The 72089-nt window shown below is 45.2% G+C and overlaps 1 protein-coding gene across 1 annotated transcript; it reads right to left on the bottom strand.

The window, feature by feature from the left end:
• Window positions 1-16056: 16056 nt before the first annotated feature.
• LOC129810943 (dopamine beta-hydroxylase-like) lies at window positions 16057-54127 on the bottom strand. Its single transcript, XM_055861966.1, has 12 exons — window positions 53337-54127; window positions 50097-50243; window positions 44855-45112; window positions 43246-43422; window positions 39784-39886; window positions 39047-39213; window positions 38523-38666; window positions 35119-35157; window positions 34505-34564; window positions 25909-26036; window positions 21701-21860; window positions 16057-17710 (listed from the first exon to the last, which is right to left on the bottom strand). Exons 1-12 carry the CDS (start codon window positions 53700-53702, stop codon window positions 17573-17575), a joined length of 1887 nt encoding a protein of 628 aa, XP_055717941.1. The 5' UTR covers window positions 53703-54127; the 3' UTR covers window positions 16057-17572.
• Window positions 54128-72089: the final 17962 nt, after the last annotated feature.

The raw sequence follows: 72089 nt of genomic DNA, 5'->3' as shown, positions 1-72089 counted from the left end.
GAGGATCTGGTGACCCATGCCAAATCTTTTCAGTCTCCTGAGGGGGAAAAGGTTTTGTTGTGACCTCTTCATGACTGTCTTGGTGTGTTTGGACCATGATAGTTGTTGGTAATGTGGACACCAAGGAACTTGAAACTCTCAACCCGCTCCACTACAGTCCTGCTCCACTACAGCCCCGTTGATGTTAATGGGGGCCTGTTCAGCCCGCCTTTTCCTGTAGTCCACGATCAGCTCCTTTGTTTTGCTCACATTGAGGGAGAGGTTGTTGTCCTGGCGCCACACTGCCAGTTCTCTGACCTCCTCCCTATAGGCTGTCTCATCGTTGTCGGTGATCAGGCCTAGCACTGTTGTCATCAGAAAACTTAATGATGGTTTTGGAGTCGTGCCTGGCCATGCAGTCGTGGGTGAACAGGGAGTACAGGAGGGGACCAAGCACGCACCGCTGAGGGGCCCCTCTGTTGAGGATCAGCGTGGCAGATGTGTTGATGCCTACCTTTAGCACCTGGAGGCGGCCCGTCAGGAAGTCCAGGATCCAGTTGCAGATGTAGGTGTTTAGTCACAGGGTCCTTAGCTTAGTGATGAGCTTTGAGGGCACCATGGTGTTGAACGCTGAGCTGTAGTCAATGAACATCATTCTTAAAACTTCTTTGGGATCGGTGTCCCTTCCACGGGACGGTTGAGCTAATGTAGGCTAATGCGATTAGCATGAGGTTGTAAGTAACAAGAACATTTCCCAGGACATAGACATATCTGATATGTGCAGAAAGCTTAAATTCTTGTTAATCTAACTGCACTGTCCTATTTACAGTAGCTATTACTTTGAAATAATACCATGCTATTGTTTGAGGACAGTGCACAATTTTGAGCATGAAAAGTTATTACTAAACATATTAGGCACATTTGGGCAGTCTTGATACAAAAATTTTAACAGAAATGCGATGGTTCCTTGAATCAGTCTAAAACTTTGCACATACACTGCTGCCATCTAGTGGCCAAAATATAAATTGCACCTGGGCTGGAATAATACATTATGGCCTTTCTTTTGCATTTCAAAGATGTTGGTACAAAGAAAAATACAAAAGAATGGTTGGTTTTTTCTTTGTATTATCTTTAACCAGATCTATTGTGTTATATTGTCCTACATTCCTTTCACATTTCCACAAACCTCAAAGTGTTTCCTTTCAAATGGTACCAAGAATATGCATATCCTTGCTTCAGGGCCTGAGGCAGTTAGATTTGGGTATGTCATTTTAGGTGAACATTTAAAAAAAGGGGTGTATCCTTATCTACGTTATTCTGTAACCAGCTGTGTGCAGAACAGCTGAGCAGACAACTTCACTACGTTATTCTGTAACCAGCTGTGTGCAGAACAGCTGAGCTCGTAGAGAGTGTTATTGCAGACATCTTCACTACGTTATTCTGTAACCAGCTGTGTTTACATTTACATTTAAATTTAAGTCATTTAGCAGACGCTCTTATCCAGAGCGACTTACAAATTGGTGCATTCAGAACAGCTGAGCAGACAACGTCACTACGTTATTCTGTAACCAGCTGTGTGCAGAACAGCTGAGCTCGTAGAGAGTGTTATTGCAGACAACGTCACTACGTTATTCTGTAACCAGCTGTGTGCAGAACAGCTGAGCTCGTAGAGAGTTTTATTGCAGACAAACGTCACTACGTTATTCTGTAACCCGCTGTGTGCAGAACAGCTGAGCTCGTAGAGAGTGTTATTGCAGACAACGTCACTACGTTATTCTGTAACCAGCTGTGTGCAGAACAGCTGAGCTCGTAGAGAGTGTTATTGCAGACATCGTCACTACGTTATTCTGTAACCAGCTGTGTGCAGAATAGCTGAGCTCGTAGAGAGTGTTATTGCAGACATCGTCACTACGTTATTCTGTAACCAGCTGTGTGCAGAACAGCTGAGCTCGTAGAGAGTGTTATTGCAGACAACGTCACTACGTTATTCTGTAACCAGCTGTGTGCAGAACAGCTGAGCTCGTAGAGAGTGTTATTGCAGACAACTTCACTACGTTATTCTGTAACCAGCTGTGTGCAGAACAGCTGAGCTCGTAGAGAGTGTTATTGCAGACAACTTCACTACGTTATTCTGTAACCAGCTGTGTGCAGAATAGCTGAGCTCGTAGAGAGTGTTATTGCAGACAACTTCACTACGTTATTCTGTAACCAGCTGTGTGCAGAACAGCTGAGCTCGTAGAGAGTGTTATTGCAGACAACGTCACTACGTTATTCTGTAACCAGCTGTGTGCAGAACAGCTGAGCTCGTAGAGAGTGTTATTGCAGACAACTTCACTACGTTATTCTGTAACCAGCTGTGTGCAGAACAGCTGAGCAGACAACTTCACTACGTTATTCTGTAACCAGCTGTGTGCAGAACAGCTGAGCTCGTAGAGAGTGTTATTGCAGACAACTTCACTACGTTATTCTGTAACCAGCTGTGTGCAGAACAGCTGAGCTCGTAGAGAGTGTTATTGCAGACAACTTCACTACGTTATTCTGTAACCAGCTGTGTGCAGAACAGCTGAGCAGACAACTTCACTACGTTATTCTGTAACCAGCTGTGTGCAGAACAGCTGAGCTCGTAGAGAGTGTTATTGCAGACAAACGTCACTACGTTATTCTGTAACCAGCTGTGTGCAGAACAGCTGAGCTCGTAGAGAGTGTTATTGCAGACAACTTCACTACGTTATTCTGTAACCAGCTGTGTGCAGAACAGCTGAGCAGACAACTTCACTACGTTATTCTGTAACCAGCTGTGTGCAGAACAGCTGAGCTCGTAGAGAGTGTTATTGCAGACAACTTCACTACGTTATTCTGTAACCAGCTGTGTGCAGAACAGCTGAGCAGACAACTTCACTACGTTATTCTGTAACCAGCTGTGTGCAGAACAGCTGAGCTCGTAGAGAGTGTTATTGCAGACAAACGTCACTACGTTATTCTGTAACCAGCTGTGTGCAGAACAGCTGAGCTCGTAGAGAGTGTTATTGCAGGCAACTTCACTACGTTATTCTGTAACCAGCTGTGGTTAACAACACATCAACTAGCTGTGCTTCAGATATGACATGTCCCAGGAACAGTTACGTCTTTCAGTGAAATGTTCCGGTAAACGCTAGGACTCTAGTCTATCTCCCCTTTTCTTTTTTCACAACAGTGGGATAATCACACACTTCATGTTTTTATTAGCTTTTATTAGCTTTGCCGCCCTTAGCCTGGGTACCATCACTGGCAATTATACGGAGTACAAGGAGTGGAATGTTAGCTAAACAGACTGGTCCCCCCCAGGCTAACAGTACAGTAACAGTCCTATAAATTACTTAAGTGGCTTTATCAACTGGGTGGTTCGAGCCCTGAATGCTGATTGGCTGAAAGCCGTGATATATCAGACCGTGTAACACAGATGTATGTTTACTGTTCTAATTCTATTGGTATTCAGTTTATAATAGCAATAAGGCACGTCAGGGGTTTGCTGTCAATACACAGTACCACAGCTGTATCCAGGCACTCTGCGTACCTAAGAACAGCCCATAGCCGTGGTCTTCCACATTTAACCAAACCCCTCTGATTCAGAGAGGTGCGATAGGCTGCCTGGCCACTTGTTGTTGGGAGTTAACTGCCTTGCTCAAGGGCAGAACAGCAGATTGTTGCCATTGTTGGATTCAAACTAGCGACCTTTCGATAACTGGCTCAACGCTCTTAACCGCGAGGCTACCTGCTGCCTCTGTGTCCTTGAGAGAGCAGCAGTAGCATGACGAGCAGAGCCAAAGAGAGGCCAATTACAGTGGCTGTTTCAAGCATCAGCAGTATCCTATACAGTTAGTCTGTTAGCCTCCAACAGCACTGTACAACTATACTGCTCTCTTGACTATCTGCTGCTCTTGACGGGCCAGAAGGGAGATGTATGTGAGCTTAGAAGTAATGACAACAGTAATGTCTTTGAGAGTGCTTAGCCTCTGTGCACTTGCATGGTTTCATGTTTCTGTTTATACTGAACGTGAGTAGGAAAGCGTACATTACATCATCTGTCTCATCCATTCTATGTCCCCTCCCCCTCCTCTCCTATCCTTTCCTCCCCTCTCCTGCCCTCTCCCTCCTCACCTCTCCTCTTCTCTACTCCCCACTCCTCTCCACTCCTATCCTCCCCTCTCCTGTCTTCTTCTCTTCTCCCCACTCCTCTCCACTCCTCTCCCCCCTCTCTCCTTTCCTATCCCCCTTCTCTCATCTCCTCCCCCTTCCCCCAGGTTACAGACATTGGCACGCTGACCTGCGGCCTGATGACACACCGTTGGAGTCGGGGCTAGTATTCATCTGTAAGATGAAGAGCTGTATTCCCTTCCTGGGTCAGGCCTCTCTGTAGAAGCAGAAGGCTGAGGGGCTACGCCGACACATCGTCTGTTTCACCATCAACATGTGAGTGAACTTGACCACGGTCACTGTTATGACTACTGTATGAACACAACCACATCTACAGTTAGCAACCATGACCTGGACCGCAACCACCAGTTATCATTACCGTTTGAACATAATAATTTACCAACACAACTGTATTACCACAAACACAACCTTTCACCTGTGGAAATAGTAGATACCATCGACTACCACCAGAACTAAAACCACCAGAACTAGAACTACCAGAACAAGAACCACCAGAACTAGAACTTCCAGAACTAGAACCACCAGAACTAGAATTACCAGAACTAGAATTACCAGAAATAGAATTACCAGAACTACAACCACCAGAACTAGAACTACCAGAACTAGAACCACCAGAACTAGAACTACCAGAACTAGGACTACCAGAACTAGAACCACCAGAACTAGAACCACCAGAACTAGAACCACCAGAACTAGAACTACCAGAACTAGAACTACCAGAACTAGAATCACCAGAACTAGAACTACCAGAACTAGAACTACCAGAACTAGAACTACCAGAACTAGAACCACCCGAACTAGAATGACCAGAACTAGAACTACCAGAACTAGAACTACCAGAACTAGAACCACCAGAACTAGAACTACCAGAACTAGAACTACCAGAACTAGAACTACCAGAACTAGAACCACCAGAACTAGAACCACCAGAACTAGAACTACCAGAACTAGAACTACCAGAACTAGAACTACCAGAACTAGAACCACCAGAACTAGAACCACCAGAACTAGAACTACCCGAACTAGAACCACCCGAACTAGAATGACCAGAACTATAACTTTCAGGCCAACACCAAAGTCACTGGTAGAATCAGATTTTGATTTAGTCTGACTCAGTGATGCAGCTCTTGTGATGTTTCCACTGGTTCACTAAGGCTGGGATCTGATTTGATTAGAAGAGATTCAGTAGGAAGTTGACTGAAGTGGATGTAAAGGACTCAGTCTCTAACAGTCTCTAACAGTCCCCTCTCTCTAACAGACTTGAACAGTCCCTAATAGTCTCTAACAGACCACTTTCTCTAACAGTCTCTAACAGCTAACAGCCCCCTCTCTCTAACGGTCTCAGGCAGTCTCTAACAGTCTCCAAAAGTCACCTCTCTCTAACAGTTTTTAACAGTCTCTAACAGTCCCCTCTCTCTAACCATCTCTAACAGTCGCCAACAGTCTCTAACAGTCTCTAGCAGTCTCTAACAGTCCCATCTCTCTAACCATCTCTAACAGTCTCTAACAGTCTCTAACAGTCTCTAACCATCTCTAACGGTCTCCACTAGTCTCTAAACAGTCTCTAACAGTCTCTAACAGTCTCTAGCCATCTCTAATGGTCTCCACTAGTCTCTAAACAGTCTCTAACAGTCCCATATCTCTAACAGTCTCTAGCAGTCCCCTCTCTCTAACAGTCTATAACAGTCTCTAACAGTCTCTAGCAGTCTCTAACAGTCCCCTATCTCTAACCTTCTCTAACAGTCTCCAACAGTCTCCACTAGTCTCTAAACAGTCTCTAACAGTCCCCTATCTCTAACAGTATTTAAAAGACACTAACAGACTCTAGCAGTCCCTCTCTCTAACCGTCTCTAACAGTCCCCTACCTCTAACAGCCTCTAACAGTCTCTAGCAGTCCCCTCTCTCTAACAGTCTATAACAGTCTCTAACAGTCTCTAGCAGTCTCTAACAGTCCCCTATCTCTAACAGTCTCTAACAGTCCCCTCTGTCTAACCATCTCTAACAGTCTCTAACAGTCTCTAACAGCCTCTAACAGTCCCCTCTCTCTAACAGTCTATAACAGTCTCTAACAGTCTCTAGCAGTCTCTAACAGCCCCCTATCTCTAACCTTCTTAACAGTCTCTAACAGTCTCTAGAAGTCTCTAAACAGTCTCTAACAGTCATCCCCTCTCTCTAACAGTATTTAAAAGACACTAACAGTCTCTAACAGTCCCCTATCTCTAACAGTCTCTAACAGTCCCCTATCTCTAACAGTCTCTAACAGTCCCCTCTGTCTAACCATCTCTAACAGTCTCTAACAGTCTCTAACAGTCTCTAACAGTCCCCTATCTCTAACCATCTCTAACAGTCTATAACAGTCTCTAACAGTCTCTAGCAGTCTCTAACAGTCCCCTCTCTCTAACAGTCTCTATTTACCACCACAAACAGGTGCTGGCACTAAGACCGCACTCAGTCAGCTGTATAAGGAAATAAGCAAACAGGAAACCGCTCACCCAGAGACGGCGCTCCTAGTGGCCGGAGACTTTAATGCAGGGAAACTTAAATCAGTTCTATACATTCATGTACATACTATCTCAATTGGCCCGACCAACCAGTGCTCCCGCACATTGGCTAACCGGGCTATCTGCATTGTGTCCCACCACCCGCCAACCACTGTTTTTACGCTACTGCTACTCTCTGTTCATCATATATGCATAGTCACTTTAACCATACCTACATGTACATACTACCTCAATAAGCCTGACTAACCGGTGTTTGTATATAGCCTTGCTACTCTTATTTTCAAATGTATTTTTACTGTTGTTTTATTTCTTAACTTACCTACACACACACACACACACACACAATCACACACACACACACACACACACACACACACACACACACACACACACACACACACACACACACACACACACACACACACACACACACACACACACACACACACACACACACACACACACACACACACACACACACACACCTTTTTTTCTCTCCGCACTATTGGTCACAGCCTGTAAGTAAGCATTTCACTGTGAGGTCTACCTGTTGTATTCGGCGCACGTGACAAATAAACTTTGATTTGAACAGTCTCTAACAGACTCCAACAGTCTCCAAAAGTCTCCTCTCTCTAACAGACTCTAACAGTCTCTAACAATCCCCTCTCTCCAACAGTCTCTAACAGTCTCCTCTCTCTAACAGACTCTAACAGTCTCTAACAATCCCCTCTCTCCAACAGTCTCTAACAGTCTCCTCTCTCTAACAGACTCTAACAGTCTCTAACAATCCCCTCTCTCCAACAGTCTCTAACAGTCTCTTCTCTCTAACAGACTCTAACAGTCTCTTTTTTCTAACAGACTCGAACAGACTCTAACAGTCTCTAACAGTCTCTTCTCTCTAACAGACTCTAACACAGTCTCCAATCGTCTCTAACAGTGTCTAACTGTCCCCTCTCTCTAACAGTCTCTAACAGTCTCTAGCCATCTCTAACATTCCCCTCTCTCTAATAGTCTATAACAGCCCTCTCTCTCTAGCAGTCAGTAACAGACTTTAACAGTCTCTAACAGTCCCCTCTCTCTAACATTACATCCTTCTGAGCAAGTCTGTGTGATGTAGTGTGAGCTGACACGGCTGTCTATCTGTTGTTCATACTAACAGGAAAGCCCCGATGTTCGCTGTGGAGGCAATCTTCCGGAACTGCGTTCCCATAGGTGCTCCAACTATGAATTCTTCATTGACAAGCAGATCGGATACGGATATATCCACAACCCTGACAGAAGAGTGGTGAGCAATGTATAGTTAGCTACACACACAGACCAGCACCCCTGTCCGTGACTCAACTCAGCTCACCCACACACACTGTCTATGTCACTACCACCACCACAAGTAGAACGAACATTAACAGGCTTTTTATTCCTTCTTGGTTGGGATATGGGATTTCTATTATAATTGGCTGTGTTCTGACGATTGGCAGACAGGATAACACTGCTGGTTTCCAGCCTTCTAGAAACGCCTCAGTGCTGCTCTGCTCTTCTTCCCCCTCTGGCCGGGAAGCTATGACTCCTCTCAGAGCCTGTGTGAAGCTATGACTCCTCTCAGAGCCTGTGTGAAGCTATGACTCCTCTCTAAGCCTGTGTGAAGCTATGACTCCTCTCAGAGCCTGTGTGAAGCTATGACCCCCTTCAGAGCCGGTGTGAAGCTATGACACCTCTCAGAGCCTGTGTGAAGCTATGACTCCTCTCAGAGCCTGTGTGAAGCTATGACTCCTCTCGAAGCCTGTGTGAAGCTATGACTCCCTTCAGAGCCTGTGTGAAGCTATGACACCTCTCAGAGCCTGTGTGAAGCTATGACTCCTCTCGAAGCCTGTGTGAAGCTATGACTCCCTTCAGAGCCTGTGTGAAGCTATGACTCCTCTCAGAGCCTGTGTGAAGCTATAACTCTTCTCAAAGCCTGTGTGAAGCTATGACTCCTCTCAGAGCCTGTGTGAAGCTATGACTCCTCTCAAAGCCTGTGTGAAGCTATGACTCCTCTCAGAGCCTGTATGAAGCTATGACTCCCCTCGAAGCCTGTGTGAAGCTATGACTCCTCTCAGAGCCTGTGTGAAGCTATGAGTCCTCTCAGAGCCTGTGTGTGTGTGTGTGTGTGTGTGTGTGTGTGTGTGTGTGTGCGTGTGCGTGCGTGCGTGCGTGCGTGTGTGTGTGTTCTGATCTGAAGCTCAGTCTCTTTCTATTATCAGTCATGAAAATGATGTGGATATATTGAAGCAACATCTCAAGACATCAGTCAGGAAGTTAAAGCTTGGTCGCCAATTGGTCTTCCAAATGAACAATGACCCCAAGCATACTTCCAAAGTTGTGGCAAAATGGCTTAAGGACAACAAAGTCAAGGTATTGGAGTGGCCATCACAAAGCGCTGACCTCAATTCTATAGAAAATTTGTGGGCAGAACTGAAAAAGCGTGTGTGAGCAAGGAGGCCTACAAACCTGACTCAGTTACACCAGCTCTGTCAGGAGGAATGGGACAAAATTCACCCAACTTATTGTGGGAAGCTTGTGGAAGGCTACCCGAAATGTTTGACCCAATTTAAAGGCAATGCTACCAAATACAATTTGAGTGTATGTAAACTTCTGACCCACTGGGAATGTGATGAAAGAAATAAAAGCAGAAATAAATAATTCTCTCTACTATTATTCTTACATTTCACATTCTTAAACTTAAGTGGCGATCCTAACTGACCTAAGACAGGGACTTTTTCCTTGGATTAAATGTCAGGAATTGCGAAAAACTGAGTGTAAATGTATTTGGCTTAGGTGTATGTATACTTCCGACTTCAACTGTACGTATGAGATGAGTAATGAAAAATGTATCAATATTATTCAAGTGACTAATGTTCCATTATTAAAGTGGCCAGTGATTTCAAGTCTATGTATATAAGGCAGCAGCCTCTAAGGTGCTAGTGATTGCTAATTAACAGGCTGATGGCCTTGAGATAGAAGCTGTTTTCAGTATCTCGGTCCCAGCTTTGATGCACCTGTACTGACTGAAGCGCCTTCTTCAAAACACTGTCTGTGTGGGTGGGCCATTTTAGATCTTCCGTGATGTGTACGCCGAGGAACTTGAAGCTTTCCACTTTCTCCACTGCGGTCCCGTCTATATGGACAGGGGGGTGCTCCCTCTGCTGTTTCCTGAAGTCCACGATTAGCTCCGTTGCTTTGTTTACGTTGCGTGAAGGTTACTTTCCTGGCACCACACTCCCAGGGCCCTCACCTTCTCCCTGTTGGCTGTCTCATCATTGTTGGTAATCAGGCCTACTACTGTTGTGTCATCTGCAATCTTGATGATTAAGTTGGAAGCGTGCATGGCCACTCAGTCATGGGTGAACAGGGAGTACAGGAGGGGGCTGAGCGCGCACCTTTGTGGGGTCCCTGTGTTGAGGATCAGCGAAGTGGAGGTGTTGTTTCCTACCTTCACCACCGTCAGGAAATCCAGGACCCAGTTGCACAGGGCGGGGTTCAGACCCAGGGTCCCGAGCTTCATGTTCTTTGTGTATCGAAGCTGTTAACCAGGGTTTCTGGGGGGGACATGTTCTTTGTACCACACATGAATCCATGTGTACGTCCTGTGTTATTCTCTTCCGTACCCCCCCTTGCCACTACCCAGCCAAGCATGTTGTGACTCAGTGGATGACCGTTGTCTTGTTCACTAAGCTGCTGCTGAACAATACGGTAGAGACAGGGCGGGCGGGCGGGCGGGCGGGCGTGTGTGTGTGTGTGTGTGTTAAGGCTGTGGTATGTTGGGGTGTAAGACACCGCATCTCCAGGTCCCCTCCTGTCCCAGAGGATCTATTCCCCTGTCCCTTATCATTAGGCACACATCCCATCACATCAGCCCAACACAGCGTAGCATTAGAGCAGAGCAGCGTGTCAGAGTGCAGAGCACACAAACACACACACACACACACACACATTCACACAGCCCTGGCCCAACACTGCAGCCCTCCACAGGCCCCGCCTACACTGCAGCCCTCCACAGGCCCCGCCTACACTGCAGCCCTCCATAGGCCCTGCCTACGTTGAAGCCCTCCACAGGCCCCGCCTATGTTGAAGCCCTCCACAGGCCCTGCCTTCGTTGAATGCCTCCATAGGCCCTGCCTACGTTGAAGCCCTCCACAGGCCCCGCCTACGTTGAAGCCCTCCACAGGCCCCGCCTACACTGCAGCCCTCCACAGGCAATGCCTACGTTGAAGCCCTCCACAGGCAATGCCTACGTTGAAGCCCTCCACAGGCAATGCCTACGTTGAAGCCCTCCACAGGCAATGCCTACGTTGAAGCCCTCCACAGGCAATGCCTACACTAGAAGGGAGGAAGAGAAAGGAAAGGAGGGTGAGAGAGAGGAAAGGAGGGTGAGAGAGAGGAAAGGAGGGAGAGAGAGAGGAAAGGAGGGAGAGAGAGAGGAAAGGAGGGAGAGAGAGAGGAAAGGAGGGAGAGAGAGAGGAAAGGAGGGAGAGAGAGAGGAAAGGAGGGAGAGAGAGAGGAAAGGAGGGAGAGAAGGAATGGGAATCAGAGAGGACAGAAGGAGGGAGTAGAGGACAAGTGAGCGAGGGGATGAAAGACTCAGCATGAAGTACTGACAGGAAGAGAGACAGGAAGAGAAGAGAGAGGTTGGAAAGAGATGGTGTGAAATAACGATTTGGAATGGAGCAGGCTAAGGAGGGTCTTGGCTAGGCTGGGGCCATGGGTTAGAGGCTAGGCCAGTAGACTTCTACTGCGGTTGAGCTAGTGTCCAGGCTTGGGCCTGGGTTAGACAAGCCTCCAGACAAGCTCGTTTGTGGAACAGAGCCGGGGCTACAGCGCTGCGAGGGAAGGAAGCAAAGGAACGGACTCATTGGACCCGAATGGTTTTGACATTGAGACGTGAATGAACTGGTGTAAATGTTTAGTGACCTCATCAGAGTCTATCTTAGACCTCTTTTTTAAATGTGGTTTTCATTAAAGAAAAAGACTACTGGTGGGTAGGAGCTTTCGGCCAGTCACCAAAATGTTGCTGGATCGAATACCGAATCTGACAAGGTAAAAATCTGTCGTTCTGCCCCTGTTCCCTGGGCGCCGATGACGTGGATGTTGATTAAGGCAGCATCCCCCCTCACCGCTTTGATTCAGAGGGGTTGGGTTAAATGCGGAAGACACATTTCAGTTGAATGCATTCATTTTGTACAACTAACTAGGTATCCCCTCCCTTTCCCCATTTCCCTACTAAAATCCATTGGCTGATGTGTCCATGTAACTGTTGAATTGTTGGGAGCATATTCAGAGCGTGCGACTTCCTGTGTTTATTTTTCTACATTAAAGAAAAATACATTTTCTAAAATATTTAGCATGGAATAGTTATTTTGAAGAGAGGAGTCAGGCTTAGTTTAGCATCATTAAGAACAGTCTCAGGTTCTCTGAGCCGACAGTTCTTAAGGATGGATTAAGAACTGTCTTTAAACACTCTGGGCCAATTGCAACCATCGATGAAACACCAGCTTATCGCCAGCTGATCTCTCGTTAAATCATCAATACGCGCTAAAACCACCTGCACTGCTGACCTCAATTGCAACCAATATTGGCCAGTAATTTACCACTATCTAACTCGGATGTTGAGGTTATATTTATTCTTGATGGCAGCCAACATTTTCCAAGACTATTTCGCCCTCTGGTTGGTATTATCCTTGTAACAACCTCTTACAATAAAATATTGCAGTCATAGTGCAGTATAACTGCAATACCGTGTGCTGCAAATACCGTATTCTTATCGGCAGACTCAACAGCCTTGGTTTCTCTAGTGACTGCCTCACCTGGTTCACTAACTACTTCTCAGATAGAGTTCAGTGTGTCAAATCGGAGAGGGCCTGTTGTCCGGACCTCTGGCAGTCTCTATGGGGTGCCACAGGGATCAAATCTCGGGCCGACTCTTTTCTCTGTATATATATCCATGATGTCGCTCTTGCTGCTGGTGATTCTTTGATCCACCTCTACGCAAACAACAGGTGTCTGACTAGACTGTAAACTCTCCTTCCAGACTCACATTAAGCATCTCCAATCCAAAGTTAAATCTAGAATTGGCTTCCTATTTCGCAACAACTCCTCTTCTCATGCTGCCAAACTTACCCTCGTAAAACTGACTATCCTACCGATCCTTGACGTCGGCGATGTCGTTTACAAATTAGCCTCCAACACTCTACTCAACAAATTGGATGCAGTCTATCACAGTGCAATCCGTTTTGTCACCAAAACCCCATATACTACCCACCACTGCGACCTGTATGCTCTCGTTGGCTGGTCATATTCGTCGCCAAACCCACTGGCTCCAGGTCATCTATAAGTCCTTGCAAGTTATAGCTCCGCCTTATCTCAGCTCACTGGTCACCATAGCAATGCCCACCCGTAGCACGCGCTCCAGCAGGTATATTTCACTGGTCATCCCCAAAGCCAACACCTCCTTTGACTGCCTTTCCTTCCAGTTCTCTGCTGCCAATGATTGGAACGAAATGCAAAAGTCACTGAAGTTGGAGACTCATATCTCCCTCACTAACTTTAAGCGTCAGCTGTCAGAGCAGCTTACTGATCGCTGCAGCCATTTGTAAATAGCCCATCCAACCAACTACCTACCTCATCCCAATATTTGTTTTTGTTTTTCTGTTCTTTTGCACACCAGTATTTCTACTTGCAGATCCTCATCTGCACATATGTCACTCCGGTGTAAATTGCAAAATTGTAATTACTTCGCCACTATTGGCCTATTTATTGCCTTACCTCCTTATTTCATTTGCACACACTGTATACAGATTTTTCTACCTGGTTAAATAAAGGTTAAATATTTTTTTTTAAATTAAATTCAATACTGAGTCCAAAATAGCAGTTTTTTTGCTGCAGTAGTTTTGCTGTGTAACTGCAGTTACAGTACAATATAACTGCAGTTCAACTGCAGTGCACTGCAGTTATTCTGCAATTACTGCGCCAAAATACCACAGTCAACTGCAGTCCACTGCACTTTTACTGCAATCTTTTTTTGTAAAGGTACTTAGTCCTATTTTATGAGCAGACTAAGGGCGATGTTATCTATTTGAAAATCGTTCCATACAACTGAAATAAAGTATTTCCTTGTTTACTGTGGCAATTTACCCAACACGTTGTATGAATGGAAAACCAATGTTAATGGTGTTGCCTACTTGTATTATTTTATTAACTATTTTCTATATAACATTTTCCAATATGGTCATTTCTTATCAAGATTGTGGCAAAAATATCCCTGGACAGTCCATATTTGAAATGTTTAACTAAATCAAGTAAATAGTGATTGAGTTATTGAATCAATTTTTAAAAAATCAAATGAAAATGGGGTACAAAGTTATTTAGAATGTCATAAGTTATATTATTTAGCCTTTTAAGTGAAACATTTGAATGAAATATAGGCCTACTACTTCTCTATTCTGATATAAAAACAGTGTTTTTACCTTGGTCTTTACTCATCTCTTCAGTAGGTCCTATGATTGAGTCTGGGCTAGGGGTGCGAAGGAGAAGGCAAGAAGCTAGAGTGACGAACTGCCCTTGCTCTCTCTCCCTGGCTGGCTCCCCTCTCTCCTCTGGGATTCTCTACCTCCGACCCTATTACGGGGGCTAGGTCAATTGCCTACTATTGCTCTCCCATGTCGTCCCATATCGTCCCTAGAAGGGGTGCGTCCCGTCGTGCCAGGCTTCTTCCGCTATACTCGATTTGAGTGGGTAGAATCACTGACGTGATCTTCCTGTACGTTTGAAAATCTTGAAGAACGATGTGGCCTTAATGGCCTTGCTTCTACATTGCTGTTGGGGGTTTTAGAATGCGTTTCTGTATAAACACACATTTGAAGTCTGAAGTTTACACACACCTTAGCCAAATACATTCAAACTCAGTTTTTCACAATCCCTGTCTTAGGTCAGTTAGGATCACCACTTTACTTTAAGAATGTGAAATGTAAGAATGATAGTAGAGAGACTGATTTATTTCAGCTTTTATTTCTTTCATCACATTCCCAGTGGGTCAGAAATGTACATTACATTTAGTATTTGGTAGCATTGTCTTTTAATTGTTGAACTTGGGTCAAACGTTTCGGGTAGCCTTCCACAAGCTTCCCATAATAAATTGGGTGAATTTTGGCCCATTCCTCCTGACAGAGCTGGTGTATCTGAGTCAGGTTTGTAGGCCTCCTTGCTCGCACACGCTTTTTCAGTTCTGCCCTCAAATGTTCTGTAGCATTGAGGTCAGGGCTTTGTGATGGCCACTCCAATACCTTGACTTTCCCTCCTGGAGCAAAGCACCCCCAGAACGTTATGCTGCCACCCCTGTGCTTCACGTTTGGGATGGTGTTATTCAGCTTGAAAGCCTCCCCATTTTTCCTCCAAACATAACGATGGTCATTATGGCCAAACAGTTCTATTTTTGTTTCATCAGACCAGAGGACATTTCTCCAGAGAAGTACGATCTTTGTCCCCATGTGCAGTTGCAAACCGTAGTCTGGCTTTTTTATGGCGGTTTTGGAGCAGTGGCTTCTTCCTCTCTGAGCGGCCTTTCAGGTTATGGTGATATAGGACTCATTTTACTGTGGATATAGATACCTTTGTACCTGTTTCCTCCAGCATCTTCACAAGGTCCTTTGCTGTTGTTATGTGATTGATTTGCACTTTTTGTACCAAAGTATGTTAATCTCTAGGAGAGAACGCGTCTCCTTCCTGAGTGGTATGACGGCTGTGTGGTTCCATGTTGTTTATACTTGCATACTATTGTTCGTACAGATGAACGTGGTACCTTCAGGCATTTGGAAATTGCTCCCAAGGATGAGCCAGACGTGAGGAGGTCTACAATTTATTTTCTGAGGTCTTGACTGATTTCTTTTGATTTTCCCATGATGTCAAGCAAAGAGGCACTGAGTTTGAAGGTAGGCCTTGAAATACATCCACAGGTACACCTCCAATTGACTCAAATTATGCCAATAGCCTATCAGAAGCTTCTAAAGCCATGACATCATTTTCTGGAATTTTCCAAGCTGTTTAAATGCACAGTCCATTTAGTGTATGTAAACTTCTGACACACTGGAATTGTGATACCGTGAATTATAAGTGAAATAATCTGTCTGTAAACAATTGTTTGAAAAATTACTTGTGTCATGCACAAAGTAGAAGTCCTAACCGACTTGCCAAAACTATAGATTGTTAACAAGAAATATGTGGAGTGGTTGAAAAACGAGTTTGAAAGTGTATGTAAACTTTCGACTTCAACTGTATGTGCTGATGTAAAAAGGACTTTACAAATACTTTATTGATTTTATTTTACCTTTATTTAACTAGGCAAATCAGTTAAGAATACATTCTTATTTACAATGACGGCCTACCAAAAGGCAAAAGGCCTCCTGCGGGGACAGGGGCCTGGGATTAAAACAATTAATTATAATAAATACAATATAAATATAGGACAAAACACACATCCCAACAAGAGAGACAACATAGCAAAGCAGCAACAGATGACAACACATTTGATTGATTGATCAGCCTTACGGTTTCACCTGCTCCTGATGGGTTGATATTTCATTGGGGGCGAGAGTAGAGAATCTAGACCAGCTGTCAGGTATCGTAGTCACTTGACACGGTAACAACAGGAGATCAACTAATCTGATGGTTTATCCTTGTAGGTTTTTCCTAGCAATCAAGCTAAGTTTAGCCAGGAGGGAATGTAATCTCCTGTTTGTAGCATTTTAAGACATCCAGCGCTAACCTGCAGGAGGTTAAGTTCTGCCTGTACATCGCAATCAAGCCTCAGAGGTGTTGTTTAACCATGTTTGTGTGTTCTCTCTCTCTCTCGCTCTCTCTCTCTGGTCAATGCTGACTTTTTAAAGATTGAGAAGTTCACTCTGGAGGGAATCGGAGTGGTATTTGAGGCTAAGGCACACCTCAAGTTGCACTTTGACCCCTCAAACAACTGCGTAAAGGACATTTACCCTGCCGACCACCTTATCCTAGAAGGATATACACGGTTATCAAAACGTCACGCCAGGGTAAGCCTACACAAAACACAGCCCTTATTTGAACTATTTCTAAAATCCCCTATGGGAAAAATGTATGGTGGAAAAACGATTGGCACCATTTCCCTGTTTTACCGCTAGGTTTTATGGGTATTATGACTCTTACTGTGGAACTCTATATGTGAGCATGTTAAATGATCCCATTGGTTTAATTTAGCTGTTTTGTTCATATTAGTGTTGTATACTGCGCTATGTTAATTGCAGAACTGAATACCCAGTGTATTGGAGTCAATGATAATGAATTAACGAAAGATAATTACTTGCCTGTATAAAACAAAAGGTAGAACTGCTTGTCTGTGAATTCTTCAATACACTTTATTGATTCATTTCAAAAGCAATGCAGGAATTCTTTCTTTGGGATCGACAATAATGTGATTCGTTTAGCATGTGACTAAGAACTGGGCTTAATCTGCCTCTGGGAAACTGGTCCTATATGTCCAAATCAATTAAGTGACAGGTTTAGAAGACTTTAACATGTATCATTGATATGCAGTTCTTGATGTCACTGATTAACATACAGCTTAAAATGATAAACCACGACGACCAGTAAAATCAAGCTTCATATTTATCCACCAGTATCTTCACCCATCAATGTGACAACGTTTTAAGATTCTCACCAGATATGTATTGTCCAATGAGATGTTGGAGTATGTTGTTTTAATTCACTGTGTAATAATTCTGGAATGTAATGATGACAGAGCTGATATCATGCTAGTCCTTGTGTTGTTGATGAGGTGAAGTAGATCACCAGAGAGATAAAGAGAAGGAGGGGGGTTGATATTCAGACAGAGGAGAGAGGCGTCAGACCTCCTCGCCCCTGTCAGGCTGCACCACGGTGGGCTCACTGCTCTGGGAGGGCAGCTTGCCCCCCTCACACGGGTAGCGGGGCCTCTGGAGCTGTGATGTCACAACAGGAAGCTCCTGCCTTTCCCAGTCGCCCTGGCACAAAAAAAAACACAGAAGCAGTCAGTCAGGCAAGGTGTGCGTGTGCGTGTGCGTGTGCGTGTGCGTGTGCGTGTGCGTGTGCGTGTGTGTGTGAACATCATTGTACTGTGAAGACCTTAAATGTACTGTGAACTTTTGACTTGTTTTGTGTGATGGTTAAGCGCACATTTGAACTGTTGAACTGTGTGTTTGATCATGTGTGGTGGTATGTGTTTCTGTGCAGTGTTTCTCTATGAGAATATGCCCTATTCGGTAGAGTTGGTCTCCAGTCACCAGGTCCCTATACGGTAGAGTTAGTCTCCAGTCACCAGGTCCCTATACGGTAGAGTTGGTCTCCAGTCACCAGGCCCCTATACGGTAGAGTTGGTCTCCAGTCACCAGGTCCCTATACGGTAGAGTTGGTCTCCAGTCACCAGGTCCCTATACGGTAGAGTTAGTCTCCAGTCACCAGGTCTCTATACGGTAGAGTTAGTCTCCAGTCACCAGGTCCCTATACGGTAGAGTTAGTCTCCAGTCACCAGGTCTCTATACGGTAGAGTTAGTCTCCAGTCACCAGGTCTCTATACGGTAGAGTTAGTCTCCAGTCACCAGGTCCCTATACGGTAGAGTTAGTCTCCAGTCAGGATGCTCTCAATGGTGCAGCTGTAGAACCTTTTGAGGATATGAGGACCCATGCCAAATCTTTTCAGTCTCCTCAGGGGAATAGGTTTTGTCGTGCCCTCTTCACGACTGTCTTGGTGTGCTTGGACCATGTTCGTTTGTTGGTGATGTGGACGCCAAGGAAGTTGAAGTTATCAACCTGCTCCACTGCAACTTCGTCGATGAGAATGGGGGCGTGCCGGGTCCTCTTTTTCCTGTAGTCCACAATCATCTCTTTTGTCTTGATCACGTTGAGGGAGAGGTTGTTGTCCTGGCACCACACGGCCAGTTCTCTGACCTCCTCTCTATAGGCTGTCTTGTCGTTGTCGGTGATCAGGCCTACCATTGTTGTGTCATCTGCAAACTTAATGATAGTGTCGTGCCTGGCCGTGCAGTCACGAGTGAACATGAGGGGACAGGAGGGGACTGAGCACGCATCCCTGAGGGGCCCCTGTGTTGAGGATCAGTGTAGCGGATGTGTTGTTACCTACCCTTAAAAACTGGGGGTGGCCCGTCAGGAAGTCCAGGGTCCAGTTGCAGAGGGACGTGTTTAGACCAAAGGGTCCTTAGCTTATTGATGAGCTTTGAGGGCACTATGGTGTTAATCGCTGAGCTATAGTCAATGAATAGCATTCTCACATAGGTGTTCCTTTTGTCCAGGTGTGAAAGGGCAGTGTGGAGTGCAATAGAGATTGCATCATCTGTGGATCTTTTGGGGTGGTATGCAAATTGGAGTGGGTCTAGGATTTCTGGGATAATGATGTATATGTGAGCCATGACCAGCCTTTCAAAGCACTTCATAGCTACAGACGTGAGTGCTACAGGTCGGTAGTCATTTAAGCAGGTTACCTTAGTGTTCTTGGGCACAGGCACTATGGTTGTCTTAAACATGTTGGTATTACAGACTTGGATAGGGAGAGGTTGAAAATGTCAGTGAAGACACTTGCCATTTGGTCAGTGCATGCTCAGAGTACACGTCCTGGTAATCCATCTGGCCCTGCGACCTTGTGAATGTTGACCTGTTTAAAGGTCTTACTCACATCGGCTGCGGAGAGAGTGATCACACAGTTGTCCGGAACAGCTGGTGCTCTCATGCATGTTTCAGTGTTATTTGCCTCGAAGCGAGCATAGAAGTAGTTTAGCTCATCTGAGAGGCTTGTGTCACTGGGCAGCTCTCGGCTGTGCTTCCCTTTCATAGTCTGTAATGGTTTGCAAGCCCTGCCACATCCGACAATCGTAAGAGCCGGTGTAGTACGATTCAATCTTAGTCCTGTAATGATGCTTTGCCCTTTTGACGGTTCGTCGGAGGGCATAGCGGGATTTCTTATAAGCTTCCGGGTTAGAGTCCCGCTCCTTGAAAGTGGCAGCTCTGGCCATTAGCTCAGTGTGGATGTTGTCTGTAATCCATGGCTTCTGGTTGGGGTATGTACGTACAGTCACTGTGGGGACAACGTCATCAATGCACTTATTGATGAAGCCAATGACTGATGTGGTGTACCCCTCAATGCCATCGGAGGAATCCCAGAACACATTCCAGTCTGTGCTAGCAAAACAGTCTTGTAGCTTAGCATTTGCTTCATCTGATCACTGTTTTATTGATCTAGCCACGGCTGCTTCCTGATTTAATTTTTGCTTGTAAGCAGGAATCAGGAGGATAGAATTATGGTCAGATTTGCCAAATGGAGGGCAAGGGAGAGCTTTGTATACGTCTCTGTCTGTGGAGTAGAGGTGGTCCAGAGTGTTTTTTCCTCTGGTTGCACATTTAACATGCTGATAGAAATTTGGCAAAACAGATTTAGGTTTCCCTGCATTAAAGTCCTCGGCTACTAGGAGCGCCGCCTCTGGGTGAGCGTTTTCTTGTTTGCTTAGGGCGGAATACAGCTCATTCAATACTGTCTTAGTGCTAGCCTCTGACTGTGGTGGTATGTAAACAGCTATGAAAAATACAGATGAAAACTCTCTAGGTGGATAGTGTGGTCTACAGCTTATCATGAGATACTCTACCTCAGGCGAGCAATAGTTTGAGACTTCCTTAGATATCGTGAACCAGCTGTTATTTACAAAAATACATAGTCCGCCGCACCTTGTCTTACCAAATGCAGCTGTTCTATCTTGCCGGTGCAGCGTATAACCAGCCAGCTGTATGTTGATAGTGTTGTCGTTCCACCACGACTCAGTGAAGCATAAGATATTACAGTGTTGAATGTCCCGTTGGTAGTTTAATCTTCCGCGTAGGTCATCTATTTTATTGTCCAAAGATTGCACGTTTGCTATCAGAATGGAAAGAAGTGGGGGTTTATTCGATCACCTACGAATTATCATAAGGCAGCCCGCCCTCTGGCCCCTTTTTCTCCGCCTCCTCTTCACGCAAATCACAGGGATCTGGGCCTGTTCCTGAGAAAGCAGTATATTGTTCACGTCGGGCTCCTTTTTAGACTCATTAAAAGAAAAAAAGGATTCTGACAGTCTGTGGTGAGTAATCGCAGTCCTGATGTCCAGAAGTTATTTTCGGGTCATAAGAGACAGTCGCTGCAACATTATGTACAAAATAAGTACAAAAATAAGTTAAACAACGCAAATAAACAAACAAAAAACACAATCGGTTGGGAACCCTTAAAATGACTGCCTTCTTCTCCAGTGTCATATTTAGAATATTTACTATAACTGTACTCTACTGTCCTGTCCTATACTATAACCGTACTCTACTGTTCTGTCCTATACTATAACTGTACTCTACTGTCCTGTCCTATACTATAACTGTACTCTACTGTCCTGTCCTATACTATAACCGTACTCTACTGTTCTGTCCTATACTATAACTGTACTCTACTGTCCTGTCCTATACTATAACTGTACTCTACTGTCCTGTACTATACTATAACCGTACTCTACTGTTCTGTCCTATACTATAACTGTACTCTACTGTCCTGTCCTATACTATAACTGTACTCTACTGTCCTGTCCTATACTATGACTGTACTCTACTGTCCTGTACTATACTATAACCGTACTCTACTGTTCTGTCCTATACTATAACCGTACTCTACTGTCCTGTACTATACTATAACCGTACTCTACTGTTCTGTCCTATACTATAACTGTACTCTACTGTCCTGTCCTATACTATAACTGTACTCTACTGTTCTGTCCTATACTATAACTGTACTCTACTGTCCTGTACTATACTATAACCGTACTCTACTGTTCTGTCCTATACTATAACTGTACTCTACTGTCCTGTCCTATACTATAACTGTACTCTACTGTCCTGTCCTATACTATAACTGTACTCTACTGTCCTGTCCTATACTATAACCGTACTCTACTGTCCTGTACTATACTCACAGGGAAGAGCTTGGCAGAGGACTGGTTACAGGCCATGGAGATGGGAGCGGTGTTGTAGAGAGAGTTCAGCACCTCTCCACTGAAGGAGTCCCAGGACAAAGAGGAGAACTGGTCCGTCACACTGGTCTGACCACAGCTACACGCATCACCACCCTGGAATCTGAGAGGAGGACAGGGGAGGGGGAAGTGTGAGGTGGGGATGGGGGAGTAAGAGGGAGAGAGGGGTAGTAAGAGGGGGAGGATGAGAGGACAGTGAAGGAGGGTGAAGTAGGGAGAGAGGGGGAATAAGAGGGGGAGGATGAGAGGACAGTGAAGGAGGATTGGTAAAGGGGAGGGAGGAGGGAGCAGGGGGAGGATGAGAGGACAGTGAAGGAGGATTGGTAGGGGGAGGGGGAGGGAGCAGGGGGAGGATGAGAGGACAGTGAAAGAGAGTGAGATGGGGGAGGGAAGAGGGAGCAGGGGGAGGATGAGAGGACAGTGAAGGAGGATTGGTAGGGGGAGGGGGGAGGGAGGATGAGAGGACAGTGAAGGAGGATTGGTAGGGGGAGGGGGAGGGAGCAGGGGGAGGATGAGAGGACAGTGAAAGAGAGTGAGATGGGGAGGGAAGAGGGAGCAGGGGGAGGATGAGAGGACAGTGAAGGAGGATTGGTAGGGGGAGGGGGAGGGAGCAGGGGGAGGATGAGAGGACAGTGAAGGAGGATTGGTAGGGGGAGGGGGAGGGAGCAGGGGGAGGATGAGAGGACAGTGAAAGAGAGTGAGATGGGGAGGGAAGAGGGAGCAGGGGGAGGATGAGAGGACAGTGAAGGAGGATTGGTAGGGGGAGGGGGGAGGGAGCAGGGGGAGGATGAGAGGACAGTGAAGGAGGGTAAGGGAGGAGGAGACATTGAATGTCCAAGCATGGTCATGGTCAAGCTCATGTTAGTACTCCCTCATAGACAGAGCTTGTTGTAAAAACAAATAAGGAGCATACGGAGAACCAGGTTTATGTGAATGAATATGGAATGGGAGGTAGACCATCTATGAAAGAACTGGAATCTATCAAATACCATTACCTGCATCCTTTCTAATCCCCTTGACTATTCAGACCCCTTGACTTTTTCCACATTTTGTTACATTACAGCCTTATTCTAAAATAGATTAAATAAAAAATCCTCAGCAATCTACACACAATACCCCATAATGACAAAGCAAAAACAGTTTTTTAGATTTTCTGCAAATGTATTAAAAATAAAAAACAAATGTACATAAGTAGTCAGACCCTTTGCTATGAGACTCGAAATTGAGCTCAGGTGCATCCTGTTTCCATTGATCATCTTTGAGATGTTTCCACAACTGATTGGAGTCCACTTGTGGTAAATTCAATTAATTGGACATGATTTGGAAAGGCACACAACTGTTTATATAAGGTCCACGGTTGACAGTGCATGTTAGAGCAAAAACCAAGCCATGAGGTCAAAGGAATTGTCTGTAGAGCTCCGAGAGAGGATTGTGCGAAGGGTACCAAAAGTTTCTGCAGCATAGAAGGTCCCCAAGAACACAATGGCCTTCATAATTCTTAAATGGAAGACATTTGGAACCACCAACTCTTCCTAGAGCTGGCCGCCTGGCCAAACTGAGCAATCAGGGGAGAAGGGTCTTGGTCAGGGAGGTGACTAAGAAACTGATGGTCACTCTGTCAGAGCTCTAGAGTTCCTCTGTGGGATGGGAGAACATTCCAGAAGGACAGCCATCTCTGCAGCACTCTACCAATCAGGCCTTTAGGTAGAGTGGCCAGACTGAAGCTACTCCTCAGTAAAAAGCACATGACAGCCCGCTTGGAGTTTGCCAAAAAGCACCGAAAGACTCTCAAACCATGAGAAACAAGGTTCTCTGGCCTGATGAAACCAAAATTAAACCCTTTGGCCTGAATGCCAAGCATCACGTCTGGAGGAAACCTGGCACCATCCCTACGGTGAAGCATGGTGGTGGCAGCATCATGCTGTGGGAATGTTTTTCAGGGGCACTGGGAGACTAGTTAGGATCGAGGAAAAGATGAACAGAGCAAAGTACAGAGAGATTCTGCTGCTTTTGCAACAGCTAATGGGGATCCTAATAAAATAACAAATACCAAACATGATTGAACATCTCTGGTGAGACCTGAAAATAGCTGTGCAGCAACGTGCACCCATCCAACCTGACAGAGGAGGAGCTCGAGGGGATCTGCAGAGAAGAATGGGAGAAACTCCCCAAATACAGGTGTACCAAGCTTGTAGCGTCAAACCCCAAAAGACTGTAATTGCTGTTCAAGGCTGCTTCAATAAAGTACTGAGTAAAGGGTCTGAATAGTTATGTAAATGTTATATTTCTGTTTTTAAATTTTAATAAATTAGTAAACATTTATAAAAACCTGTTTTTGCTTTGACGTCATGAGGCATTGTGTGTAGATTGATGAGCATTTAAAAAAAATCAATTTTAGAATAAGGCTGTAACGTAACAAAATGTGGAAACGTCAAGGGGTCTGAATACTTCCGAAGGCACTGTATATACTTATTCCACATGTTGTTGTGATACAGCCTGAAGAAAATAAAACATCTCACCCATCTACACACAATACCCCATAATGAAGAAGTTAAAACATGGTTTTAGAAATTGTATTGAAAATGAAACACATAAATATCTCATTTACATAAGAATTCACACCCCTGAGTCAATACATGTTAGAATCAGCTTTGGCAGTGATTGCAGCTGTGAGTCTTTTTGGGTAAGTCTCTAAGAGCTTTGCACACCTAGATTGTACAATATTTGCACATTATTCTTTCAAAATTCTTCAAGCTCTGTCAAATTGATACATAAGTATTCAGACCCTTCAGCAAAGGGTCTGAATACTTATGTAAATAAGGTATTTCTGTTTTTTATGTGTAATAATTTTGCCAAAATTTCTAAAAACTGTTTTAGCTCTGTCATTATGGGGTATTGTGTGTAGATTGGTGAGGATACATTTTTTTTAATCCATTTTAGAATAAGGCTATAACGTAACAAAATGTGGAAAAAGTCAAGGGGTCTGAATACTTTCCGAAGGCACAGTACATAGTTTATATCCTAATCGTACTGGATTCCAATTGTATCAGCCAATCAACCAATCACTCTAATCTTAATTCCAACCCTCAGATGTTTACAGACTAACCCATCTTTACTCTTTCCTTTTGCAATTCATCCCTATATTTTACTGTGATGTCTTACGAGGGTCATGAACCTCTCTATTTGTACCATTTCTATTGATTTCCCTGAAAATAAATACTTTACCTAAGAGTATAATCATATTTCCTTTGATTGTGGATTTTCAGATCTCCTAACAATACTGTTTGTAGGTCCATCTGAACACAGACATTATGACTTCATAACCACCGAAGGACAGGACCAAGAGAAATTATCCTTTCATTCTGTTTCCTCGTGGCAGTCTGCACAGTCTGACTGTTCAATGCCCCATATATAGATGTTTAAAGTTTTTAATAATTTTGTTTAAATTGAATAGTACGGATTGATGCGTACATTGCTGTTTTTGCATATCAGTTCATAAACACGATGCCATGGTATTGGGACATCACAAATCTGTTCCCAAACTCTTTGAATTTTATGTGACATAGTCGTCACACCTCTCGACCTTGTGTTGGTGATTGTTTTATATAAGGAATGGAATGAGCAGTTTTCTTCTGCTGGTTCGTGTGAGGTCTGTGCGAGTGGATTTAATCTGCTGAACAATAACAGCTGTTTGATGAGGAGAATATTGATTGTTCTCCAGAGATTGATTCTCTAATGGTAGCTGAGTCAGCAAAAAACGGAAATGAAGATGCAGTGTGTGTTTGGTTAAAGATGACAGCTAGCTCTTCTTAATAAAGAAGATGGGTGTTACCTAGAAAGGAAGCTACAGTACTGTGTGTGTGTGTGTGTGTGTGTGTGTGTGTGTGTGTGTGTGTGTGTGTGTGTGTGTGTGTGTGTGTGTGTGCACGCACGCGCCCACTCCCCCAAGTTGGTGTGCCCGTCACAGGAGGTTGGTGGCACCTTAATTGGGGAGGATGGGCTCATGGCTGGAGCAGAATTAGTGGAATGGTATCAAAAACATCAGGGAATCGTATCTAACACATGCCATTTCATTCGCTCCGTTCCAGACATTATTATGAGCCGTCATCCCCTTTACCAACCTTCTGTGGTGCCCGTGTACTGTACATTACCTGTTGATGAAGCTGAAGTACTTCTGCAGGTATCCAGGGTCAACGTTACTCTTACAGAGCTCTAGTTGAGTTCTGGGGTAGTAGTGTACATAGTTCACACACATCTCCTCCATGATCCCAAAGCCTCCCTGGATTAAAATGAGGAGAGAGAGACAGAGAGAAAGATAGGGAGGGAACAGGGGGAGAGAAAGATAGGGAGACAGAGGGAGGGAGAGAGAGATAGGGAGACAGAGGAAGGGAGAGAGGGAGAGAGAGAGAGAGGAGTCAGGTTCCTGGGTTTAGCTCCATGCCTTCATCCTATCCCCAGAAACAGCTCAGGCATCACTGAGGACAGTGTGTGAGTCAAAAAAACATCCTTACTGCAGGATACTTCAACTGGTGACTGTCATTACTTACCCCAGGATACTTCAACTGGTGACTATCATTACTTACCCCAGGATACTTCAACTGGTGACTATCATTACTTACCCCAGGATACTTCAACTGGTGACTATCATTACTTATCCCAGGATACTTCAACTGGTGACTATCATTCCTTACCCCAGGATACTTCAACTGGTGACTGTCATTCCTTACCCCAGGATACTTCAACTGGTGACTGTCATTCCTTACCCCAGGATACTTCAACTGATGACTATCATTCCTTACCCCAGGACACTTCAACTGATGACTATCATTCCTTACCCCAGGACACTTCAACTGGTGACTATCATTCCTTACCCCAGGATACTTCAACTGGTGACTATCATTCCTTACCCCAGGATACTTCAACTGGTGACTATCATTCCTTACCCCAGGATACTTCAACTGGTGACTATCATTCCTTACCCCAGGATACTTCAACTGGTGACTATCATTCCTTACCCCAGGATACTTCAACTGGTGACTATCATTCCTTACCCCAGGATACTTCAACTGGTGACTATCATTCCTTACCCCAGGATACTTCAACTGGTGACTATCCAGGAAAATAAAGAAAAATGAGCTCTCCGTTGCTGGGTAAATCTGATAGATTTATTGACAGGACAAGTAAACAATCAGCTTACATTTCCGCATCAATCGTTTTCTTCAGCGCTTTGAGTAGGAAAAGGGTGGGAGGCACCTATATATCCTCCCAGGGGAGTGTCCCGCTCATTATGTCAATCAAACATGTCAATAAAATCAATACTGTCAGTAGTAGCAACTACACAGGTTATTCAAGCAAGAGAATGATCATCAGTCAAGATTCCTCTCATACATTCCAGACTCCTCCCATACATTCCAGACCCCTCCCTATACATATACATTTCAGACTCCTCCCATACAATCCAGACCCCTCCCTATACATATACATTCCAGACTCCACCCATACATTCCAGACCCCTCCCATACATTCCAGACCCCAACCTATACATATACATTCCAGACTCCTCCCATACATTTCAGACCCCTCCCATACATTCCAGACCTCTCCCTATACATATACATTCCAGACTCCTCCCATACATTCCAGACTCCTCCCATACATTCCAGACCTCTCCCTATACATATACATTCCAGACTCCTTCCCATACATTCCAGACTCCTTCCTATACATTCCAGACCCCTCCCATACATTCCAGACCCCTCCCTATACATTTACATTCCAGACCCCTCCCCATACATATACATTCCAGACTCCTTCCTATACATTCCAGACTCCTCCCATACATTCCAGACACCTCCCCATACATATACATTCCAGACTCCTTCCTATACATTCCAGACTCCTCCCAAACATTCCAGACCCCTCCCCACACATATACATTCCAGACCCCTCCCCATACATATACATTCCAGACTCCTCCCCATACATATACATTCCAGACCCCTCCCCATACATATACATTCCAGACCCCTCCCCATACATATACATTCCAGACTCCTCCCAAACATTCCAGACCCCTCCCCACACATATACATTCCAGACCCCTCCCCATACATATACATTCCAGACTCCTCCCCATACATATACATTCCAGACCCCTCCCCATACATATACATTCCAGACCCCTCCCCATACATATACATTCCAGACTCCTCCCCATACATTCCAGACTCCTCCCCATACATATACATTCCAACCTCCTCCCCATACATATACATTCCAGACTCCTCCCCATACATATACATTCCAGACTCCTCCCCAGACTCCTCCCCATACATGTACTTTCCAGACTCCTCCCCATACACATACATTCCAGACTCCTTCCTATACATATACATTCCAGACTCCTCCCTATACATATACATTACAGACTCCTCCCCATACATATACATTCCAGACTCCTCCCCATACATATACATTCCAGACTCCTCCGCATACATATACATTCCAGACTCCTCCCCATACATATACATTCCAGGCTCCTCCCTATACATATACATTCCAGACTCCTCCCCATACATATACTTTCCAGAATCCTTCCTATACATATACATTCCAGACTCCTCTCTATACATATACATGGCAGACCACTCCCCATACATATACATTCCAGACTCCTTCCTATACATTCCAGACTCCTTCCTATACATTCCAGACTCCTCCCAAACATTCCAGACCCCTCCCCACACATATACATTCCAGACCCCTCCCCATACATATAAATTCCAGACTCCTCCCCATACATATACATTCCAGACCCCTCCCCATACATATACATTCCAGACCCCTCCCCATACATATACATTCCAGACCCCTCCCATACATTCCAGACCACTCCCTATACATTTACATTCCAGACCCCTCCCCATACATATACATTCCAGACTCCTTCCTATACATTCCAGACTCCTCCCATACATTCCAGACACCTCCCCATACATATACATTCCAGACTCCTTCCTATACATTCCAGACTCCTCCCAAACATTCCAGACAACTCCCCACACATATACATTCCAGACCCCTCCCCATACATATACATTCCAGACTCCTCCCCATACGTATACATTCCAGACCCCTCCCCATACATATACATTCCAGACCCCTCCCCATACATACACATTCCAGACTCCTCCCATACATTCCAGACTCCTCCCCATACATATACATTCCAGACTCCTCCCCAGACTCCTCCCCATACATGTACTTTCCAGACTCCTCCCCATACATATACATTCCAGACTCCTCCCCAGACTCCTCCCCATACATATACATTCCAGACTCCTTCCTATACATTCCAGACTCCTTCCTATACATTCCAGAGTCCTCCCGTACATTCCAGACCTCTCCTCACACATATACATTCCAACCTCCTCCCCATACATATACATTCCAGACTCCTCCCCATACATATACATTCCAGACTCCTCCCCAGACTCCTCCCCATACATATACATTCCAGACTCCTCCCTATACATATACATTTCAGACTCCTCCCCATACATATACATTCCAGGCTCCTCCCCATACATATACATTCCAGGCTCCTCCCTGTACATATACATTCCAGGCTCCTCCCCATACATATACATTCCAGACTCCTCCCTATACATATACATTCCAGACCACTCCCCATACATATACATTCCAGACTCCTTCCTATACATTCCAGACTCCTTCCTATACATTCCAGACTCCTCCCGTACATTCCAGACTCCTTCCTATACATATACGATCCAGACTCCTTCCTATACATTCCAGACTCCTCCCTATACAATCCAGACTCCTTCCTATACATATACGATCCAGACTCCTACCATACATTCCAGACTCCTCCCGTACATTCCAGACCTCTCCCTATACATATACATTCCAGACTCCTTCCTATACATTCCAGACTCCTCCCATACATTCCAGACCCCTCCCATACATTCCAGACTCCTCCCTATACATATACATTCCAGACTCCTTCCTACACATTCCAGACCCCTCCCTATACATATACATTCCAAACTCCTTCTTATACATCCTAGACTCCTTCCTATACATTCTAGACCCCTCCCCATACATATACATTTCAGACTCCTCCCCATACATATACATTCCAGACTCCTCCCATACATTCCAGACTTCTTCCTATACATTCCAGATTCCTCCCGTACATTCCAGACCTCTCCTCACACATATATATTTCCAGACTCCTTCCTATACATTCCAGACTCCTCCCATACATTCCAGACCTCTCCTCACACATATATATTTCCAGACTCCTTCCTATTCATTCCAGACAACTCCCATACATTCCAGACCTCTCCCTATACATATACATTCCAGACTCCTCCCATACATTCCATACCCCTCCCTATACATATACATTCCAAACTCCTCCTATACATTCCAGACTCCTCCCATACATTCCAGACCTCTCCTCATACATATATATTTACATTTACATTTACGTCATTTAGCAGACGCTCTTCTCCAGAGCGACTTACAAATTGGAAAGTTCATACATATTCATCCTGGTCCCCCCGTGGGAATTGAACCCTGGTCCCCCCGTGGGAAATGAACCCACAACCCTGGCATTGCAAGCGCCATGCTCTACCAACTGAGCCACACGGGACAATCCATATACATTCCAGACTCCTTCCTATACATTCCAGACCCCTCCCGATACATATACATTCCAGCCTCCTCCCATACATTCCAGACCCCTCCCAACACATATACATTCCAGACCCCTCCCCACACATATGCATTCCAGACCCCTCCCCATACAGATACATTCCAGACTCCTCCCCATACAGATACATTCCAGACTCCTTCCTATACATTTCAGACTCCTCCCCATACATATACATTCCAGACCCCTCCCTATACATATACATTCCAGACCCCTCCCCATACATATACATTCCAGACTCATCCCATACATTCCAGACCCCTCCCCATACATATACATTCCAGACTCCTCCTATACATTCCAGACTCCTTCCTATACATTCCAGACTCCTCCCATACATTCCAGACCCCTCCCTATACATACACATTCCAGACTCCTCCTATACATTCCAGACCCCTCCCCATACATATACATTCCAGACTCATTCCATACATTCCAGACCTCTCCCTATACATATACATTCCAGACTCCTCCCATATATTCCAGACTCCTCCCATACATTCCAGATCTCTCCCTATACATATACATTCCAGACCCCTCCCCATACATATACATTCCAGACTCCTCCCCATACATATACATTCCAGACTCCTTCCTATACATTCCAGACTCCTCCCAAACATTCCAGACTCCTCCCCATACATATAGATTCCAGACCACTCCCCATACATATACATTCCAGACTCCTCCCATACATTCCAGACCCCTCCCCATACATATACATTCCAGACCCCTTCCCATACATATACATTCCAGACCCCTCCCTATACATATACATTCCAGACTCCTCCCCATACATGTACATTCCAGACTCCTCCCCATACATATACATTCCAGACCCCTCCCTATACATATACATTCCAGACCCCTCCCCATACATATACATTCCAGACTCCTTCCTATACATTCCAGACTCCTCCCATACATATACATTCCAGACCCCTCCCCATACATATACATTCCAGACTCCTTCCTATACATATACATTCCAGACTCCTCCTATACATTCCAGACCCCTCCCCATACATATACATTCCAGACTCCTTCCTATACATTCCAGACCCCTCCCATACATTCCAGACCCCTCCCCATACATATACATTCCAGACCCCTCCCCATACATATACATTCCAGACTCCTTCCTATACATTCCAGACCCCTCCCATACATTCCAGACCCCTCCCCATACATATACATTCCAGACCCCTCCCCATACATATACATTCCAGACTCCTTCCTATACATTCCAGACTCCTCCCATACATTCCAGACCCCTCCCCATACATTCCAGACCCCTCCCCATACATATACATTCCAGACCCCTCCCCATACATATACATTCCAGACCCCTCCCCATACATATACATTCCAGACTCCTTCCTATACATTCCAGACATTCCAGACCCCTCCCCATACATATACATATACATTAAGCATCTCCAATCCAAAAATAAATCTAGAATCGGCTTCCTATTTCACAACAAAGCATCCTTCACTCATGCAGCCAAACATACCTTTGTAAAACTGACCATCCTACCGATCCTTGACTTCGGCGATGTCATTTACAAAATAGCCTCCAACACTCCACTCAATAAATTGGATGCAGTCTATCACAGTGCCATCTGTTTTGTCACCAAAGCACCATATACTACCCACCACTGCGACCTGTACGCTCTCGTTGGCTGGCCCTCGCTTCATACTTGTCGCCAAACCCACTGGCTCCAGGCCATCTATAAGTCTTTGCTAGGTAAAGCCCTACCTTATCTCAGCTCACTGGTCACCATAGCAGCACCCACCCATAGCACGCGCTCCAGCAGGTATATCTCACTGGTCACCCCCAAATCCAATTCCTCCTTTGGCCGCTCTCCTTCCAGTTCTCTGCTGCCAATGACTGGAACGAACTGCAAAAATCTCTGAAGCTGGAGACTCTTACCTCCCTCACAAGCTTTAAGCACCAGCTGTCAGAGCAGCTCACAGATCACTGCACCTGTACATAGCTCATTTGTAAATAGCCCATCCAATCTACCTCATCCCCATACTGTATTTATTTATTTATTTATTTTGTTCCTTTGCACCCCAGTATCTCTACTTACACATTCATCCTCTGTACATCCTACCATTCCAGTATTTAATTGCTATATTGTAATTACTTTGCCACCATTACCTATTTATTGCCTTACCTCTCTTATCCTACCTCATTTGCACATGCTTTTTATTGATTTTTCTACTGTATTTTTGATTGTATGTTTGTTTATTCCATGTGTAACTCTGTGTTGTTGTATGTGTCAAACTGCTTTGCTTTATCTTGGCCAGGTCGTAGTTGCAAATGAGAACTTGTTCTCAATTTGCCTACCTGGTTAAATAAAGGTGAAATAAATACAAATAAAACATTCCAGACTCCTCCCCATACATTCCAGTCTCCTCCCCATACATTCCAGTCTCCTCCCCATACATTCCAGACTCCTCCCCATACATTCCAGACTCCTCCCCATACATTCCAGACTCCTCCCCATACATTCCAGTCTCCTCCCCATACATTCCAGACTCCTCCCCATACATTCCAGTCTCCTCCACAAACATTCCAGTCTCCTCCCCATACATTCCAGTCTCCTCCCCATACATTCCAGTCTCCTCCCCATACATCCCAGACCCCTCCCCATACATTCCAGTCTCCTCCCCATACATTCCAGACTCCTCCCCATACATTCCAGACCCCTCCCCATACATATACATTCCAGACTCCTCCCCATACATATACATTTCAGACTCCTCCCCATACATATACATTCCAGACCCCTCCCCATACATATACATTCCAGACTCCTCCCCATACATATACATTTCAGACTCCTCCCCATACATATACATTTCAGACTCCTCCACATACATCCCACTTGAATATCAAAAGACAGATATCAACAAAGGAAAAATGTATTTACCAAAAACAGATGAGAAAGACAGCTATTCATTCAGATCTTGTTGCTCAATGCAATCTGATTGCAGACGATCCAAAGTATCTCTCTCTGTAACAATTTCCTCACTATATTGCAACCTCTGGAGGAAAGAGAAACTTTCTCATAACCCCAGGATTTCCTCCGTGCCCTCATCATAACCCCAGGATTTCCTCCATGCCCTCATCATAACACCAGGATTTCCTCCGTGCCCTCATCATAACCCCAGGATTTCCTCCATGCCCTCATCATAACCCCAGGATTTCCTCCGTGCCCTCATCATAACCCCAGGATTTCCTCCATGCCCTCATCATAACCCCAGGATTTCCTCCGTGCCCTCATCATAACCCCAGGATTTCCTCCGTGCCCTCATCATAACCCCAGGATTTCCTCCATGCCCTCATCATAACCCCAGGATTTCCTCCATGCCCTCATCATAACCCCAGGATTTCCTCCGTGCCCTCATCATAACCCCAGGATTTACTCCATGCCCTCATCATAACTCCAGAAACACTGAGGACAGTGTGTGAGTATGTGTGTTTATATTTGTGCATGTGTCTGTTCGTGCAATTGTACGTGTGTAAGAGTGAGTGTGTGTGTCCACTTCTGTCCCGCTGTTCTCAGCATCAGAGGAGAGGAGGAGAGAGCCTCATCATCATCCTCCAGCCCAGAGCCTCCTTCTCACTGTGTCTGACCCCAGATTACTGAGCTCTGAGCTGGGCAGTAGAGCCGCTCTGAGCCCTGTCTGTCTGTGGGAGGAGGATATACCCATATTAAACACATTAAGCTGGTTGGCTAAAGTTACTGGATAGATGCTTCGAACACAGCCACTGCTGTGAAGAGCATCGAAACCGTTATGTATCATGGGTAGATTGTGATTAACTGACTATTCTAAAAATAGTATTGAGATATTTATGAAGGTGGTTTGTAGAGCAGTCAGTCTAGACTCGCCTTCAAATGCACGTGTGCATGTATGCGTGTATGCATGTTTGCAGTCTGCATAACCATTTGCTATATTGCATGGCTGCACTTGTAGTGAAAACCAAACATACTCACCACTGTAGGCTGGCTCCTGTCCTCTGTGTTGTATGTACACTTTGTCAAGAGGACGTCACCCTGTTGGGGACACACACTCAAATCAGGCAATGCTCTGCCAATGTTTTACACGTATCTTCCGAGAGGGTTACAGAATATTTACGTTGTTACTCTTTATTGTTTTTAAAGGCAACTCTGCAACTCTGTTGTCCTGCAGCAGAGCAGAGACAGACTGTAGTTGTAGTAGTACTGGGTATCATCTCTGTTGTTCTGCAGCAGAGACAGAGCAGAGACAGACTGTAGTTGTAGTAGTACTGGGTATCATCTCTGTTGTTCTGCAGCAGAGACAGAGACAGACTGTAGTTGTAGTAGTACTGGGTATCATCTCTGTTGTTCTGCAGCAGAGACAGAGACAGACTGTAGTTGTAGTAGTACTGGGTATCATCTCTGTTGTTGTCGTCTTGTTTCCCCCTCACTCATCTTCTCTTCCTCATGTCTGTAATAGTCGCTTCTTTTTCTCAATGCCCCTGTTCCCTTTCCTGGATCTTATTCCGTAGACAAAACCCACCGTACTGTGTGGTATCTCATCCCACCTGCTGAGACAGCTGTGACAGTAGAAAGAGGAGCGTACTTACAGGCAGCACTGTCACCATCGTCCTCAGCATTCTGATTATCTGCAGGAGGAGACAACAACATTCACATCCATGGAATTGCTTTCAAAACACAATGATCCAGTGAAAAACATGAGACAAAAAACGTTAGTAGAGGTGCTGACTAACGGCGAGTAAACTGTAGGCTATAAAAAATATAAATAATAAAGAGATTTGCACTCACTCTATACAGTATAAACTCCCAGTAATTTATTGGGTAAAACACCAACAAAAACACACCTTCACCCTGAAGAAGTCACTGTGATGCTGAAACATTGGTGGTGCTTTACCCAATAAATGACTGGCAGCTTGTATATACAGAGTGTAACTCTCTTTATTTATTTTTATAAAACACAACGATCTGGCTGTGATTTCTTGTTTTGATGTTGCTTGAAGTTGTCTTGTATCCTGACTAGTCAGAAGATATGAGCTGGATTCAAGGAAGAGTGTTGTACAGGCAGGAGGTTAGAAGATATGAGGAAAATAGTTGCAATACATGCAGAGAGAGTCTCAATAGAAAGTCTTACATTACACTTTTTTGTATTGCTAGGTATTACTACACTGTTGGAGCTAGAAACACAAGCATTTCGCTGCACCTGCGATAACATCTACAAAATAAAATTGTTTATGTCCCTCAAGGTTGCATCTAGACTATTTAGAGAAAGGATATGAATACAGGTCAGTTAGAGAAAGGATATGAATACAGATCAGTTAGAGAAAGGATTTGAATACAGATCAGTTAGAGACAGGATATGAATACAGATCAGTTAGAGAAAGGATTTGAATACAGATCAGTTAGAGACAGGATATGAATACAGATCAGTTAGAGACAGGATATGAATACAGGTCAGTTAGAGAAAGGATATGAATACAGGTCAGTTAGAGAAAGGATATGAATACAGGTCAGTTAGAGAAAGGATATGAATACAGGTCAGTTAGAGAAAGGATATGAATACAGATCCGTTAGAGAAAGGATATGAATACAGATCCGTTAGAGAAAGGATATGAATACAGATCCGTTAGAGAAAGGATATGAATACAGATCCGTTAGAGAAAGGATATGAATACAGATCCGTTAGAGAAAGGATATGAATACAGATCCGTTAGAGAAAGGATATGAATACAGATCCGTTAGAGAAAGGATATGAATACAGGTCCGTTAGAGAAAGGATATGAATACAGGTCCGTTAGAGAAAGGATATGAATACAGGTCCGTTAGAGAAAGGATATGAATACAGGTCCGTTAGAGAAAGGATATGAATACAGGTCCGTTAGAGAAAGGATATGAATACAGGTCCGTTAGAGAAAGGATATGAATACAGGTCCGTTAGAGAAAGGATATGAATACAGGTCCGTTAGAGAAAGGATATGAATACAGGTCCGTTAGAGAAAGGATATGAATACAGGTCAGTTAGAGAAAGGATATGAATACAGGTCAGTTAGAGACAGGATATGAATACAGATCAGTTAGAGACAGGATATGAATACAGGTCAGTTAGAGAAAGGATATGAATACAGGTCAGTTAGAGAAAGGATATGAATACAGGTCAGTTAGAGAAAGGATATGAATACAGGTCAGTTAGAGAAAGGATATGAATACAGATCAGTTAGAGAAAGGATATGAATACAGATCAGTTAGAGAAAGGATATGAATACAGGTCCGTTAGAGAAAGGATATGAATACAGGTCCGTTAGAGAAAGGATATGAATACAGGTCCGTTAGAGAAAGGATATGAATACAGGTCCGTTAGAGACAGGATATGAATACAGGTCCGTTAGAGACAGGATATGAATACAGATCAGTTAGAGAAAGGATATGAATACAGATCAGTTAGAGAAAGGATATGAATACAGATCAGTTAGAGACAGGATATGAATACAGATCAGTTAGAGACAGGATATGAATACAGATCAGTTAGAGACAGGATATGAATACAGATCAGTTAGAGAAAGGATATGAATACAGATCAGTTAGAGAAAGGATATGAATACAGATCAGTTAGAGAAAGGATATGAATACAGATCAGTTAGAGAAAGGATATGAATACAGGTCCGTTAGAGAAAGGATATGAATACAGGTCCGTTAGAGAAAGGATATGAATACAGGTCCGTTAGAGAAAGGATATGAATACAGGTCCGTTAGAGAAAGGATATGAATACAGGTCCGTTAGAGAAAGGATATGAATACAGGTCAGTTAGAGACAGGATATGAATACAGATCAGTTAGAGAAAGGATATGAATACAGATTAGTTAGAGAAAGGATATGAATACAGGTCCGTTAGAGAAAGGATATGAATACAGATCCGTTAGAGAAAGGATATGAATACAGATCAGTTAGAGAAAGGATATGAATACAGGTCCGTTAGAGAAAGGATATGAATACAGATCCGTTAGAGAAAGGATATGAATACAGATCAGTTAGAGAAAGGATATGAATACAGATCAGTTAGAGAAAGGATATGAATACAGATCAGTTAGAGAAAGGATATGAATACAGGTCCGTTAGAGAAAGGATATGAATACAGGTCCGTTAGAGAAAGGATATGAATACAGGTCCGTTAGAGAAAGGATATGAATACAGATCAGTTAGAGAAAGGATATGAATACAGATCAGTTAGAGAAAGGATATGAATACAGATCAGTTAGAGAAAGGATATGAATACAGATCAGTTAGAGAAAGGATATGAATACAGATCAGTTAGAGAAAGGATATGAATACAGGTCCGTTAGAGAAAGGATATGAATACAGATCAGTTAGAGAAAGGATATGAATACAGGTCCGTTAGAGAAAGGATATGAATACAGATCAGTTAGAGAAAGGATATGAATACAGGTCAGTTAGAGACAGGATATGAATACAGGTCAGTTAGAGACAGGATATGAATACAGGTCAGTTAGAGACAGGATATGAATACAGGTCAGTTAGAGACAGGATATGAATACAGATCAGTTAGAGAAAGGATATGAATACAGGTCCGTTAGAGAAAGGATATGAATACAGATCAGTTAGAGAAAGGATATGAATACAGGTCCGTTAGAGAAAGGATATGAATACAGATCAGTTAGAGAAAGGATATGAATACAGATCAGTTAGAGAAAGGATATGAATACAGATCAGTTAGAGAAAGGATATGAATACAGATCAGTTAGAGAAAGGATATGAATACAGATCAGTTAGAGAAAGGATATGAATACAGGTCAAGGGAGAGTTGTGTTGTTCTGCAGCAGCAAACCAGATATGTGTGTCTTGCCTCGCTGAACCTTGGAGAGTTCAGTAGTACCTTAACGAGAGAGAGCGAGAGAGCGAGAGAGCGAGAGAGAGAGAGAGAGAGCTCTGTGTGTGCGTGTGGGTTTGTTGGTGCATACAGTATGTACCCAGGGGGGTTACCTGATAGTGGGTGCTGAAATGCTTATCCTCCTGTACCACCTTCACCTCTCTTCCACCCCTCACCAGGACCGTCCTCACCCCTCTCCCCGCCAAGTGAGTGTGCAGCTGGGACGCAAAGATGTTGATCCCCCCTGGAGGAAGGGCCTGGTGGAGGTCATGAGAGGAATTGGACACGTTAAGCAAGGTACATTACGATATTCTAACTGATCCTGTCAGTTTCATTTGTATTGAGATACTGTACTGTCGTTCTAGCCATGTAAGTAGAAATATTATCTGATTACAATAAGACAACGAGGGTCATTTATGCTCATGACAAGTATTACAATGCATTACAACCACATCTTAATGCATTATACCTGGGGGTTTTGAGTAAAATGTTACCAGCAGGGTGCCATTGTTAGAGAAGGTCCAGGAGTGGTTTCAGTCCTGTATCTACAGTAGACATCCCTGAGGGATATTGTAGCCTACCAACAGTCTGTGTACACGTTTTCTAAGGATTTATGTTAGAAGGATAGTGTACTAACAGTCTGTGTACACTTGGACGTGCAGAATCCTGTGAGATGGAAGTTCTGTTCTCTGGGTGGTATGGCCATGACCGGGGTGTAGACCAGCCCGAGCTCCATGATGCCCGCGTCGTACCTCCTTAAGCTGGGGGTGTGGTAGAGACGCACCCCAGAGTTGTCCTTACGACCTGCATGGAGACACAGCACAACCAGAACCTGTCAGAGAGGAGGGGAGACAGGAAGGAGGAGAGGTAGAGGGAGGGGCGGAGTCTTGATGGAGGAGGCGAGACTGAAGGGGGGTAAGTGAGGGAAGAAAGGGGGTAGTGGGGGAGGGAAAGGGGAAGGGGAGATAGAAGGGGAGTAGGGAGGGAGGGAAGAGGAGTAGTGGGGGAGGGGATAAAAGATGAGAGAAGGATGGGGTTTAGGAAGAAGGGGTAGAGGGAGTGATGGATGACATAGGGAGGGGAGTGATGAAGACAGGTGTTGAGTAGAAGGAAGATGGAAGAAGCAGGGGAGATATTGGGAGACTATAGAGCAGAGCTATACAACTGGTACTTCTGGTTTTCATTCTCTGCCTCCAATCAGGGAACACCGGGTGGGTGGACTGTTGACAACAGTGACAGTAATTGATCAATTTACCACCAGGTAGAAAATAAAACGAGCTGTACTACATTGCTGAGGGGTGGTAATTTAATAGCCCAGCTCTAAGGTTCTTAGGGGTAGAATAGTATATAACTGTGATGGGTAGGTCATTTTACCTGATATGAGGAGTGGGTTGTGGTAGTGCACCTCTAGTCGAAGAAACCTGGAAGACGCTGGTCCTCCTAGAGGCAGCCCTGCATCAGTTGGGTAGTAGAAAGACTACACATGCACGCACACACACACACAGATTAATTATTTTTATCATTGAACATCACATTATTTTTATCTTTGAACATCACATTATTTTTATCTTTGAACATCACATTATTTTTATCGTTGAACATCACATTATTTTTATCGTTGAACATCACATTATTTTTATCTTTGAACATCACGTTATTTTTATCGTTGAACATCACATTATTTTTATCGTTGAACATCACGTTATTTTTATCATTGAACATCACATTATTTTTATCGTTGAACATCACGTTATTTTTATCGTTGAACATCACGTTATTTTTATCGTTGAACATCACGTTATTTTTATCGTTGTGAACATCACATTATTTTTATAATTCAACATCACGTTATTTTTATCATTGAACATTCATTGAACATCACATTCGCTTTATAATTGAACATCACATAATTTTTTATTATTAGACATCACATAATTTTTTATTATTAGACATCACATAATTTTTTATTATTAGACATCACATAATTTTTTATTATTAGACATCACATAATTTTTTATTATTAGACATCACATAATTTTTTATTATTAGACATCACATAATTTTTTTAATTTAACATGTTATTTTATCATTGTGAACATCACATTCTTTTTTATCATTGAACATCACGTTATTTTATCATTGTGAACATCACATTCTTTTTTTATCATTGAACAACACATTATTTTATCATTGTGAACATCACATTCTTTTTTATTATTGAACATCACATTATCTTTTAAAGTTAACATCATGTTATTTTATCATTGTGAACATCACATTATTTTATATTATTGAACATCACATTATTTTTTATCATTCAACATCACATTACTTTGTATCATTGGACATGTGAATCATCCACCATAAAAGGAGTAGTTTCAGCCAACGCAGAAAGACAATAGCTCTTATTGATCCAGAGAAGACTAAAACAGCAGCGAGTTTGTTTCTCTCTATTTCTATCGTCTATATCCATCGCTTTACATCTCTATGGTATATGTTCCCCTAACGTGTTCTGAGGATCTGTTCATAAAAGAGATAGACGATTAAACAAAAATACTTTTGGAGATAAAACTTATTTTTATATCAATCTTATTAGCATTCCGGAGAGGAGAGGAGAGCTTGTGGATCTTTTCTCTCCCCCGGCCTGGCAGCATCCCTAGGACTATTTTACATAACTGGTCTTTCTCTTCCTCCTCCTCCTCCTCCTCACTCTCCCCTACCTCTCTCTTCCCCCTCTCTTTCTTTTTCTCGCCTTCCTCCTCTTCTTTCGCCTCCCTTCTTTTATAATGCCAGATTTCCCTTTAGATGTGTGTGGGATCCAGAATGTGCTAACACTGAACAGGCCTGTATATTTCCTAGCTAATCTCATCTCTCCAGCTCTGCTTCTACCCTCGCCACTCAGCAGAACACATGATTTCTGTTTTGTTTTCTCCGTCTGCTAATCCAATGGGAGGGCTCAGAGGCTTGGCACTAGGCACCAGTTCTCTGACTGTGATGTGATTCTTATCCAGTAAGACGTGTCTTCCTCTGCCTCACACATCCCAGAGCATTACCAACACCTACATGAACACACACACAAACACACAGATTCACACACACACACAAAAACACAAAAACACACCCACACACACACACACACACAGAGAGAGAGATTCACACACTCTCACACACACTCACACACAGATTCACACACTCACACACACTCTCACACAAAAACACACACACACACACACACACACACACAGACAGACAGACAGACAGACACAGATTCCCACACTCACAGACACACAAACACACAGATTCACACACACACAGATTCACAAACTGACACACACACACACACAGACACACACACACACATACAGATTCACAAACTGTAACACACACACACACCAATGCACAGAGGCACATACAGACACACCCACACACGCACACTCCTCTCCTCTCAACTCCTCACCACCACACACCAGCTCCTCCAGAGACTGCTTCCCTGCTCTCATCAAAACATACTTCTATTGAACCAAACGTTATTCAGACATAGGTATTTTCCTAGTAACATTCTCTGAGGCTTTCATGGGTTCTCTGAGTTTTTTCCTCAGCTTGTCTCTGTTTCTGTGGATCTCTAGTCTCTCAGACTTTACCAACCTGCCTCTCTACTACTCTCTACTACTGGTTGAAACGTCTGTGTTCAATATTGAAAGAATTGAACAGCAGGCTCTTACTGTTCAGGATTTTACTATGTTAACCAATTATGCCCTCAAAGTGGCTGGATGCCTATAGGGCCTTCAGAGAGTTCACGCCCCTTCACCTTATCCACATTTTGTTGTGTTACAGCCTGAATTTAAAATTGATTCAATTTAGATGTTTTTGTCACTGGCCTACCCACAATACCCCATAATATTAAAGCTGGAATGTCTTGAGTCAATAACTATTCAACTCCTTTGTTATGGCAAGCCTACATAAGTTCGGGAGTAAGTTAAAGTCACATAATAAGTTGCATGGACTTACTCTCTGTGCAATAATAGTGTTTAACATGATTTTTAAAGAACTACCTCATCTCATTACCCCACACATGTAATTATCTATATTATCTATATAAAAAAAAAAAAAAAAAAAAAAAAAAAAAAAAAAAGTATGAATGTATGTACTTGTAAGTCGCTCTGGATAAGAGCGTCTGCTAAATGACTTAAATGTAAATGTTAAATGTAAATATTGTATTCCTGTAGTGACGGTGTACATTGATACACCATCCAAAGTGTAATTAATAACTTCACCATGCTCAAAGGGATATTCAATGTCTGCTTTTTTTTTTTTTACCCATCTACCAATAGGTCCCCTTCTTTGCGAGACATTGGAAAACCTCCCTGGTCTTTGTGGTTGAATCTGTGTTTGAAATTCACTGCTGGACTGAGGGACCTTACAGATCATTTGTATGTGTGGGGTACAGAGATGAGGTAGTCATTCAAAAATCATGTTAAACACTTATTGTCCATGCAACTTATTATGTGACTTGTTAAGCACATTTTTACTCCTGAACATGTTTTAAGCTTGCCATAACAAAGGGCTTGAATACTTATTGACCCAAGACATTCCAGCTTTTCATTTTTAATTCATTTGTAAACATTTCTAAAAACATTATTCCAGTTTGACATTATAGAGTATTGTGTTTAGGCCAGAGACAACAAAAAATCTACATTTAATCTATTTTAAATTCAGGCTGTAACACAACAAAATGTAGAAAAAGTCAAGGGGTGTGAATACTTTCTGAAGGCCCTGTAAACACTTGAAAAAAAAGGAATACTATTTGAACCCAGTTCTGGTGTGTGTGTGTATTACCTTAGCCCCCATAGCCCAGGCCGCCAGAACATGGCGACAGTAGTTGAGGCTGGCGGGCTTCATCTTGGAGTCACAGGATCCGCTGTACTGTGGAACTGTACTCATCTCAGGAGAACACTCAAACACCTCCATGTGGTGCACTACGGCCTCGTTACCAGGGGTTACCACCGACTCATACTGGGGTGAGGGTGATGAAGAGGGAGGAGGATGAGGAGGGGGAGGAGGAGGAGGAAGAGGAAGAGAAGAGGTGGAAATTGATTGGTATTGACTCCGCTGTTTTGATTTTCAAACTCATTGCTATGCCCAAGGATTGGGTAGGGCTAAGCAATAGAAAAAGGTTGGAAGGGATATTGTCATATTGATGACATTTATACACTTATCCAAGTCTATTCGAATGCCTAGGGGCCAGGGTTTGATGGAATTGGACTCGATGGTTCCATCCATAGAAATAGTATTACTGAGAATAATCCTAATAGAATAACTAAACGTCATTCTAATTCTATGGAATAACTAAACGTCATCCTAATTCTATGGAATAACTAAATGTCATTCTAATTCTATGGCATAACTAAATGTCATTCTAATTCTATGGAATAACTAAACGTCATTCTAATTCTATGGAATAACTAAACGTCATTCTAATTCTATGGAATAACTAAATGCCATTCTAATTCTATGGAGCTTGTAACGGCTGTCAATGTCGTTCTCCTCCTCAGACGAGGAGGAGCATGGATCGGACCAAGATGCGGAGTAGGAGGTATTCATGATTTTAATGGCAAACCAACAAACACTACAAATTAACAAAACCAACAAACGTGACTAACCTGCAACAGTCCTGTGTGGCCCAAACGCTAACACAGGAAACAAACACCCACAAAACACCAGTGAAACCCTGGCTGCCTTAGTATGACTCTCAATCAGAGACAAACGATACACACCTGTCTCTAATTGAGAATCATACCAGGCCGAACACAAAACCCCACATAGAAATAGAAAACATAGACTGCCCACCCAAAACTCACGCCCTGACCAAACTAAAACAAATACATAACAAAGGAAAACAGGTCAGGAACGTGACAGAGCTACTAAATGTCATTCTAATTCTATGGAATAACTAAATGTCATTCTAATTCTATGGAATTACTAAACGTCATTCTAATTCTATGGAATAACTAAACGTCATTCTAATTCTATGGAATAACTAAACGTCATTCTAATTCTATGGAATAACTCAAAGTCATTCTAATTCTATGGAATAACTAAACGTCATTCTAATTCTATGGAATAACTAAATGTCATTCTAATTCTATGGAATAACTAAATGTCATTCAAATTCTATGGAATAACTAAATGTCATTCTAATTCTATGGAATAACTAAATGTCATTCTAATGCTATGGAATTACTAAATGTCATTCTAATTCTATGGAATAACTAAACATCATTCTAATTCTATGGAATAACTAAATGTCATTCTAATTCTATGGAACAACTAAATGTCATTCTAATTCTATGGAATAACTAAATGTCATTCTAATTCTATGAAATAACTAAATGTCATTCTAATTCTATGGTTCCATCATTGTATAGGACTAGGTTTAGTGATTTACCATGACGATGTGGTTCTTGGGCATGTTGGGTGGCAGTTGGAAGATGTGGCACCAGTAGGTGGTCTCCTGGGTGGGGATGGTGATGTCGGGGGTCCGGACCTCCAGGGTCTGTACGTCTCGGGGCAGGGAGGGGGACGGGGTGTCTGGGCGCAGCAGGAGGGCCCTCTGCACTCCCGTCTCAATCTGGGACAGGTTGAGCTGCTGGAGCGAGCGGATTGGCTGATCCAACACTCCGTAGATCAGGTGTACGGTACCCTCCTGCCAATCAGAATCAAGCACAAAGTCTTTATTATTCCTCTCTTTACCTCTTTTCACCTGCTATACTGTTCTCTCTCTTTTCACCTGCTATACTGTTCTCTCTCTTTTCACCTGATATACTGTTCTCTCTCTCTTCACCTGCTATACTGTTCTCTCTCTTTTCACCTGCTATACTGTTCTCTCTCTTTTCACCTGCAATACTGTTCTCTCTCTCTTTTCACCTGCTATACTGTTCTCTCTCTCTTTTCACCTGCTATACTGTTCTCTCTCTCTTCACCTGCTATACTGTTCTCTCTCTCTTTTCACCTGCTATACTGTTCTCTCTCTCTTTTCACCTGCTATACTGTTCTCTCTCTCTTCACCTGCTATACTGTTCTCTCTCTTTTCACCTGCTATACTGTTCTCTCTCTTTTCACCTGCTATACTGTTCTCTCTCTTTTCACCTGCTATACTGTTCTCTCTCTTTTCACCTGCTATACTGTTCTCTCTCTTTTCACCTGCTATACTGTTCTCTCTCTCTTCACCTGCTATACTGTTCTCTCTCTCTCTTCACCTGCTATACTGTTCTCTCTCTCTCTTTTCACCTGCTATACTGTTCTCTCTCTCTTTTCACCTGCTATACTGTTCTCTCTCTCTTTTCACCTGCAATACTGTTCTCTCTCTCTTTTCACCTGCTATACTGTTCTCTCTCTCTTTTCACCTGCTATACTGTTCTCTCTCTCTTCACCTGCTATACTGTTCTCTCTCTCTTCACCTGCTATACTGTTCTCTCTCTCTTCACCTGCTATACTGTTCTCTCTCTTTTCACCTGCTATACTGTTCTCTCTCGTTTCACCTGCAATACTGTTCTCTCTCTCTCTTCACCTGCTATACTGTTCTCTCTCTCTTTTCACCTGCTATACTGTTCTCTCTCTTTTCACCTGCAATACTGTTCTCTCTCTCTCTTCACCTGCTATACTGTTCTCTCTCTCTTTTCACCTGCTATACTGTTCTCTCTCTCTTCACCTGCTATACTGTTCTCTCTCTCTTTTCACCTGCTATACTGTTCTCTCTCTCTTCACCTGCTATACTGTTCTCTCTCTTTTCACCTGCTATACTGTTCTCTCTCTTTTCACCTGATATACTGTTCTCTCTCTCTTCACCTGCTATACTGTTCTCTCTCTCTTTTCACCTGCTATACTGTTCTCTCTCTCTTCACCTGCTATACTGTTCTCTCTCTTTTCACCTGCTATACTGTTCTCTCTCTTTTCACCTGCTATACTGTTCTCTCTTTTCACCTGCTATACTGTTCTCTCTTTTCACCTGCTATACTGTTCTCTCTTTTCACCTGCTATACTGTTCTCTCTCTTTTCACCTGCTATACTGTTCTCTCTCTCTTCACCTGCTATACTGTTCTCTCTCTTTTCACCTGCTATACTGTTCTCTCTCTTTTCACCTGCTGTACTGTTCTCTCTCTTTTCACCTGCTATACTGTTCTCTCTCTTTTCACCTGCTATACTGTTCTCTCTCTTTTCACCTGCTATACTGTTCTCTCTCTCTTCACCTGCTATACTGTTCTCTCTCTCTCTTCACCTGCTATACTGTTCTCTCTCTTTTCACCTGCTATACTGTTCTCTCTCTTTTCACCTGATATACTGTTCTCTCTCTTTTCACCTGATATACTGTTCTCTCTCTCTTCACCTGCTATACTGTTCTCTCTCTCTCTTCACCTGCTATACTGTTCTCTCTCTTTTCACCTGCTATACTGTTCTCTCTCTTTTCACCTGCTATACTGTTCTCTCTCTTTTCACCTGATATACTGTTCTCTCTCTTTTCACCTGCTATACTGTTCTCTCTCTTTTCACCTGCTATACTGTTCTCTCTCTTTTCACCTGCTATACTGTTCTCTCTCTTTTCACCTGCTATACTGTTCTCTCTGTCTCTCTCTCTGTCTTTATCTGTCTCTCTCTTTTCACCTGCATACTGTTCTCTCTCTGTCTCTCTCTCTGTCTCTCTCTGTCTCTCTCTTTTCACCTGCTATACTGTTCTCTCTCTGTCTCTCTCTGTGTCTCTCTCTTTTCACCTGCTATACTGTTCTCTCTCTGTCTCTCTCTCTGTCTCTCTGTGTCTCTCTCTTTTCACCTGCTATACTGTTCTCTCTCTGTCTCTCTCTCGGTCTCTCTCTTTTCACCTGCTATACTGTTCTCTCTCTGTCTCTCTCTGTCTCACTCCCTATTTTTATTTATCTCTCTCTCTAAATCCCTATCTTTATTTATCTCCCTCCATCTCTCTCTCTCTCTTTCCCCCCTCCTTCTTTCTCCATCTCTCTCTTAATTCAATTCTACTCAAGGGGCTTTTTTGGCATATGTTAACATTGCCAAAGCAAGTGAAGTAGATAATATACAAAAGTGAAATAAACAATATAAATGAACAGTAAACATTACACTCACAGAAGTTCCAAAAGAATAAAGACATTACAAATGTCATATTATGTATATATACAGTGTTGTAATGATGTGCAAATAGTTAAAGTACCAAAGGGAAATTAAATTAGCATAAATATGGGTTGTATTTACAATGGTGTTTGTTCTTCACTGGTTGACCTTTTCTTGTGGCAACAGGTCACAAATCTTGGTACTGGGATGGCACACTGTGGTATTTCACCCAGTAGATATGGGAGTTTATCAAAATCAGGTTTGTTTTTGAATTCTTTGTGGATCTGTGTAATCTGAGTGAAATATGTGTCTCTAATATGGTCATACATTGGGCAGGAGGTTAGGAAGTGCAGTTGTTTCCACCTTATTTTCTGGGCAGTGTGCACATAGCTTGTCTTCTCTTGAGAGCCAGGTCTGCCTACGGTGGCCTTTCTCAATAGCAAGGCTATGCTCACTGAGTCTGTACATAGTCAAAGCTTTCCTTGAGTTTGGGTCAGTCACAGTGGTCAGGTATTCTGCCACTGTGTACTCTCTGTTTAGGGCCAAATAGCATTCTAGTTTGCGTGTTTTTTTGTTAATTATTTCCAATGTGTGAAGTAATTATATTTTTGTTTTCTCATGATTTGGTTGGGTCTAATTGTGCTGTTGTCCTGGGGCTCTGTGGGTGTGTTTGTGTTTAGGGGACCAGCTTGCTTAGGGGACTCTTTTCCAGGTTCATCTCTCTGTAGGTGATGGATTTGTTATGGAAGGTTTGGGAATCGCTTCTTTTTAGGTGGTTGTAGAATTGAACGTCTCTTTTCTGGATTTTGAGCATTAGCAGATATCGGCCTAATTCTGCTCTTCATGCATTATTTGGTGTTCATGGAGGATCTTTTTGCAGAATTCTGCATGCGGATTCTCAATTTGGTGTTTGTCCCATTTTGTGAATTCTTGGTTGGTGAGTGTATTCCAGGCTCACAACCATAAAGGGCAATAGGCTCTATGACTGATTCAAATATTTTTAGCCAGCTCCTAATTGGTATGTCGAATATTATGTTCCTTTTGATGGCATTGAATGCCCTTCTTGCCTCGTCTCTCAGATCGTTCACAGCTTTGTGGAAGTTACCTGTGGCGCTGATGTTTAGGCCATGGTATGTATAGTTTTTTGTGTGCTCTAGGGCAACGGTGTCTAGATGGAATTTGTATTTGTGGTCCTGGCGACTGGACCTTTTTTGGAACAGCATTATTTTGGTCTTACTGAGATTTACTGTCAGGGCCCAGGTCTGGCAGAATCTGTGCAGAATATCTAGGTGCTGCTGTAGGCCCTCATTGGTTGGTGACAGAAGCACCAGATCATCAGCAAACAGTAGGCTTTTGACTTCAGATTCTAGTAGGGTGCTGCAGACCATTTTAGTGCCCTCGCCAATTCGCTGATAATTAAGTTGAAGAGGGTGGGGCTTAAGCTGCATCCCTGTCTCACCCCACGGCCCTGTGGGTCTTGTTTTTTGCCTATTTTAACTGCACACTTGTTGTTTGTGTACATGGATTTTATAATGTCGAATGTTTTACCCCCAACACCACTTTCCATCAATTTATACAGCAGACCCTCATGCCAAATTGAGTCAAAGGCTTTTTTGAAATCAACAAAGCATTAAGGGGCGGCAGGTAGCCTAGTGGTTGGAGTGTTGGACTAGTAACCAAAAGGTTGCAAAATCAAATCCCCAAGCTGACAAGGTGAAAATATGTCATTCTGCCCCTGAACAAGGCAGTTAACCCACTGTTCCTAGGCCGTCATTGAAAATAAGAATTTGTTCTTAACTGGCTTGCCTAGTTAAATAAAGGTAAAACAAAATACTTTGCCTCTGTTGTGGTTTGTTTGTTTGTCAATTAGGGTGTGCAGGGTGAATATGTGGTCTGTCGTATGATAATTTGGTAAAAGGCCAATTTGACATTTGCTCAGTACATTGTTTTCACTGAGGAAATGTAGGAGTCTGCTGTTAATGAAAATGCAGAGTATTCTCCCAAAGTAACTGTTGACCCATATCCCACGGTAGTTATTGGGGTCAAATTTGTCTCCACTTTTGTGGATTGGGGTGATCAGTCCTTGGTTCCACATTTTGGGGAAGATGCCAGAGCTAAGGATGATGTTAAAGAGTTTAAGTATAGCCAATTGGAATTTGTGTCTGTACATCTGATCATTTCATTGAGGATACCATCATCACACTGGCCTTTTTGGGTTGGAGGGTTTGTATTTTGTCCTGTAGTTCATTCAAGGTAATTGGAGAATCCAGTTGGTTCTGGTAGTCTTTAATAGTTTATTCTAAGATTTGTATAGAGCCAAAAAGATTGGAGAAGTGGTTTACCCATACATCTCCATTTTGGATAGATAAATCTTTGTGTTGTCGTTTGTTTAGTGTTTTCCAATTTTCCCAGAAGTGGTTAGAGACTATGGATTCTTCAATAACATTGAGCTGATTTCTGACGTGCTGTTCCTTCTTTTTCCATAGTGTATTCCTGAATTGTTTTTGTGATCACTCCCTCTCTCTCTTTCACCCTCTCCCCCTGTGTGTGTCTCTCTCTCTGTCTCTCACCTCTATGATGTAATCTCTGGGGTCGCATGTGCTGAAGGGTCTCTTGAACAGCAGGGTGAATCCCTCAGGTGTCTGCCTGGTGTCCATCAGCTGGTAGTCCTGTTGGCTGTCCAGACTCACATGACCCTGACTGTCACTCCACGCATCCTGGAGTAACACACACAGAGAGAAACAAATACACACCCATAGGTCCGAATACACACACACACACACATGCACGCATACACACACAAAGACAGATACTAGATACATTTTATGGAAAGAAATCCACATGCTGGGCAATTGCCCTAGAGATCTCACAGCCAGACAAGTATGTATTTCCATAAACATTCTGTGACATCTAACCCTAACCCCAACCCTATGAGACAGCGATGCCAAGCAATGGCCAAGTGAGCGTGCAAGATGCATGCCCCAGGAGCCAATGGTAACAACTGAATCTGTCTCCTCCAATCACATCGTCCGCATGTAACATGCACCGAAATAGAACCAGCCATCCAATACATGTTTGTTCCACCTTGCATGATTGCTTGAGGTTGGGGAAAAGTGTAAAGACTCCAAAGTAGCCACACATGTATTAAAAAACCCAAATTAACCAGGGATGCTCCATGTGTCAGAGTTAGTTAGGCTCTGTGCGCCTCAGACTCCATTTTGAAGCAGTTTCGTTGTGCTGTTGTGACCAAAGTGGTCCTAGGATTTTAACAGAGGTTCTGAGTTGTCTCTCTATCCTCATCCCTCACCCCTCTCTCCCATTTCATCCCTCTCTCTCTCTCCACTCATCTCTCCCTTTTGGACCTACTCCCTTGTACAGGGATTGGAGGGGCCCTTCAACATTAATTTGGAGAGAGGGCGCAGAAGGAAGCTAGGCGGTTTTTCACAGAGAGTCAGGCAGGCAGAGAGTCAGGCAAACCAGGGATGGGTCCAGACAGAGAATCAGGCAGACCAGAGACGGGTCCAGGATGAGACCCAGGCAGACCAGGGACGGGTCCAGACAGAGGCAGGAGGAGTGAAAAGGGATTTATAATGTATGTGTGCTGCCCCACAGCAGATTAGTAGAGAGAGAGAGAGAGAGAGAGAGAGAGAGAGAGAGAGAGAGAGAGAGAGAGAGAGAGAGAGAGAGAGAGAGAGAGAGAGAGAGAGAGAGAGAGAGAGAGAGAGAGAGAGAGAGAGAGAGAGAGAGAGAGAGAGAGAGAGAGAGAGAGAGAGAGAGAGAGAGAGAGAGAGAGAGAGAGAGAGAGAGAGAGAGAGAGAGAGAGAGAGAGAGAGAGAGAGAGAGAGAGAGAGAGAGAGAGAGAGAGAGAGAGAGAGAGAGAGAGAGAATGAGAGAGAATGAATGAATGGCTGGCACACCGTTGTGACCTTTCTGCTCCCAACAGTAGGCTGGGAAAGAGGATCTCATCCCACATAGACAGACAGTAGGCTGGGAAAGACAACCTCATCCCACATAGACAGACAGTAGGCTGGGAAAGAGGACCTCATCCCACATAGACAGGCAGTAGGCTGGGAAAGAGGACCTCATCCCACATAGACAGGCAGTAGGCTGGGAAAGAGGACCTCATCCCACATAGACAGACAGTAGACTGGGAAAGAGGACCTCATCCCACATAGACAGACAGTAGGCTGGGATCCTTCCTATTATAAGACTCCTTTCCTCACATGGAAAGTGAGATGTTCTTTTGAGAGCATTGCAAAATTTATCAGACATTAAATGTTTATTTTGAGAAAAGTATATTTTCCCTTGGTGGGGGAAAACTTTTGGATGATCGCAAGTTTCTACTAGTTTATTGAGTATACAGCATTTCCAGAAATTGGTTTTCACATGATGTCAACATTCAACATTCAATGTCTTTTTTTGTCCATGCAGTTTAGATCGATTCATTCCTAATCTTGTCAAAAATTTGATATGCAACAAATGCCCATTTCAATGGCCTTATTTATTCTCTACTTTATGATGTGGACACATCCTGCCTGGCCGTCTACCATCAACAGAACCAGCTCTTACGTAAAGCAATATAACGGGTACCAGCAACAATGTGGCAGATTGGCGTGTTCCTTACTCAATCTTGTTCTGGGGGCAGCTCTGCCTCGAGGGCAGAAACAAATGGGATTGGTTAAATTTAGGCAAGTAATCCTAATTGGTTAAGGTTAGGCGTTGTGCTTTCTTTCTTTCACGCAATCATTCACATTTGTTCTGCCCTGGAGGCAACACTGCACTCTGAATCAGATTGAATAAGGAAAATACCACTGAGCTACAGCATTATCCCTCCAAATGTGGGAATGAAACCCTCAACCTTGGTAAACATCACACTCTCTAATGAACCTGCCAAGTCATTGGAACCACATCGAGCCACTGTCTCTCTTATACTAGCAGAAGCACCCCTTATTGAAAGCAACAGAACAGGACCCAAATGCTATTCCCTATATAGTACACTACTTCTGACCAGAACCCTGGTTAAAAATAGGTCACCTCATAGGAAATAGAATGCTATTTGGATGCAAACTAGGACTAGTACCCTTCCTTTCTCCAAACTAGGACTAGTACCCTTCCTTTCTCCAAACTAGGACTAGTACCCTTCCTTTCTCCAAACTAGGACTAGTACCCTTCCTTTCTCCAAACTAGGACTAGTACCCTTCCTTTCTCCAAACTAGGACTAGTACCCTTCCTTTCTCCAAACTAGGACTAGTACCCTTCCTTTCTCCAAACTAGGACTAGTACCCTTCTTTTCTCCAAACTAGGACTAGTACCCTTCCTTTCTCCAAACTAGGACTAGTACCCTTCCTTTCTCCAAACTAGGACTAGTGCCCTTCCTTTCTCCAAACTAGGACTAGTACCCTTCCTTTCTCCAAACTAGGACTAGTACCCTTCCTTTCTCCAAACTAGGACTAGTGCCCTTCCTTTCTCCAAACTAGGACTAGTACCCTTCCTTTCTCCAAACTAGGACTAGTACCCTTCCTTTCTCCAAACTAGGACTAGTACCCTTCCTTTCTCCAAACTAGGACTAGTACCCTTCCTTTCTCCAAACTAGGACTAGTACCCTTCCTTACCCCAAACTAAGACTAGTGCCCTTCCTTACCCCAAACTAAGACTAGTGTCATTCCTTACCCCAAACTAGGACTAGTACCCTTCCTTACCCCAAACTAAGACTAGTACCCTTCCTTACCCCAAACTAGGACTAGTATCTACGATATGCCCCTGCCTTACCCCAAAGTAGGACTAGTACTTACAATATGCCACTTCCTTACCCCAAAGAAGGACTGGTGGCCGTCGTCCCAGAGGACCACCAGATCAGCGTTGGTGAGCTCCCCGCGGTCGGACATCCCCAGAACCAGGCCGTGTTTCATCTCGCTGCAGCGCACCTCCAGGTACAGCTCCTGGAGGGGGTAGGAGATGTTCCAAGAGAGCTGGAGGTGTCCGCGGGGGTCCAGGGGCATGTGGTAGGGCAGCTGCACCGGGGTGGAGGTGGAGGTTGGGGTGGATCCTCCCCTGGAGGGGCTGGCAGCAGGATCTACCTGGTAGGAGGCTACCAGGATCACCACCAGGGTGGTTAAGACGGTCAGGTACATCAGAGTCACGTCCTGCAGCCTCAGGTCCTTGTTGAAGAGGCGCATACTGTGCAGAGATTATCGTTTGGGTTGGTGGGTTGGTTAGTCAGTTGGTCAGTTAGCCGGTGTCGGTAGGATGGTGAGTTGGTTAGCTGGTTGTTTGGTCTGTTAGTCTCAGTGTAACTCAGTCCTCACAAAGAGCATCTGAAGTGCCTCTCTTTCTCTTGTCTACCAGTTGTAGTTGTTTTTTCACAGTAACGCTCTCTTCTCTTTCTCCTTATATCTCCAGGTGGTTCCTCATGCCAATGTCTCTAAACCTGGTTAGTGGGTTATCCGGGTTTTTTCACAGTATCCTGTCTTCTCAGTTCCTCATCTTTTTCTAACTAGTCTCTTTTTCTCTCGATTGAACGCCATCTAACACCGTCTTCTTTCCTCTCTTTCCTGTCTCTTCTTGGTTGGTGTCTCTCCTCTGGCCGGTGTCTCTCTCTGTCTCTGGGACCTGTCTCATCCCTCTCACTCTCTTTCTAGTCTTTTAAAGGAAATCCCATGTGACCCCTGACTCTTTATCTGCTTTAATGACATTATGTTTGTTGACCAAAATTCAATTGTTTTCATTAAGCCCTCGGGTCAAGCACGGTTTTCGACATCTGCCAGTCCATAATTGATCCTAATGGACCATGGACATTATCAATGGCAATCCAGACAGACTAACTGAGTTTTATTGCCTATTCAATCTCCTCTGGTTTTGGCCTCATATGCCAATTGGGGATGTATGGCTGGATTTAAGGGAAGTCTGACGCTCAAACTCGGACCTTGGTAGCTATCTGTCTGATCAGGCAGCAGACCAGCCACAACGTGTACGTGAGCCATTCCAGCACCGCATCACCTGACCAGTCAAAACTCCGGGACCTTTCGCCATGACAACTGCTTTGAGATTATGATCTGAGGAAATAACACAAACAAATGTTGTTTTTTAGTTTGTTGTGACATCAAAACAGACTTTACAGCTGTCTGGTTAACCATTCTTCTGCAGATGATGCTTTCATTGATTTTACTGTCTAATCAACAACAAATAGCACTGATAGAAAGGACTGTAAAAACACAAACAGAAATATTCATAATTCATGAGAATTTAGTATTTAGTACTTGTAGAGTAATTATTTTAATCTGGAGTAAGACACACACACACACACACACACAAACACATTTTGCTATTTGTCCTTATTGCTGAAAGCCAGGATCGTGCTATCGATCTCACCAGGTGTTGGTTTTCAAGGAACAAACAATCATCCTTCACCTGGCTTTCACCAGTCTTCGCCTGACTTTCACCTGGCTTTCAACTGGCTTTCACCTGGCTTTCACCTGGCTTTCACCTGGCTTTCAACTGGCTTTCACCTGGCTTTCACCTGGCTTTAACCTTGCTTTCACCTGGCTTTCACCTGGCTTTCAACTGGCTTTCACCTGGCTTTCACCTAACTTTCACCTGGCTTTCACCTGGCTTTCACCTAGCTTTCACCTGGCTTTCACCTGGCTTTCAACTGGCTTTCAACTGGCTTTCACCTGGCTTTCACCTGGCTTTCAACTGGCTTTCAACTGGCTTTCACCTGGCTTTCACCTGGCTTTCAACTGGCTTTCACCTGGCTTTCACCTGGCTTTCAACTGGCTTTCACCTGGCTTTTGCATGGCTTTCGCCTGGCTTTCGCCTCACTTTCACCTGGCTTTCACATGGCTTTCACCTAGCTTACAACTGGCTTTCACCTAGCTTACAACTGGCTTTCAACTGGCTTTCGCCTGGCTTTCAACTGGCTTTCAACTGGCTTTCACCTGGCTTTCACCTGGCTTTCAACTGGCTTTCACCTGGCTTTCACCTGGCTTTCACCTTGCTTACAACTGGCTTTCAACTGGCTTTCACCTGGCTTTCACCTGGCTTTCAACTGGCTTTCACCTGGCTTTCAACTGGCTTTCACCTGGCTTTCACCTGGCTTTCAACTGTGTGTGTGTGTGTGTGTGTGTGTGTGTGTGTGTGTGTGTGTGTGTGTGTGTGTGTGTGTGTGTGTGTGTGTGTGTGTGTGTGTGTGTTAATCCCCACCATTACCCACCCCTCCAGGGTTAGAGGAAGATACAATCAGAAGGCTGTCAATAGCGTTGTGTTTTTCTCAATCAAGATACATGGACACCTTCTTGTTTACCGAAAAGGTCAGCAGGGGATGGAGGGAGAGAGAGAGCGAGGGAGGGGTTAAGAGTAGCAGAGAGAGGCAGCATGGGTAATGTAATGATGGGCTGTGCCCTGAAGCCATGGGGCTGCTGTGTCTTATAGCCTGAGAGACATGACAATGCACCAGACAGGCCCACACGGAGCTGGCTGACACTCTACTGGCTCCTTCTACTAGCTCCAGTTCCTTCCTCCACTGATGCAGTAGCGACACAAAAGACAAGCCACAAAAAACGGCTGTGAACTAGAGAAAAGAGAGAGGAACAGAGAGCTAGAAAGAGCGAGAGAGCAAGGGAGAGAGAGAGGGAGAGAGAGAGAGAGAGAGAGAGAGACATGACTAGAGACTGGGACAGTGAGTTGAACTGGGACCAGAGAGCTTGAGGCCCTCACTGACATTATCCAGCCTGGAACAAGCCAGTCACTCCTCCTGGAACATCCCAGCATACTGTACTGTGCTCGGCTAAGCCAGGACAGGACGGGGTGGGACATGGCAGGAGGACAGGACAGAAGAGGGTAGGACAAGAACAGGATGGGATGGGACAGCACAGGATATGGCAGGACAGGAGTGAACAAAGACAGGACAGGACAGAGCAGGCGACATGGTCGGGTGGGTCTGGACTAGGACAGTGGGGCTGGGGGTCTAGACATGGACAGTGAGGGTGGGGGTCTGGACTAGAACAGTGGGGGTGGAGGTCTGGACTAGGATAGTGGGGGTGGGGGTCTGGACTAGGACAGTGGGGGTGGAGGTCTGGACTAGGACAGTGTGGGTGGGGGTCTGGACTAGGACATTGGGGCTGGGGGTCTAGACATGGACACTGGGGGGCGGGGGCCGGGACTAGGACAATCTGGACTAGGACAGTGAGGGTGGGGGGGATGGACTAGGACAGTGAGGGTGGGGGTCTGTACTAGGACAGTCTGAACTAGGACAGTGGGGGTGGGGGTCTGGACTAGGGCAGTGGGGGTGGGGGTCTGGACTAGGACAGTGGGGGTGGGGGGCTGGATTAGGACAGTGGGGGTGGGGGGCTGGATTAGGACAGTGAGGGTGGGGGGCTAGACATGGACAGTGAGGGTGGGGGTCTGGACTAGGACAGTGGGGCTGGGGTCTAGACATGGACAGTGGGGGTGGGGTCTGGACAAGGACAGTGGGGGTCTGGACTAGGACAGTGGGGGACTGTAGTAGGACAGTGAGGGTGGGGGTCTGGACTAGGACAGTGGGGGACTGTAGTAGGACAGTGAGGGTGGGGGTCTGGACTAGGACAGTGGGGGTGGGGGTCTGGACTAGGACAGTGGGGGTGAGGGTCTGGACTAGGACAGTGGGGGACTGTAGTAGGACAGTGAGGGTGGGAGGCTGGACTATGACAGTCTGGACTAGAACAGTGTGGGTGGGGGTCTGGACTAGGACAGTTAGGGTTAGGGTTAGGGTTAGTGAGGGTAAACAGTGAGGGTGGGGGGACTGGGACAGTGAGGGCGGGGGCTGGACATGGACAGTGGGGGTGGGGGTCTAGACATGGCAGCGGGGGTGGTGGTCTGGACTAAGGCAGTGGGGGTGGGGGTCTGGACTAGGACAGTCTGGACTAGGACAGTAGGGCTGGGGTCTAGACATGGACAGTGAGGGTGGGGGTCTGGACTAGGACAGTCTGAACTAGGACAGTGGGGGTGGGGGTCTGGACTAGGACAGTGGGGGTGGGGTGCTGGATTAGGACAGTGAGGGTGGGGGTCTGGACATGGATAGTGAGGGTGGGGGCTGGACTAGGACAGTGGGGGGGTGGTGGTCTGGACTAGGACAATCGGGGTGGGGGATGGATTAGGACAGTGAGGGTGGGGGTCTGGACATGGACAGTTAGGGTGGGGGTCTGGACGAGGACAGTGGGGCTGTGGGGCTGGACATGGACAGTGAGGGTGGGGGTCTGGACTAGGATATTGGGGCTGGGGGTTTAGACATGGACAGTGGGGGCGGGGGCCGGGACTAGGACAATCTGGACTAGGACAGTGAGGGTGGGGGGGTGGACTAGGACAGTGAGGGTGGGGGTCTGTACTAGGACAGTCTGAACTAGGACAGTGGGGGTGGGGGTCTGGACTAGGGCAGTGGGGGTGGGGGTCTGGACTAGGACAGTGGGGGTGGGGGGCTGGATTAGGACAGTGAGGGTGGGGGTCTAGACATGGACACTGAGGGTGGGGGTCTGGACTAGGACAGTGGGGCTGGGGTCTAGACATGGACAGTGGGGGTGGGGTCTGGACAAGGACAGTGGGGGTCTGGACTAGGACATTGGGGGACTGTAGTAGGACAGTGAGGGTGGGGGTCTGGACTAGGACAGTGGTGGACTGTAGTAGGACAGTGAGGGTGGGGTCTGGACTAGGACAGTGGGGGTGGGGGTCTGGACTAGGACAGTGGGGGTGGGGGTCTGGACTAGGACAGTGGGGGTGGGGGTCTGGACTAGGACAGTGGGGGTGGGGGTCTGGACTAGGACAGTGGGGGGACTGTAGTAGGACAGTGAGGGTGGGAGGCTGGACTAGGACAGTCTGGACTAGAACAGTGTGGGTGGGGGTCTGGACTAGGACAGTTAGGGTTAGGGTTAGGGTTAGTGAGGGTGGACAGTGAGGGTGGGGGGGCTGGGACAGTGAGGGTGGGGGGCTGGACATGGACAGTGGGGGTGGGGGTCTAGACATGGCAGCGGGGGTGGGGGTCTGGACTAAGGCAGTGGGGGTGGGGGTCTGGACTAGGACAGTCTGGACTAGGACAGTAGGGCTGAGGTCTAGACATGGACAGTGAGGGTGGGGGTCTGGACTAGGACAGTCTGGACTAGGACAGTGGGGGTGGGGTGCTGGATTAGGACAGTGAGGGTGGGGGTCTGGACATGGATAGTGAGGGTGGGGGTCTGGACTAGGACAGTGGGGGGGTGGTGGTCTGGACTAGGACAGTGCGGGTGGGGATGGATTAGGACAGTGAGGGTGGGGGTCTGGACATGGACAGTTAGGGTGGGGGTCTGGACGAGGACAGTGGGGCTGTGGGGCTGGACATGGACAGTGAGGGTGAGGGTCTGGACTAGGACAGTCTGAACTAGGACAGTAGGGGTGGGGTCTGGACTAGGACAGTGGGGTTTGGGGACTGTGGGGGTCTGTAGTAGGACAGTGAGGGTGGGGTTCTGGACTAGGACAGTGGGGGTGGGGGTCTGGACTCGGACAGTGGGGGACTGTAGTAGTACAGTGAGGGTGGGGGGGACTGGACTAGGGCAGTGGGGTAGGGAGCTGGACTAGGACAGTGGGGGTGGAGGTCTGAACTAGGACAGTCTGGACTAGGACAGTGTGGGTGGGTGTCTGGACTAGGACAGTGGGGCTGGGGGTCTAGACGTGGACAGTGAGGGTGGGGGTCAGGACTAGGACAATCTGGACTAGAACAGTGAGGGTGAAGGGTCTAGACATGGACAGTCTGGACTAGAACAGTGAGGGTGGGGGGATGGACTAGGACAGTGGGGGTTGGGGTCTAGACATGGCAGCGGGGGTGGGGGTCAGGACTAGGACAATCTGGACTAGAACAGTGAGGGTGGAGGGTCTAGACATGGACAGTCTGGACTAGAACAGTGAGGGTGGGGGGATGGACTAGGACAGTGGGGGTTGGGGTCTAGACATGGCAGCGGGGGTGGGGGTCTGGACTGGGGCAGTGGGGGTGGGGGTCTGGTCTAGGACAGTCTGGACGAGGACAGTGGGGCTGGGGTCTAGACATGGACAGTCTGGACTAGAACAGTGAGGGTGAGGGGATGGACTAGGACAGTGGGGCTGGGGTCTAGACATGGACAGTGGGGGTGGGGTCTGGACTAGGACAGTGGGGGTGGGGGGATAGATTAGGACAGTGGGGGACTGTAGTAGGACAGTGAGGGTGGGGGTCTGGACTAGGACATTGGGGGTGGGGGTCTGGACTAGGATCTTGGGGGACTGGAGTAGGACAGTGAGGGTGGGGTCTGGACATGGACAGTGAGGGCGGGGGTCTGGACTAGGACAGTGGGGGTGGAGGTCTGAACTAGGACAGTGGGGGACTGTAGTAGGACAGTGAGGGTGGGGGTCTGGACTAGGACAGTGGGGGACTGTAGTAGGACAGTGAGGGTGGGGGTCTGGACTAGGAAAGTGGAGGACTGTAGTAGGACAGTGAGGGTGTGGGTCTGGACATGGACAGTGGGGGTGGGGGTCTGGACTAGGACAGCGGGGGACTGTAGTAGGACAGTGAGGGTGGGGTCTGGACATGGACAGTGGGGGTGGGGGTCTGGACTAGGACAATGGGGGTGGGGGTCCGGACTAGGACAGTGGGGGACTGTAGTAGGACAGTGAGGGTGGGGGTCTGGACTAGGACATTGGGGGTGGGGGTCTGGACTAGGACAGTGGGGGACTGTCGTAGGACAGTGGGGGTGGGGAGCCGGAGGGATGTATTGTCTCTGTCTGTCTGGGAGGGCTGTATTGTCTCTATCTGTCTGGGAGGGCTGTTTGTCTCTGTCTGTCTGGGAGGGATGTATTGTCTCTGTCTGTCTGAGAGGGCTGTATTGTCTCTGTCTGTCTGGGAGGGCTGTTTGTCTCTGTCTGTCTGGGAGGGCTGTTTGTCTCTGTCTGTCTGAGAGGGATGTATTGTCTCTGTCTGTCTGAGAGGGCTGTATTGTCTCTGTCTGTCTGGGAGGGCTGTATTGTCTCTGTCTGTCTGAGAGGGCTGTTTGCCTCTGTCTGTCTGGGAGGGCTGTATTGTCTCTGTCTGTCTGGGATGGCTGTTTGTCTCTGTCTGTCTGAGAGGTCTGTATTGTCTCTGTCTGTCTGGGAGGGCTGTTTGTCTCTGTCTGTCTGAGAGGGCTGTTTGTCTCTGTCTGTCTGAGAGGGCTGTTTGTCTCTGTCTGTGTGGGAGGGCTGTTTGTCTCTGTCTGTCTGGGAGGGCTGTTTGTCTCTGTCTGTCTGGGAGGGCTGTTTGTCTCTGTCTGTCTGGTAGGGCTGTTTGTCTCTTTCTGTCTGAGAGGGCTGTTTGTCTCTGTCTGTCTGTCTGAGAGGGCTGTTTATCTCTGTCTGTCTGGGAGGGCTGTTTGTCTCTGTCTGTCTGGGAGGGCTGTTTGTCTCTGTCTGTCTGAGAGGGCTGTTTGTCTCTGTCTGTCTGGGAGGTCTGTATTGTCTCTGTCTGTCTGAGAGGGCTGTTTGTCTCTGTCTGTCTGAGAGGGCTGTATTGTCTCTGTCTGTCTGAGAGGGCTGTTTGTCTCTGTCTGAGAGGGCTGTTTGTCTCTGTCTGTCTGAGAGGGCTGTTTGTCTCTGTCTGTCTGGGAGGGCTGTTTGTCTCTGTCTGTCTGAGAGGGCTGTATTGTCTCTGTCTGTCTGAGAGGGCTGTATTGTCTCTGTCTGTCTGAGAGGGCTGTTTGTCTCTGTCTGTCTGAGAGGGCTGTATTGTCTCTGTCTGTCTGAGAGGGCTGTATTGTCTCTGTCTGTCTGGGAGGGCTGTATTGTCTCTGTCTGTCTGAGAGGGCTGTATTGTCTCTGTCTGTCTGGGAGGGCTGTATTGTCTCTGTCTGTCTGAGAGGGCTGTATTGTCTCTGTCTGTCTGGGAGGGCTGTATTGTCTCTGTCTGTCTGAGAGGGCTGTATTGTCTCTGTCTGTCTGAGAGGGCTGTATTGTCTCTGTCTGTGTGAGAGGGCTGTTTGTCTCTGTCTGTCTGGGAGGGCTGTTTGTCTCTGTCTGTCTGGGAGGGCTGTATTGTCTCTGTCTGTCTGGGAGGGCTGTAATGTCTCTGTCTGTCTGGGAGGGCTGTATTGTCTCTGTGTGTCTGAGATGGCTGTATTGTCTCTGTCTGTCTGGGAGGGCTGTTTGTCTCTGTCTGTCTGAGAGGGCTGTATTGTCTCTGTCTGTCTGAGAGGGCTGTTTTTCTCTGTCTGTCTGGGAGGGCTGTTTGTCTCTGTCTGTCTGGGAGGGCTGTTTGTCTCTGTCTGTCTGAGAGGGCTGTATTGTCTCTGTCTGTCTGAGAGGGCTGTGTTGTCTCATGGGAGAGCAGGAGGAGAGCAGAATATAATGACCTCACTTCTGTCTTCCTACATCTATGAATAATACAGATCTTCGTCACTACAACACAGCCCCTCAGCCCCCCTCCTCTAATATTTTACAGTTGAATCATTTATGCAATAAAAACCCATTTTTTTCTTTCTCTCAAACTATCTTCCCTCATCTGAGATGAGCTCTCGGGGTGAGGAGGAGGATGAGGAGGGGAGGGGGATTGGGGTGAGGACGGACAGAGATGGACTAGGGGAGGAGAGAGGGCAAGGGGAGAAAAAGAGAGAGATTTGTCACCTGTTGCCACAAGAAAAGGGAAACCAGTGAAGAACAAACACCTTTGTAAATACACATTTTATGTTTTTATTTATTTTTTATTTTACCGTTATTTTACCAGGTAAGTTGACTGAGAACACGTTCTCATTTGCAGCAACGACCTGGGGAATAGTTACAGGGGAGAGGAGGGGGATGAATGAGCCAATTGTAAACTGGGGATTATTAGGTGACCATGATGGTTTGAGGGCCAGATTGGGAATTTAGCCAGGACACCGGGGTTAACACCCCTACTCTTACGATAAGTGCCATGGGATCTTTAATGACCTCAGAGAGTCAGGACACCCGTTTAACGTCCCATCCGAATGACGGCACCCTACACAGGGCAGTGTCCCCAATCACTGCCCTGGGGCATTGGGATATTTTTTAGACCAGAGGAAAGAGTGCCTCCTACTGGCCGTCCAACACCACTTCCAGCAGCATCTGGTCTCCCATCCAGGGACTGACCAGGACCAACCCTGCTTAGCTTCAGAAGCAAGCCAGCAGTGGTATGCAGGGTGGTATGCTGCTGGTTTATTTATTTTCCCTTTCGTACTTAAGCTATTTGCACATCATTACAACACTGTAAAAATACATAATATGACATTTGAAATGTCTTTATTCTTTTGGAACTTTTGTAAGTGTAATGCTCCAGTTTCAACTGTTCTGCCTGCGGCTATGGAACCCTGACCTGTTCACCTGGTCGTGCTGCTGCTCCAGTTTCAACTGTTCTGTCTGCGGCTATGGAACCCTGACCTGTTCACCTGGTCGTGCTGCTGCTCCAGTTTCAACTGTTCTGCCTGCGGCTATGGAACCCTGACCTGTTCACCTGGTCGTGCTGCTGCTCCAGTTTCAACTGTTCTGTCTGCGGCTATGGAATCCTGACCTGTTCACCTGGTCGTGCTGCTGCTCCAGTTTCAACTGTTCTGCCTGCGGCTATGGAACCCTGACCTGTTCACCTGGTCGTGCTGCTGCTCCAGTTTTAACTGTTCTGCCTGCGGCTATGGAACCCTGACCTGTTCACCTGGTCGTGCTGCTGCTCCAGTTTCAACTGTTCTGCCTGCGGCTATGGAACCCTGTTCACCTGGTCGTGCTGCTGCTCCAGTTTCAACTGTTCTGTCTGCGGCTAAGGAACCCTGACCTGTTCACCGGACCTTCTACCTGTCCCAGACCTGCTGTTGTCAACTCTCTAGAAACAGCAGGAGCGGTAGAGATACTCTGAACGATCGGCTATGAAAAGCCAACTGACATTTACTCCTGAGGTACTGACCTGTTACACCCTCTACAACCACTTTGATTATTATTATTTGACAATGCTGGTCATCTATGAACATTTGAACATCTTGGCCATGTTCTGTTATAATCTCCACCCGGCACAGCTAGAAGAGGACTGGCCACCCCTCATAGCCTGGTTCCTTTCTAGGTTTCTTCCTAGATTCTGGCCTTTCTAGTTTTTCCTAGCCACCGTGCTACTACACCTGCATTACTTGCTGTTTGGGGGTTTTAGGCTGGGTTTCTGTACAGCACTTTGTGACATAAGCTGATGTAAGAAGGTCTTGAAACTGGAGGGTTGAAACTGGAGCAGCAGCACGGCCAGGTGGACTGGGGACAGCAAGGAGTCATCAAGCCAGGTAGTCCTGAGGCATGGTCCTAGGGCTCAGGTCCTCCGAGAGAGAGAAAGAAAGAAATAAAGAGAGGAGAGAGAGAAAGAGAGAAAATGAGAGAGCATACTTAAATTCACACAGGACACCGGATAAGACAGGAGAAATACTCCAGACATAACAGACTGACCCTAGCCCCCCGACACATAAACTATTGCAGCTAAACACTAGAGGCTGAGAAAGGAGGGGTCGGGAGACACTGTGACCCCATCCGACGATACCCCCGGACAGGGCCAAACAGGCAGAATATAACCCCACCCACTTTGCCAAAGCACAGCCCCCACACCACTAGAGTGATATCTTCAACCACCAACTTACCATCCTGAGACAAGGCTGAGTATAGCCCACAAAGATCTCCCCCACGGCACAACCCAAGGGGGGGCGCCAACCCGGACAGGAAGATCACGTCAGTGACTCAACCCACTCAAATGACGCATCCATCCTAGGGATGGCATGGAAGAGCACCAGTAAGCCAGTGACTCAGCGGCTGTAATGGGGTTAGAGGCAGAGAATCCCAGTGGAGAGAGGGGAACCAGCCAGGCAGACAGCAAGGGCGGTTCGTTGCTCCAGTGCTTTTCCGTTCACCTTCACACTCCTGGGCCAGACTACACTCAATCATAGGACCTTCTGAAGAGATGAGTCTTCAATAAAGACTTAAAGGTTGAGACCGAGTCTGCATCTCTCACATGGGTAGGCAGACCATTCCATGAAAATGGAGCTCTATAGGAGAATGCCCTGCCTCCAGCTGTTTGCTCAGAAATTCTATGGACAGTAAGGAGGCCTGCGTCTTGTGACCGTAGTGTACGTGTAGGTATGTACGGCAGGACCAAATCGTAAAGACAGGTAGGAGCAAGCCCATGTAATGCTTTGTAGGTTAGCAGTAAAACCTTGAAATCAGCCTTGCCTTAACAGGAAGCCAGTGTAGAGAGGCTAGCACTGGAGTAATATGATCCATTTTTTTGGTTCTAGTCAAATTTCTAGCAGCCGTGTTTAGCACTAACTGAAGTTTATTTAGTGCTTTATCCGGGTAGCCGGAAAGTAGAGCATTGCAGTAGTCTAACCTAGAAGTGACAAAAGCATGGATACATTTTTCTGTATAATTTTTGGACAGAAAGTTTCTGATTTTTGCAATGTTACGTAGATGGAAAAAAGCTGTCCTTGAAACAGTCTTGATATGTTCGTCAAAAGAGAGATCAGGGTCCAGAGTAACGCCGAGGTCCTTCACAGCTTTATTTGAGACGACTTTACAACCATCAAGATTAATTGTCAGATCCTACAGAAGATCTCTTTGTTTCTTGGGACCTAGAACAAGAATTTCTGTTTTGTCCGAGTTTAAAAGTAGAACATTTGCCGCCATCCACTTCCTGATGTCTGAAACACAGGCTTCCAGCGAGGGCAATTTTGGGGCTTCACCATGTTTCATCGAAATGTACAACTGTGTGGCATCCGCATAGCAGTGAAAATTAACATTATGTTTCCAAATGACATCACCAAGAGGTAAAATATATATTGAAAACAATAGTGGTCCTATAACGGAACCTTGAGGAACAACGAAATTTGCAGTTGATTTGTCAGAGGACAAACCATCCACAGAGACAAATTGATATCTTCCGACAGATAAGATCTAAACCAGGCCAGAACTTGTCCGTGTAGACCACTTTGGGTTTCCAATCTCTCCAAAAGAATGTGATGATCGATGGTACCCCTATGTCAAGAGAGAGGGCATTGGCCCAGGGAGGAAACTCAGAATACTAGACATTTAGGAAATTGAAACAAGCTCTGTTGTGTCTGGGACAGTTAAGCTGCAGGGCATCTTCATGCAGTTCCAGCATGACTTTTACTGGATAAAAGAGAGAGCACAGCAGATAAAACTCTCTCGCTGTGACGATTCGCCCAACCTGAGTGAGTCTGAGGATAGTCACCCACCAAGCACTGAACACACCCAGGTCCCACAACTTCAATGCTCCTCCATCATTGAGAGGGATAAATTCACAGAGCTGGAGAGAGACATGGTGGAGCTCAGAGAGCTAGTCCACATAATACAGACAGAACAAACCACCTCAACAAGACCCAGATGGCAGAATGTGGAGTTGGACGGAGGTCTGAGCGAGTTGGCTGCCCTACGGACTGAGGTGAGAGAATTTAAAGAGGCACACATGGCACTGAATGATGAGGTGAGAAAGCTGAGGTGTGACAGAGAGCAGTACACTCCCAGAGAATCCAGCAGAACAGCCCACCTCAGACCCGGACCACAACACCACAATGAGACAGACAACACAGGACCCACCAATCCAACACACCCCATCCCTCCTAACAGCCCCCCTGTCAGCTCCCCTAATAGCTCTCTTGACAACCCCCCCCCCCCCCCCCACACACACACACACACACACACACACATCCACTGAGGACACACAAAAAACAGAGATTGTGCTCCTCATTGACTCAAAGGGCAAATACATTCAAGAGTGTCAACTTTTTCCCAAACACAAAGTGGCTAAGCTCTGGTGCCCAACACTAGGCATGCCCTGGAGCAGTTGTCAGAAGACAGACTAGGGTCCCCCAGCCACATCATAATTCACATGGGCACAAATGACCTGAGGGCCCAGAAGGAAAGGGTGGGCCTTCTTCCACTTCTTCCACTTTCCCCAAAGCACAAGTGGTTGTCTCCACCCAGCTACCACGAAAATACCTTCACCCTGCCACCATACAGCGGGTGAATGCAAGAATTTCGCGAGACTGTGCCTCAAAACCTAATGTCTACCTGGCCCACCACTCCACCCTGGACTTGAACAGCCTTTCAGACCAGGTCCACCTATACAAGGCAGCAATCCCAACTTTTGCCAGGACCCTGAAGGACGTCACCCTCAACCATTGCCCCAGCACCTCACACAGGTGCAACAGAGCAACAGACACCCCGTCCAGACCAGCGAGAGACCCTCCCAGACCTGCAAGATCCCCTCTTGAAGGACCTGCACCGAGAGAACCTACACCAAGAGGACCTACACCCAGACCACAGCATCACCAGCCACACCCCAACCAGCTACGGCCACCCCAAGCAAACCCTGGCCACACCCTATATAGACCCACCAATATCAGACCTATGCCCCTTCTACCCACCTCATGCCCCCCGCCCCTGCGGCAAGGACCTCAAAATGACAGCAGGACATATGCCCAGGCCATAAGTAGAGCAACAGGCCCAACCCCCACTGCTACACCGCTAAAGCCCCATCCTGCGACCTAAGAGGTATGTATCAGATGCTCAACATTCTCTGCTCACACCTATTGTGATTGTCCGGGCCTAAACCACACAAAAACAACACCAGACACTATGGAACACAAAGCTTTTACTATCTCATCCTGGAATAAAACAAGGTCTGAGGTCATCTGCTTTTGGCCTAAAGAGCATGAACCCAGACTTTATCAAATAAATTGGAAATACAGACATGTTCATCTACAAGAAACATAGTATAAAGGAGACGGACCCACTGGTTGCCATCTAGGTTACAGAGAGCTGGTAGTCCCATCCACTAAACTACAAGGTGTGAAACGGAAGAGACTCAGGGGGTATGCTAATTTGGTAAAGAGCAGACCCACTCTATTAAATTAGTCAAAACAGGAACATTTTACATCTGGCTAGAAATTAATAAGGAAATTATCTCAACAGAAAAATGTGTTAATGTGTGCTACCTATATCCCCCCAGTAAAATCCACATACTTTAATGAAGACAGCTTCTCCATCCTGGAGGGGGAAATCAATCATTTCCAGGCCCAGGGACATGTATTAGTCTGTGGCGACCTAAATGCCAGAACTGGACAAGAACCTGACACCCTCAGTACACAGGGGGACAAACACCTACCTGGAGGTGACAGCATTCCCTCCCCCATATGCTCCCCTTGACCCAACTACAACAACATAACCAACAGAAAAATGGGTCACAACTCCTGCAGCTCTGTAGGACGCTGGGTATGTACATAGTCAATGATAGGCTTCGAGGGGACTCCTATGATAGGTACACCGATAGACCATCTCTTGGCAGTAGTACTGTAGACTACTTTATCACTGACCTCAACCCAGAGTGTTCACAGTCAGTCCACTGACACCCTTACCAGATCACAGCAAAATCACACTCTACTTGAACAGAGCTGTGCTCAATCATGAGGCACCAACGCCAAAGGAACTGAATAATATTAAGAAATGCTATAGATGGAAGGAAAGCAGTGTGGAAATCTAACAAAAAACAATTAGGCAACAACAAATTCAAACCCTTTTAGACAACTTCCAGGACAAAATGTTTCACTGTAATAGTGAAGGTGTAAACTTAGCAGTAAAAACACCTAAACAGTATATTTGATCTCTCAGCTTCCCTGTCAATTCAAAAAATGTCAAGCAGACAACCTAAGAAAATTAACAACACTGAAAAATGGTTTAATGAAGAACGCAAAAACCTAAGAACGAAATTGAGAAACCTATCCAACCAAAAACATAGAGACCCAGAAAGCCTGAGTCAACGCCTTCACTATGGTGAATCACTAAAACAATACAGAAATACACTACAGGGAAAAAAGGAACAGTACGTCAGAAATCAGCTCATTGTAATTGAAGAATTTATAGACTCTAGTCACTTCTGGGAAAATTGGAAAACTCTAAACACACAACATCGCAAAGAGTTATCCATCCAAATGGAGATGTATGGATAAACCACTCCCCCAATCTTTTTGGCTCTATAACAAAGAACAAACAGCAAAAACATACATGAACAAATCAAATCAAATTGTATTTGTCACATGCGCCGAATACAACAGGTGTAGACCTTACAGTGAAATGCTTACTTTCAATCCCTTAACCTCTTATGCTAGGGGGCAGCATTTTCACATCCGGATGAAAAGCGTGCCCAAATTTAACTGCCTGTTACTCAGGCACAAAAGCTAGAATATGCATATAATTAGTAGATTTGGATAGAAAACACTATAATGTTTCCAAAACTGTTAAAATAATGTCTGTGAGTATAACAGAACTCATATGGAAGGCAAAAACCTGAGAAAAATCCAACCAGGAATTGGGAAATCTGAGGTTTGTAGTTTTTCAAGTGATTGCCTATCCAATATCCAGTGTAAATGGGGTCAGATTCCACTTCCTAAGGCTTACAGCAGCTGCCATACCAGGCAGTGATGCAACCCGTCAGGATGCTCTCAATGGTGCAGCTGTAAAACCTTTTGAGGATCTGAGGACCAATGCCAAATCTTTTCAGTCTCCTGAGGGTGAATAGGTTTTCTCATGCCCTCTTCACGACTGTCTTGGTGTGCTTGAACCATGTTAGTTTGTTGGTGATTTGGACGCCAAGGAACTTGAAGCTCTCAACCTGCTCCACTACAGCCCCGTCGATCAGAATGGGGTCGTGCTCTGCCCTCCTTTTCCTGTAGTCCACAATCATCTCCTTTGTCTTGATCACGCTGAGGAAGATGTTGTTGTCTTTGCACCACACAGTCAGGTCTCTGACCTCCTCCCTATAGGCTGTCTCATCATTGTCGGTTATCAGACTGCACGGCCAGGCACAACTCCAACACCAAATTATCGCACGACAGACCACGTATTCACTCTGCACACCCTAATTGACAAACAAACAAACCCAAATAAACGCAGTCTTCTCATGCTTTGTTGAATTCAAAAAAGCTTTCGACTCAGTTTGGCATGAGGGTCTGCTATACAAATTGATGGAAAGTGGTGTTGGGGGAAAAATACACAACATTTTAAAATCCATGTACACAAACAACAAGTGTGCGGTTAAAATAGGAAAAAAACACATTTCTTTCCACAGGTCCGAAACCAAGACAGGGTGGCAGCTTAAGCCCCACCCTCTTCAACATATATATCAACAAATTGGCGATGGCACTAAAATGGTCTGCAGCACCCTACTAGAATTTGAAGTCAAATGTCTACTGTTTTCTGATGATCTGGTGCTTCTCTCCCCAACCAAGGAGGGCCTACAGCAGCACCTAGATCTTCTGGCGCTTCAGTAAGACAAAAATAATGGTGTTCCAAAAAAGGTCCAGTTGCCAGGACCACAAACACAAATTCCATCTTGATACCGTTGCCCTAGATCATACAAAAAACTATACATACCTTGGCCTAAACATCAGCACCACAGGTAACTTCCACAACGCTGTGAACGATCTGAGAAACAAGGCAAAAAGGACCTTCAATGCCATCAAAAGGAATATAAAAGTTGACATACCAATTAGGATTCAGCTAAAAATACTTGAATCAGTCATAGAACCCATTGCCCCTTTCTGGTTGTGAGGTCTGGGGTCCACTCACCAACCAAGAATTCACAAAATGGGACAAACACCAAATTGAGACTCTACATGCAGAATTCTACAAAAATGTCCTCAGTGTACAATGTAAAACACCAAATAATGCATGCAGAGCAGAATTAGGCCAATATCTGGTATTTATCAAAATGTTTCGCATGCCAATAAAGCCCCTTAAATTGTAATTGAATTGAGAGAAGTAGCTGGGCAAAAACTGGTTGAATCAATGTTGTTTCCACATTATTTCAACAACAAAAATGCTATTTGATGATGTTGAATCAAGGTGGAAAATTGATTGGATTCGTTAAGTCGTCAACGTAAGGGAACTTCATATTTTTTCAGTCAACTTTTACCCTAAATCCAATGATTTGGTGGGATGTTTTGTTGATTTCATGCTGAATTCACGTTAGCTGATTTACATTCAAATGTAAATCAAAACTAGAAATTGAAATGACGTCTGTGCCCATTGGGAAATGTATGCGATTGTAATCGAATTAATGCTTTGTACCAGACATTGTCTCATTTGCTTTTTCCATATTTTTTCGGATTGTTGGAAGAGGACACTTCTTTCAGTCCAAATTGTCTCCGTTTATTGTATGTCCGTATATCAGCCAGTCTATATAAGTAGCCAACTTTTAAAGCAACTACATATACTGTAACACATTTCCTGTGGCCAAGAGCTTTCAGATCATCCCTGCATCTTTTACAAATGCATATTGCGGTCTTTCGATGAAAACCCCTCTTTTTGTGATAAATATTTTATTTGGTCTAAAATGATCAGGGAATACAGAGAGTAAGGAATTAGAGACAGCAATATATTGTACCCCTCTTGCCCTATCCTCATCCTCCTGTCATTGGCAATCCTTTATAAAAACAGCATTGTAACATATTCTTCATGTAAAGCCCTCTCTTGACTTAAGACAAATCACGTGTCTTTAGGCTGATATTAAATAAAGGTTAACATGTCATAATTTGTATAGCTGATCTGCCATCTCAGCAGCACCCAGCCAGACCCTGCTGCCCAGTGGGGCTCAGCACCAGCTAAGTATCCCAGTCACTGGTCATTAACATGCTGGCTGAACTCCTAAAGCAGCTAGGCACACCAGATGGACCACTGCTTGTTTTGGCCCCTGGCCAGGTTGGTTGGTTGGGCTGGGTGTGGTCTATGTGTCCCAGTCTGCTCTCTCTGCTCTCTCTGCCCTCTCTGCTCTCTCTGTTCTCTCTGTTATCTCTGCTCTCTATGTTCTCTCTGCTCTCTCTGCTCTCTCTGCTCTCTCTGCTCTCTCTGTTCTCTCTGCTCTCTCTGCCCTCTCTGCTCTCTCTGCTCTCTCTGCTCTCTCTGCTCTCTCTGCTCTCTCTGTTCTCTCTGTTCTCTCTGTTCTCTCTGCTCTCTCTGCTCTCTCTGCTCTCTCTGCTCTCTCTGCCCGCTCTGTTATCTCTGCTCTCTCTGTGCTCTCTGCTCTCTCTGTTCTCTCTGCTCTCTCTGTTCTCTCTGCTCTCTCTGTTCTCTCTGCTCTCTCTGCTCTCTGTGTTCAAGCTGCTGCTCCCTCTCTCTCCTCTTTCACTCTTTCAATTCAATTTCAATTTAACTTCTTATGGCTGCAGGGGCAGTATTGAGTAGCTTGGATGAAAGGTGCACAGAGGTGCCCAGAGTAAATGGCCTGCTCCTCAGTCATAGTTGCTAATATATGCATATTATTCTTAGTATTGGATAGAACACACTCTGAAGTTTCTAAAACTGTTTCAATTATGTCTGTGAGTATAACATGTCACGAACCGGCTCAAAGCCCGTAACAAAAGGGAGACACGTGGAGATAAGAAGTAACAAAATATATATTTATTAAATAAAGAAACTATGTATAATACAATGGTGTGTGTAATCAGTAATCAGTAGTGTAAGTGAATGTTTTGCATGGATGAATGTGATAATGCAAGGTGTTGAAAGATGCTAAAACAAAC

The sequence above is a fragment of the Salvelinus fontinalis genome, chromosome 2, assembly GCF_029448725.1.
Source record: "Salvelinus fontinalis isolate EN_2023a chromosome 2, ASM2944872v1, whole genome shotgun sequence".
Classification (NCBI taxonomy): Eukaryota; Metazoa; Chordata; class Actinopteri; order Salmoniformes; family Salmonidae; genus Salvelinus; species Salvelinus fontinalis.
Note: the sequence above shows the minus strand (reverse complement) of the source record. Positions and strands in the feature narration are given on the sequence as shown.

Bases quoted from the DNA above. Each gene is read 5' to 3' on its own strand.
- LOC129810943 (XM_055861966.1), bottom strand. From the start codon at position 53,702: ATGCGCCTCTTCAACAAGGACCTGAGGCTGCAGGACGTGACTCTGATG. The intron at 43,423-44,854 runs GTAAATCACTAA...CCCTCACCCCAG, and splicing joins CCAAGAACCACATCGTCATG to TATGAGTCGGTGGTAACCCC. The intron at 34,565-35,118 runs GTAAGTACGCTC...TGTCCCCAACAG, and splicing joins CGATGGTGACAGTGCTGCCT to GGTGACGTCCTCTTGACAAA.